Below are 72,089 nucleotides of genomic sequence, written 5' to 3' on the forward strand. Positions count from 1 at the left end.
CACCTCTTCATGCTCCTCTTCTTTTTCAGACCGTTTCATGCTCCTCATATTTTTCACACCTTTTGAAGCTCTTCATATTTTTCACACCTTTTCAGGCCCTTCATGTTTTGAACACCGTTTCATGCTCCTCCTATTTTTCTGACCATTTCATACTCGTCATATTTTTGACACCTTTTGAAGCTCCTCATATTTTTCACACCTTTAGAAGCTCTTCATATATTTCACACTTTTTCAAGCTCTTCATGTTTTCCAAACCGCTTCATGCTCCTCCTATTTTTCAGACCGTCTCATGTTCATCTCTTTTTTGACAGCTTTTGAAGCTCATCATATTTTTCACACCTTTTGAAGCTCTTCATATATTTCACACCTTTTCAAGCTCTTCATGTTTTCCACACCGCTTCATGCTCCTCCTATTTTTCAGACTGTCTCATGCTCCTCATGTATTTCACACCTTTTCAAGCTCTTCATATTTACACACATTTTGAGGCTCTTCATAAATTTCAATACCACTTCATGCTCCTCCTATTGTTGAGACCGTTTCATGTTCCTCATATATTTGACACCTTTTGAAGCTCTTCATATTTTTCACACCTTTTGAAACTCTTCTTATTTTTCACACGTTTTCAGTCTCTAAATGTTTTTCAACATCGCTTCATGTTCCTCCTATTTTTCAGACCGCATCATGCTCCTCATATTTTTGACACGTTTTGAGGCTTTTCATATATTTCACACCTCTTCAGGCCCTTCATGTTTTTGAACACCGTTTTATGTTCCTCCTATTTTTCAGACCGTTTCATGCTCCTCATAATTTGACACCTTTTGAAGCTCCTCATATTTTTCACACATTTTCAGTCTCTTCATTTTTTTGAACAGCTCTTCATGCTCCTCCTATTTTTCAGACCGTTTCAGGCTCCTCATATTTTTGACCCCTTTTGAAGCTCTTCATATTTTTCAATACCTTTTCAGGCTCTTCATGTTTCTCACCAGCGCTTCATGCTCCTCCTATTTTTCAGACCGTTTCATGCTCCTCATGAATTTCACACCTTCTGGAGCTCTTCATATTTTTCACACCTTTTGAAGCTGTTCATATTTTTCACACCTTTTCAGGCTCTTCATGTTTTTGAACACGGTTTCATGCTGCTCCTATTTTTCAGACCCTTTCATGCTCATTTAATTTTTGAGAGCTTTTGAAGCTCTTCATATTTTTCACATCTTTTGAAACTCTTCATATTTTTCACACCTTTTCAGGCTCTTCATGTTTTTGAACCCCGTCATGCTCCTCCTATTTTTCAGACCGTCTCATGCTCCTCATATTTTTGACACGTTTTGAGGCTCTTCATATTTTTCACACCTTTTCAGGCTCTTCATGTTTCTCAACACCGCTTCATGATCTTCCTATTTTTCAGACCGTTTCATGCTCCTCATATTTTTGACAACGTTTGAAGCTCTTCATTTTTCACACCTTTTCAGGCTTTTCATGTTTTTCACAACCGCTTCATGATCCTCATATTTTTCAGACCGTTTCATGCTCCTCATATTTTTGACACCTTTTGAATCTCTTCATATATTTCACACCTTTTCAGGCTCTTCATGTTTTTGAACACCGCTTCATGCTCCTCCTATTTTTCAGACCGTTTCATGCTCCTCATGTATTTCACACCTTTTGAATCTCTTCATATATTTCACACCTTTTCAGGATCTTCATGTTTTGGAACACAGCTTCAGGCTCATCCTATTTATCAGACCGTTTCATGCTCCTCATATTTTTGACACCTTGTGAAGCTCTTTATATTTTTCACAGTTTTTCAGGCTCTTCATGATTTTCAACACCGTTTCATGTTATTCCTATTTTTCAGACCGTTTCATGCTCATCTCATTTTTGACACCTTTTGAAGCTTTTCATATTTTTCACACCTTTTCATGCTCTTCATGTTTTTGAACACAGGTTGATGCTCCTCCTATTTTTCAGAACGTTTCATGCTCCTCATATTTTTGACACCTTTTGAAGCTCTTCATATTTTTCACATCTTTTCAGGCTCTTCATGTTTTTCAACACCGTTTCATGATCCTCCTATCTTTCAGACCGTTTCATGCTCATCTCATTTTTGACACCTTTTGAAGCTTTTCATATTTTTCACACCTTTTCAAGCTCTTCATATTTTTAAACACCACATCATGCTTCTCCTATTTTTCAGCCCATTTCATGCTCCTCATGTATTTCACACCTTTTGAAGCTCTTCATATTTTTTACAGCTTTTCAGGCTCTTCATGTTTTTCCACAGCACTTCATGCTTCTCTTATTTTTCAGCCCGTTTCATGCTCCTCATGTATTTCACACCTTTTGAATCTCTTCATATTTTTCACACCTTTTCAGGCTCTTCATGTTTTTGATCACCGTTTCATGCTCCTCCAATTTTTCAGACCGTTTCATGCTCCTCATATTTTTGACACCTTTTGAAGCTCTTCATATTTTTCACACCTTTTCAGGCTCTTCATGTTTTTAATCACCGTTTCATGCTCCTCCTATTTTTCAGACCGTTTCATGCTCTTCATATTTGTGAAACATTTTGAAGCTCTTCATATTTTTCACACTTTTTCAGTCTCTTCATGTTTTCACCACCACTTCATGCTCCTCCTATTTTTCAGACCGTATCATGCTCATCTCATTTTTGTCACCTTTGAAGCTCTTTATAATTTTCACACCTTTTGAAGCTCTTCATATTTTTCAACACCGTTTCATGCTGCTTCTATTTTTCAGACCGTTTCATGCTCCTCATATTTTTCACACCTTTTGAAGCTCTTCATATTTTTCAAACCTTTTCAGGATCTTCATGTTTTGGAACACAGCTTCATGCTCATCCTATTTATCAGACCGTTTCATGCTCCTCATATTTTTGACACCTTTTGAAGCTCTTTATATTTTTCACAGTTTTTCAGGCTCTTCATGATTTTCAACACCGTTTCATGTTATTCCTATTTTTCAGACCGTTTCATGCTCATCTCATTTTTGTCACCTTTGAAGCTCTTTATATTTTTCACACCTTTTGAAGCTCTTCATATTTTTCACACGTTTTCAGGCTCTTCATATTTTTCAACACCGCTTCATGCTCCTCCTAATTTTCAGACGGGTTCATGCTCATCTCATTTTTGACACCTTTTGAAACTCTTCATATTTTTCACACCTTGTCAGGCTCTTCATGTCTTTCAACACCGCTTCATGCTCCTCCTAATTTTCAGACGGGTTCATGCTCATCACATTTTTGACACCTTTTGAAGCTTTTCATATTTTTCACACCTTTTCATGCTCTTCATGTTTTTAAACACAGGTTGATGCTCCTCCTATTTTTCAGAACGTTTCATGCTCCTCATATTTTTGACACCTTTTGAAGCTCTTCATATTTTTCACATCTTTTCAGGCTCTTCATGTTTTTCAACACCGCTTCATGATCCTCCTGTTTTTCAGACCGTTTCATGCTCTTCATATTTGTGAAACATTTTGAAGCTCTTCATATTTTTCACACCTTTTCAGTCTCTTCATGTTTTTCACCACCACTTCATGCTCCTCCTATTTTTCAGACCGTATCATGCTCATCTCATTTTTGTCACCTTTGAAGCTCTTTATAATTTTCACACCTTTTGAAGCTCTTCATATTTTTCACACGTTTTCAGGCTCTTCATATTTTTCAACACCGTTTCATGCTGCTTCTATTTTTCAGACCGTTTCATGCTCCTCATATTTTTCACACCTTTTGAAGCTCTTCATATTTTTCACACCTTTTCAGGATCTTCATGTTTTGGAACACAGCTTCATGCTCATCCTATTTATCAGACCGTTTCATGCTCCTCATATTTTTGACACCTTTTGAAGCTCTTTATATTTTTCACAGTTTTTCAGGCTCTTCATGATTTTCAACACCGTTTCATGTTATTCCTATTTTTCAGACCGTTTCATGCTCATCTCATTTTTGACACCTTTTGAAGCTTTTCATATTTTTCACACCTTTTCAAGCTCTTCGTATTTTTAAACACCACTTCATGCTTCTCCTATTTTTCAGCCCATTTCATGCTCCTCATGTATTTCACACCTTTTGAAGCCCTTCATATTTTTCACAGCTTTTCAGGCTCTTCATGTTTTTCCACAGCACTTCATGCTTCTCTTATTTTTCAGCCCGTTTCATGCTCCTCATGTATTTCACACCTTTTGAAGCTCTTCATATTTTTCACACCTTTTCAGGCTCTTCATGTTTTTGATCACCGTTTCATGCTCCTCCTATTTTTCAGACCGTTTCATGCTCCTCATATTTTTGACACCTTTTGAAGCTCTTCATATTTTACACACCTTTTCAGGCTCTTCATGTTTTTGAACACCGCTTCATGATCCTCCTGTTTTTCAGACCGTTTCATGCTCTTCATATTTGTGAAACATTTTGAAGCTCTTCATATTTTTCACACCTTTTCAGTCTCTTCATGTTTTTCACCACCACTTCATGCTCCTCCTATTTTTCAGACCGTATCATGCTCATCTCATTTTTGTCACCTTTGAAGCTCTTTATATTTTTCACACCTTTTGAAGCTCTTCATATTTTTCACACGTTTTCAGGCTCTTCATATTTTTCAACACCGTTTCATGCTGCTTCTATTTTTCAGACCGTTTCATGCTCCTCATATTTTTCACACCTTTTGAAGCTCTTCATATTTTTCACACCTTTTCAGGATCTTCATGTTTTGGAACACAGCTTCATGCTCCTCCTACTTATCAGACCGTTTCATGCTCCTCATATTTTTGACACCTTTTGAAGCTCTTTATATTTTTAACAGTTTTTCAGGCTCTTCATGATTTTCAACACCGTTTCATGTTATTCCTATTTTTCAGACCTTTTAATGCTCATCTCATTTTTGACACCTTTTGAAGCTTTTCGTATTTTTCACACCTTGTCAGGCTCTTCATGTTTTTCAACACCTCTTCATGCTCCTCCTAATTTTCAGATGGGTTCATGCTCATCTCATTTTTGACACCTTTTGAAGCTTTTCATATTTTTCACACCTTTTCAGGCTCTTCATGTTTTTGAACACAGGTTGATGCTCCTCCTATTTTTCAGAACGTTTCATGCTCCTCATATTTTTGACACCTTTTGAAGCTCTTCATATTTTTCACATCTTTTCAGGCTCTTCATGTTTTTCAACACCGTTTCATGATCCTCCTATCTTTCAGACCGTTTCATGCTCATCTCATTTTTGACACCTTTTGAAGCTTTTCATATTTTTCACACCTTTTCAAGCTCTTCATATTTTTAAACACCACTTCATGCTTCTCCTATTTTTCAGCCCATTTCATGCTCCTCATGTATTTCACACCTTTTGAAGCTCTTCATATTTTTCACAGCTTTTCAGGCTCTTCATGTTTTTCCACAGCACTTCATGCTTCTCTTATTTTTCAGCCCGTTTCATGCTCCTCATGTATTTCACACCTTTTGAAGCTCTTCATATTTTTCACACCTTTTCAGGCTCTTCATGTTTTTGATCACCGTTTCATGCTCCTCCTATTTTTCAGACCGTTTCATGCTCCTCATATTTTTGACACCTTTTGAAGCTCTTCATATTTTTCACACCTTTTCAGGCTCTTCATGTTTTTGAACACCGCTTCATGATCCTCCTGTTTTTCAGACCGTTTCATGCTCTTCATATTTGTGAAACATTTTGAAGCTCTTCATATTTTTCACACCTTTTCAGTCTCTTCATGTTTTCACCACCACTTCATGCTCCTCCTATTTTTCAGACCGTATCATGCTCATCTCATTTTTGTCACCTTTGCAGCTCTTTATAATTTTCACACCTTTTGAAGCTCTTCATATTTTTCACACGTTTTCAGGCTCTTCATATTTTTCAACACCGTTTCATGCTGCTTCTAATTTTCAGACCGTTTCATGCTCCTCATGTTTTTCACACCTTTTGAAGCTCTTCATATTTTTCACACCTTTTCAGGATCTTCATGTTTTGGAACACAGCTTCATGCTCATCCTATTTATCAGACCGTTTCATGCTCCTCATATTTTTGACACCTTTTGAAGCTCTTTATATTTTTAACAGTTTTTCAGGCTCTTCATGATTTTCAACACCGTTTCATGTTATTCCTATTTTTCAGACCGTTTCATGCTCATCTCATTTTTGTCACCTTTGAAGCTCTTTATATTTTTCACACCTTTTGAAGCTCTTCATATTTTTCACACGTTTTCAGGCTCTTCATATTTTTCAACACCGTTTCATGCTGCTTCTATTTTTCAGACCGTTTCATGCTCCTCATATTTTTCACACCTTTTGAAGCTCTTCATTTTTTTCACACCTTTTCAGGATCTTCATGTTTTGGAACACAGCTTCATGCTCCTCCTACTTATCAGACCGTTTCATGCTCCTCATATTCTTGACACCTTTTGAAGCTCTTTATATTTTTAACAGTTTTTCAGGCTCTTCATGATTTTCAACACCGTTTCATGTTATTCCTATTTTTCAGACCGTTTAATGCTCATCTCATTTTTGACACCTTTTGAAGCTCTTCATATTTTTCACACCTTTTGAAGCTGTTCATATATTTCACACCTTTTCAGGCTCTTGATGTTTTTCAACAGCACTTCATGCTCCTCCTATTTTTCACACCCTTTCATGCTAATCTGATTTTTTGACACCTTTTGAAGCTCTTCATATTTTTCACACCTTTTGAAGGTCTTCATATTTTTCACACCTTTTCAGGCTGTTCATGTTTTTGAACACCGCTTATGCTCGTCCTATTTTTCAGACCGTTTCATGCTCCTCATATTTTTGACACCTTTTGAAGCTCTTCATATTTTACACACCTTTTCAGGCTCTTCATGTTTTTCAACACCGCTTCATGATCCTCCCATTTTTCGGACCGTTTCATGCTATCTCATTTTTGACATCTTTTGAAGCTCTTCATATTTTTCACACCTTTTAAGTCTCTGCATGTTTTTCAACACCTTTTCATGCTCCTCATGTATTTCACTCCTTTTGAAGCTCTTCATATTTTGCACACATTTTCAGGCTCTTCATGTTTTTGAACACCGCTTCATCCTCCTCCTATTTTTAAGAGGGTTTCATGCTTGTCATATTTTTGACACATTTTGAAGCTCTTCATATTTTTCACACCTTTTCAGGCTCTTCATGTTTTTGAACACCGCTTCATGCTCCTCCTATTTTTCAGACCGTTTCATGCTCCTCATATTTTTGACACCTTTTGAAGCTTTCATATTTTTCACACCTTTTCAAGCTCTTCATATTTTTCAACACCACTTCATGCTCCTCCTTTTTTGCAGACCGTTTCAGGCTCCTCATAATTTTCACACCTTTTGAAGCTCTTCATATTTCTCACACCTTTTCAGGCTCTTCATGTTTTTCAACACCACTTCATGCTCCTCCTATTTTTCAGACCGTTTCATGCTCATCTCAGTTTTGACACCTTTTGAACCTTTGCATATTTTTCACAGCTTTTCAGGCTCTTCATGTTTTTGAACACCTCTTCATGCTCCTCGTATGTTTCAGACCGTTTCAGACTCCTCATAATTTTCACACCTTTTGAAGGTCTTCATATTTCTCCGACCTTTTCAGGCTCTTCATGTTTTTGAACACCGCTTCATGCTCCTCCTATTTGTCAGACCGTATCATGCTCCTCATATTTTTCACACCTTTTGAAGCTCTTCATATTTTTCACACCTTTTCAGGCTCTTCATATTTTTAAACACGACTTCATGCTCCTCTTTTTCTTCGGACCGTTTCATGCTCATCTCATTTTTGACACCTTTTGAAGCTTTGCATATTTTTCACATCTTTTCAAGCTCTTCATATTTTTCACACCTTTTGAAGCTCTTCATATTTTTCACACGTTTTCAGGCTCTTCATGTTTTTCAACACCACTTCCTGCTTCTCCTATTTTTCAGACCGTTTCATGATCCTCATATTTTTGACACATTTTGAAGCTCTTCATATTTTTCACACCTTTTCAGGCTCTTCATGTTTTTCAACACCGCTTCATGCTCCTCCTCTTTTTCAGACCGTTTCATGCTCCTCATATTTTTGACACCTTTTGATGCTCTTCATATTTTTCACACCTTTTCAGACTCTTCATGATTTTCAAAACGGCTTCATGCTCCTCATATTTTCACTCCATTTCATGCTCATCTCATTTTTGACACCTTTTGAAGCTCCTCTACTTTTAACCCCTTTAGAAGCTCTTCATATTTTTGACAACTTTTCAGGCTCTTCATGTTTTAACACCGCTTCATGCTCCCCCTAATTTTCAGACCGTTTCATGACACTCATATTTTTGACACCTTTTGAAGCTCCTCCTATATTTCATTCCTTTTCAGACTCTTCATGATTTCCAACACCGCTTCATGCTCCTCATTTTTTTCACACCGTTTAATGCTCATCTCATTTTTGACACCTTTTGAAGCTCTTCATATTTTTGACACCTTTAGAAGCTCTTCATATTTTTTACACCTTTTCAGGCTCTTCATATTTTTCAGCACCGCTTATTGCTCCTCCTATTTTTCCGACCGTTTCATGCTCATCTCATTTTTGACAATTTTTGAAGCTCTTCATATTTTTCACATATTTTGAACCTCTTCATATTTTACACACCTTTTCAGGCTCTTCATGTTTTTCAACACCGCTTCATGCTCCTCCTATTTTTCAGACCGTTTCATGCTCCTCATATTTTTGACACCTTTGAAGCTCTTCATATTTTTCACACCTTTTCAGACTCTTCATGTTTTTCAACACTGCTTCATGCTCCTCCTATTTTTCAGACCGTTTCATGCTCCTCCTATTTTTCAGACCGTTTCATGCTTCTCATATTTTGACACCTTTTCAAGCTCTTCATATTTTTCACAACTTTTCAGGCTCTTTATGTTTTTCAACACCGCTTCATGCTCCTCCACTTTGTCAGACCGTTTCATGCTCCTCATATTTTTGGCACCTTTTGAAGCTCTTCATATTTTTCACACCTTTTCAGGTCTTCATGTTTTTGAACACCATTTCATGCTCCTCCAATTTTTCAGACCGTTTCATGCTCTTCATATTTTTGGCACCTTTTGAAGCTCTTCATATTTTTCACACCTTTTCAGGCTCTTCATGATTTTCAACACCGCTTCATGCTCCTCCTGTGTTTCAGACCGTTTGATGCTCCTCATATATTTGACACCTTTTGAAGCTCTTCATAATTTCCACACCTTTTCAGGCTCTTCATGTTTTTGAACACCATTTCATGCTCCTCTTATTTTTTTTTTATTGTTATTTTTTTAAAATTTTTTTTATTATTTTTATTTTTTTTTCCTAGTCGGTTTTGTCATACATTGATATGAATCAGCCATGGATTTACATGTATTCCCAATCCCAATCCCCCCTCCCACCTCCCTCTCCACCCGATTCCTCTCGGTCTTTCCAGTGCACCAAGCCGGAGCACTTGTCTCGTGCATCCTACCTGGGCTGGTGATCTCTTTCACCATAGATAGCATACATGCTGTTCTTTTGAAATATCCCAACCTCGCATTCTCCCACAAAGTTCAAAAGTCTGTTCTGTATTTCTGTGTCTCTTTTTCTGTTCTGCATATAGGGTTATCGTTATCACCTTTCTAAGTTCCATATACATGTGTCAGCATGCTCTAATGTTCTTTATCTTTCTGGCTTACTTCACTCTGTATAATGGGCTCCAGCTTCATCCATCTCATTAGGACTGATTCAAATGAATTCTTTTTAATGGCTGAGTAATATTCCATGGTGTATATGTACCACAGCTTTCTTATCCATTCATCTGCTGACGGGCATCTAGGTTGCTTCCATGTCCTGGCTATTATAAACAGTGCTGCGATGAACATTGGGGTGCACGTGTCTCTTTCAGACGAACCTATGGACAACTTATCTTTGACAAAGGAGGCAAGGATATACAATGGAAAAAAGACAACCTCTTTAACAAGTGGTGCTGGGAAAACTGGTCAACCACTTGTAAAAGAATGAAAATAGAACACTTTCTAACACCATACACAAAAATAAACTCAAAATGGATTAAAGATCTAAATGTAAGACCAGAAACTATAAAACTCCTAGAGGAGAAGATAGGCAAAACACTCTCCGACATAAATCAAAGCAAGATCCTCTATGACCCACCTCCCAGAATATTGGAAATAAAAGCAAAACTAAACAAATGGGACCTAATGAAACTTAAAAGCTTTTGCACTACAAAGGAAACTATAAGTAAGGTGAAAAGACAGCCCTCAAATTGGGAGAAAATAATAGCAAATGAAGAAACAGACAAAGGATTAATCTCAAAAATATACAAGCAAATCCTGCAGCTCAATTCCAGAAAAATAAATGACCCAATAAAAAATGAGCCAAAGAACTAAACAGACATTTCTCCAAAGAAGACATACAGATGGATAACAAACACATGAAAAGATGCTCAACATCACTCATTATTAGAGAAATGCAAATCAAAACCACAATGAGGTACCATTACATGCCAGTCAGGATGGCTGCTATCCAAAAGTCTACAAGCAATAAATGCTGGAGATGGTGTGGAGAAAAGGGAACCCTCTTACACTGTTGGTGGGAATGCACACTAGTACAGCCCCTATGGAAAACAGTGTGGAGATTTCTTAAAAAACTGGAAATAGAACTGCCATATGACCCAGCAATCCCACTTCTGGGCATACACACTGAGGAAACCAGATCCTCTTATTTTTCAGACCGTTTCAAGCTCTTCATATTTTTTACACCTTTTGAAGCTCTTCATATATTTCACACCTTTTCAGGCTCTTCATGTTTTTCTTCACCTCTTCATGCTCCTCCTATTTTTGACACCTTCTGAAGCTCATCATATATTTCACACCTTTTCAGGCTTTTCATGTTTTTGAACACCGTTTCATGCGCCTCATATTTTTGACAGCTTTTGAAGTTCTTCATATTATTCACACCTTTTCAGGCTCTTCACGATTTGAAAACCGTTTCATGCTCCTCCTATTTTTCAGACCGTTTCATGCTCCTCATATTTCTGAAACCTTTTGAAATGCTTCAGATTTTTCACATGTTTTCAGGCTTTTCATGTTTTTCAAAACCGCTTCATGCTCCTCCTATTTTTCAGACCCTTTGATGCTCTTCATATTTTTGACATCTTTTGAAGCTCTTCATATTTTTCACACCTTTTCAGGCTCTTCATGTTTTTCAACACCGTTTCATGCTCCTCCTACTTTTCAGACCGTTTTATCTTCCTCATATTTTTGACAACTTTTGAAGCTCTTCATATATTTCACACCTTTTCAGGCTCTTAATGTTTTTCAACACCACTTCATGCTCCTCCTACTTTTCAGACCGTTTCATGCTCCACATATTTTTGACACCTTTTGAAGCTCTTCATATATTTCACAACTTTTCAGATTCTTCATGATTTTCAACACCACTTCATGCTCCTCTTATTGTTCAAACTGATTCATGCGCGTCATATTTTGACACCTTTTGAAGCTCTTCATAATTTTCACACCTTTTCAGGCTCTTCATGTTTTTCAACACCACTTGATGCTCCTCATATTTTTGAGACCGATTCATGCTCCTCACATTTTTGACACCTTTTGAATCTCTTCATATTTTTCACACCTTTTCAGGCTCTTCATGTTTTCAAACACCACTTGTGGTCCTCCTATTTTTCAGACCGTTTCATGCTCCTCATATTTTTGACACCTTTTGAAGCTCTTCATATATTTCACACGTTTTCAGGCTCTTCATGGTTTTTAACACCACTTCATGCTTCTTCAATTTTTCAGACCGTTTTATGCTCCTCGTATTTTTCACACCTTTTGAAGCTCTTCATATTTTTCACACCTTTTCAGACTCTTCATGTTTTTGAACACCGCTTCATGGTCCTCCTATTTTTCAGACCCTTTGATGCTCTTCATATTTTTGACACCTTTTGAAGCTCTTCATATATTTCACATCTTTTCAGGCTCTTAATGTTTTTCAACACCGCTTCATGCTTCTCCTATTTTTCAGACCGATTCATGCTCCTCATATTTATGACGATTTTGAAGCTCTTCATATTTTTCACACCTTTTCAAGCTGTTCATGTTTTTCAACACCGTTTCATGCTCCTCCTATTTTTCAGACTGTTTCATGCTCCTCATATTTTTGACATCTTTTGAAGCTCTTCATATTTTTCACACCTTTTTATGCCCTTCATGTTTTTCATCAGTGTTTCATTCTCCTCCTATTTTTCAGACTGTTTCAGGCTACTCATATTTTTGACAACTTTTCAAGCTCCTCATATATTTCACACCTTTTCATGTTTTTGAACACCATTTCATGCTCCTCATATTTTTCACACCTTTTGAGGCTCTTCATATTTTGCACGCCTTTTCATGCTCTTCATGTTTTTCAACACCAATTCATCCTCTTCCTATTTTTTAGACCGTTTCATGCTCCTCATATTTTTCACACCTTTTCAGGCTCTTCATGTTTTTGAACACCGCTTCATTCTCCTCCTATTTTTCAGACCCTTTGATGATCTTCATATTTTTGACACCTTTTCATGCTCTTCATGTTCTTCATCACCGTTTCATTCTCCTCCTATTTTTCAGACCGTTTCAGGCTACTCATATTTTTCACACCTTTTGAAGCTCTTCATATTTTTCACACCTTTTCAGACTCTTCAGGTTTTTCAACACCGCTTCATTCTACTCCTATATTTCAGACCGTTTCATGCTCCTCATATTTTTAACACCATGTGAAGCTCTTCATATTTTTCACAGCTTTTCAGGCTCTTCATGTTTTTGAAAACCATTTCTTGCTCCTCCTATTTTTCAGACCGTTTCATGCTCCTCATATTTTTGACACCTTTTGAAGCTCTTCATATTTTTCACACCTTTTCATGCTCTTCATATTTTTGAACACCGTTTCATGCTCCTCCTAATTTTCAGACCGTTTCATGCTCCTCATATTTTTGACACCTTTTAAAGCTCTTCATATTTTTCACACCTTTTCAGGCTCTTCATGTTTTTCAAAGCCACTTCATGCTTCTCCTATTTTTCAGACCGTTTCATGCTCCTCTCATTTCTGACACCTTTTGAAGCTCTTCATATATTTCACACATTTTCAGGCTCTTCATGTTTTTCAACACCACTTCATGCTCCTCTTATTTTTCAGACCGTTTCATGCTCCTCATGTATTTCACACCTTTTGAAGCTCTTTATATTTTTCACACCTTTTTAGGCTCTTCATGTTTTTGAACACGATTTCAGGCTCATCCTATTTTTCGGACTGTTTCATGCTCATCTCAATTTTGACACCTTTTGAAGCTCTTCATATTTTTCACAACTTTTGAATCTCTTCATGTTTCTCAAACGTTTTCAGGCTCTTCATGTTTTTCAACACCCCTTCTTGCTCATCCTATTTTTCAGACCGTTTCATGCTTCTATCATTTCTGACACCTTTTGAAGCTCTTCATATATTTCACACATTTTCATGCTCTTCATGTTTTTCAACACCAATTCATCCTCCTCCTATTTTTTAGACCGTTTCATGCTCCTCGTATTTTTCACACCTTTTCAGGCTCTTCATGTTTTTGAACACCGCTTCATTCTCCTCCTATTTTTCAGACGGTTTGATGATCTTCATATTTTTGACACCTTTTCATGCTCTTCATGTTCTTCATCACCGTTTCATTCTCCTCCTATTTTTCAGACCGTTTCAGGCTACTCATATTTTTCACACCTTTTGAAGCTCTTCATATTTTTCACACCTTTTCAGGCTCTTCAGGTTTTTCAACACCGCTTCATTCTACTCCTATATTTCAGACCGTTTCATACTCCTCATATTTTTGACAGCTTTTGAAGTTCTTCATATTATTCACACCTTTTCAGGCTCTTCACGATTTGAAAACCGTTTCATGCTCCTCCTATTTTTCAGACCGTTTCATGCTCCTCATATTTCTGAAACCTTTTGAAATGCTTCAGATTTTTCACATGTTTTCAGGCTTTTCATGTTTTTCAAAACCGCTTCATGCTCCTCCTATTTTTCAGACCCTTTGATGCTCTTCATATTTTTGACATCTTTTGAAGCTCTTCATATTTTTCACACCTTTTCAGGCTCTTCATGTTTTTCAACACCGTTTCATGCTCCTCCTACTTTTCAGACCGTTTTATCTTCCTCATATTTTTGACAACTTTTGAAGCTCTTCATATATTTCACACTTTTTCAGGCTCTTAATGTTTTTCAACACCACTTCATGCTCCTCCTACTTATCAGACCGTATCATGCTCCACATATTTGTGACACCTTTTGAAGCTCTTCATATATTTCACAACTTTTCAGATTCTTCATGATTTTCAACACCACTTCATGCTCCTCTTATTGTTCAAACTGATTCATGCGCGTCATATTTTGACACCTTTTGAAGCTCTTCATAATTTTCACACCTTTTCAGGCTCTTCATGTTTTTCAACACCACTTGATGCTCCTCATATTTTTGAGACCGATTCATGCTCCTCACATTTTTGACACCTTTTGAATCTCTTCATATTTTTCACACCTTTTCAGGCTCTTCATGTTTTCAAACACCACTTGTGGTCCTCCTATTTTTCAGACCGTTTCATGCTCCTCATATTTTTGACACATTTTGAAGCTCTTCATATATTTCACACGTTTTCAGGCTCTTCATGGTTTTCAACACCACTTCATGCTTCTTCTATTTTTCAGACCGTTTTATGCTCCCCGTATTTTTCACACCTTTTGAAGCTCTTCATATTTTTCACACCTTTTCAGGCTCTTCATGTTTTTCAAAGCCACTTCATGCTTCTCCTATTTTTCAGACCGTTTCATGCTCCTCTCATTTCTGACACCTTTTGAAGCTCTTCATATATTTCACACATTTTCAGGCTCTTCATGTTTTTCAACACCACTTCATGCTCCTCTTATTTTTCAGACCGTTTCATGCTCCTCATGTATTTCACACCTTTTGAAGCTCTTTATATTTTTCACACCTTTTTAGGCTCTTCATGTTTTTGAACACGATTTCAGGCTCATCCTATTTTTCGGACTGTTTCATGCTCATCTCAATTTTGTCACCTTTTGAAGCTCTTCATATTTTTCACACCTTTTGAATCTCTTCATATTTCTCAAACGTTTTCAGGCTCTTCATGTTTTTCAACACCCCTTCTTGCTCATCCTATTTTTCAGACCGTTTCATGCTTCTATCATTTCTGACACCTTTTGAAGCTCTTCATATATTTCACACATTTTCATGCTCTTCATGTTTTTCAACACCAATTCATCCTCCTCCTATTTTTTAGACCGTTTCATGCTCCTCATATTTTTCACACCTTTTCAGGCTCTTCATGTTTTTGAACACCGCTTCATTCTCCTCCTATTTTTCAGACCCTTTGATGATCTTCATATTTTTGACACCTTTTCATGCTCTTCATGTTCTTCATCACCGTTTCATTCTCCTCCTATTTTTCAGACCGTTTCAGGCTACTCATAGTTTTCACACCTTTTGAAGCTCTTCATATTTTTCACTCCTTTTCAGGCTCTTCATGTTTTTCAAAGCCACTTCATGCTTCTCCTATTTTTCAGACTGTTTCATGCTCCTCTCATTTCTGACACCTTTTGAAGCTCTTCATATATTTCACACATTTTCAGGCTCTTCATGTTTTTCAACACCACTTCATGCTCCTCCTATTTTTCAGACCGTTTCATGCTCCTCATGTATTTCACACCTTTTGAAGCTCTTCATATTTTTCACACCTTTTCAGGCTCTTCAGGTTTTTCAACACCGCTTCATTCTACTCCTATATTTCAGACCGTTTCATACTCCTCATATTTTTGACAGCTTTTGAAGTTCTTCATATTATTCACACCTTTTCAGGCTCTTCACGATTTGAAAACCGTTTCATGCTCCTCCTATTTTTCAGACCGTTTCATGCTCCTCATATTTCTGAAACCTTTTGAAATGCTTCAGATTTTTCACATGTTTTCAGGCTTTTCATGTTTTTCAAAACCGCTTCATGCTCCTCCTATTTTTCAGACCCTTTGATGCTCTTCATATTTTTGACATCTTTTGAAGCTCTTCATATTTTTCACACCTTTTCAGGCTCTTCATGTTTTTCAACACCGTTTCATGCTCCTCCTACTTTTCAGACCGTTTTATCTTCCTCATATTTTTGACAACTTTTGAAGCTCTTCATATATTTCACACCTTTTCAGGCTCTTAATGTTTTTCAACACCACTTCATGCTCCTCCTACTTTTCAGACCGTTTCATGCTCCACGTATTTTTGACACCTTTTGAAGCTCTTCATATATTTCACAACTTTTCAGGTTCTTCATGATTTTCAACACCACTTCATGCTCCTCTTATTGTTCAAACTGATTCATGCGCGTCATATTTTGACACCTTTTGAAGCTCTTCATAATTTTCACACCTTTTCAGGCTCTTCATGTTTTTCAACACCACTTGATGCTCCTCATATTTTTGAGACCGATTCATGCTACTCAAATTTTTGACACCTTTTGAATCTCTTCATATTTTTCACACCTTTTCAGGCTCTTCATGTTTTCAAACACCACTTGTGGTCCTCCTATTTTTCAGACCGTTTCATGCTCCTCATATTTTTGACACCTTTTGAAGCTCTTCATATATTTCACACGTTTTCAGGCTCTTCATGGTTTTCAACACCACTTCATGCTTCTTCTATTTTTCAGACCGTTTTATGCTCCCCGTATTTTTCACACCTTTTGAAGCTCTTCATATTTTTCACACCTTTTCAGACTCTTCATGTTTTTGAACACCGCTTCATGGTCCTCCTATTTTTCAGACCCTTTGATGCTCTTCATATTTTTGACACCTTTTGAAGCTCTTCATATATTTCACATCTTTTCAGGCTCTTAATGTTTTTCAACACCGCTTCATGCTTCTCCTATTTTTCAGACCGATTCATGCTCCTCATATTTATGACGATTTTGAAGCTCTTCATATTTTTCACACCTTTTCAAGCTGTTCATGTTTTTCAACACCGTTTCATGCTCCTCCTATTTTTCAGACTGTTTCATGCTCCTCATATTTTTGACATCTTTTGAAGCTCTTCATATTTTTCACACCTTTTTATGCCCTTCATGTTTTTCATCAGTGTTTCATTCTCCTCCTATTTTTCAGACTGTTTCAGGCTACTCATATTTTTGACAACTTTTCAAGCTCCTCATATATTTCACACCTTTTCATGTTTTTGAACACCATTTCATGCTCCTCATATTTTTCACACCTTTTGAGGCTCTTCATATTTTGCACGCCTTTTCATGCTCTTCATGTTTTTCAACACCAATTCATCCTCTTCCTATTTTTTAGACCGTTTCATGCTCCTCATATTTTTCACACCTTTTCAGGCTCTTCATGTTTTTGAACACCGCTTCATTCTCCTCCTATTCTTCAGACCCTTTGATGATCTTCATATTTTTGACACCTTTTCATGCTCTTCATGTTCTTCATCACCGTTTCATTCTCCTCCTATTTTTCAGACCGTTTCAGGCTACTCATATTTTTCACACCTTTTGAAGCTCTTCATATTTTTCACACCTTTTCAGACTCTTCAGGTTTTTCAACACCGCTTCATTCTACTCCTATATTTCAGACCGTTTCATGCTCCTCATATTTTTAACACCATGTGAAGCTCTTCATATTTTTCACAGCTTTTCAGGCTCTTCATGTTTTTGAAAACCATTTCTTGCTCCTCCTATTTTTCAGACCGTTTCATGCTCCTCATATTTTTGACACGTTTTGAAGCTCTTCATATTTTTCACACCTTTTCATGCTCTTCATGTTTTTGAACACCGTTTCATGCTCCTCCTATTTTTCAGACCGTTTCATGCTCCTCATATTTTTGACACCTTTTAAAGCTCTTCATATTTTTCACACCTTTTCAGGCTCTTCATGTTTTTCAAAGCCACTTCATGCTTCTCCTATTTTTCAGACCGTTTCATGCTCCTCTCATTTCTGACACCTTTTGAAGCTCTTCATATATTTCACACATTTTCAGGCTCTTCATGTTTTTCAACACCACTTCATGCTCCTCTTATTTTTCAGACCGTTTCATGCTCCTCATGTATTTCACACCTTTTGAAGCTCTTTATATTTTTCACACCTTTTTAGGCTCTTCATGTTTTTGAACACGATTTCAGGCTCATCCTATTTTTCGGACTGTTTCATGCTCATCTCAATTTTGACACCTTTTGAAGCTCTTCATATTTTTCACACCTTTTGAATCTCTTCATATTTCTCAAACGTTTTCAGGCTCTTCATGTTTTTCAACACCCCTTCTTGCTCATCCTATTTTTCAGACCGTTTCATGCTTCTATCATTTCTGACACCTTTTGAAGCTCTTCATATATTTCACACATTTTCATGCTCTTCATGTTTTTCAACACCAATTCATCCTCCTCCTATTTTTTAGACCGTTTCATGCTCCTCATATTTTTCACACCTTTTCAGGCTCTTCATGTTTTTGAACATCGCTTCATTCTCCTCCTATTTTTCAGACTGTTTCATGCTCCTCTCATTTCTGACACCTTTTGAAGCTCTTCATATATTTCACACATTTTCAGGCTCTTCATGTTTTTCAACACCACTTCATGCTCCTCCTATTTTTCAGACCGTTTCATGCTCCTCATGTATTTCACACCTTTTGAAGCTCTTCATATTTTTCACACCTTTTCAGGCTCTTCAGGTTTTTCAACACCGCTTCATTCTACTCCTATATTTCAGACCGTTTCATACTCCTCATATTTTTGACAACTTTTGAAGTTCTTCATATTATTCACACCTTTTCAGGCTCTTCACGATTTGAAAACCGTTTCATGCTCCTCCTATTTTTCAGACCGTTTCATGCTCCTCATATTTCTGAAACCTTTTGAAATGCTTCAGATTTTTCACATGTTTTCAGGCTTTTCATGTTTTTCAAAACCGCTTCATGCTCCTCCTATTTTTCAGACCCTTTGATGCTCTTCATATTTTTGACATCTTTTGAAGCTCTTCATATTTTTCACACCTTTTCAGGCTCTTCATGTTTTTCAACACCGTTTCATGCTCCTCCTACTTTTCAGACCGTTTTATCTTCCTCATATTTTTGACAACTTTTGAAGCTCTTCATATATTTCACACCTTTTCAGGCTCTTAATGTTTTTCAACACCACTTCATGCTCCTCCTACTTTTCAGACCGTTTCATGCTCCACATATTTTTGACACCTTTTGAAGCTCTTCATATATTTCACAACTTTTCAGGTTCTTCATGATTTTCAACACCACTTCATGCTCCTCTTATTGTTCAAACTGATTCATGCTCGTCATATTTTGACACCTTTTGAAGCTCTTCATAATTTTCACACCTTTTCAGGCTCTTCATGTTTTTCAACACCACTTGATGCTCCTCATATTTTTGAGACCGATTCATTCTCCTCACATTTTTGACACCTTTTGAATCTCTTCATATTTTTCACACCTTTTCAGGCTCTTCATGTTTTCAAACACCACTTGTGGTCCTCCTATTTTTCAGACCGTTTCATGCTCCTCATATTTTTGACACCTTTTGAAGCTCTTCATATATTTCACACGTTTTCAGGCTCTTCATGGTTTTCAACACAACTTCATGCTTCTTCTATTTTTCAGACCGTTTTATGCTCCCCGTATTTTTCACACCTTTTGAAGCTCTTCATATTTTTCACACCTTTTCAGACTCTTCATGTTTTTGAACACCGCTTCATGGTCCTCCTATTTTTCAGACCCTTTGATGCTCTTCATATTTTTGACACCTTTTGAAGCTCTTCATATATTTCACATCTTTTCAGGCTCTTAATGTTTTTCAACACCGCTTCATGCTTCTCCTATTTTTCAGGCCGATTCATGCTCCTCATATTTATGACGATTTTGAAGCTCTTCATATTTTTCACACCTTTTCAAGCTGTTCATGTTTTTCAACACCGTTTCATGCTCCTCCTATTTTTCAGACTGTTTCATGCTCCTCATATTTTTGACATCTTTTGAAGCTCTTCATATTTTTCACACCTTTTTATGCCCTTCATGTTTTTCATCAGTGTTTCATTCTCCTCCTATTTTTCAGACTGTTTCAGGCTACTCATATTTTTGACAACTTTTCAAGCTCCTCATATATTTCACACCTTTTCATGTTTTTGAACACCATTTCATGCTCCTCATATTTTTCACACCTTTTGAGGCTCTTCATATTTTGCACGCCTTTTCATGCTCTTCATGTTTTTCAACACCAATTCATCCTCTTCCTATTTTTTAGACCGTTTCATGCTCCTCATATTTTTCACACCTTTTCAGGCTCTTCATGTTTTTGAACACCGCTTCATTCTCCTCCTATTTTTCAGACCCTTTGATGATCTTCATATTTTTGACACCTTTTCATGCTCTTCATGTTCTTCATCACCGTTTCATTCTCCTCCTATTTTTCAGACCGTTTCAGGCTACTCATATTTTTCACACCTTTTGAAGCTCTTCATATTTTTCACACCTTTTCAGACTCTTCAGGTTTTTCAACACCGCTTCATTCTACTCCTATATTTCAGACCGTTTCATGCTCCTCATATTTTTAACACCATGTGAAGCTCTTCATATTTTTCACAGCTTTTCAGGCTCTTCATGTTTTTGAAAACCATTTCTTGCTCCTCCTATTTTTCAGACCGTTTCATGCTCCTCATATTTTTGACACGTTTTGAAGCTCTTCATATTTTTCACACCTTTTCATGCTCTTCATGTTTTTGAACACCGTTTCATGCTCCTCCTATTTTTCAGACCGTTTCATGCTCCTCATATTTTTGACACCTTTTAAAGCTCTTCATATTTTTCACACCTTTTCAGGCTCTTCATGTTTTTCAAAGCCACTTCATGCTTCTCCTATTTTTCAGACCGTTTCATGCTCCTCTCATTTCTGACACCTTTTGAAGCTCTTCATATATTTCACACATTTTCAGGCTCTTCATGTTTTTCAACACCACTTCATGCTCCTCTTATTTTTCAGACCGTTTCATGCTCCTCATGTATTTCACACCTTTTGAAGCTCTTTATATTTTTCACACCTTTTTAGGCTCTTCATGTTTTTGAACACGATTTCAGGCTCATCCTATTTTTCGGACTGTTTCATGCTCATCTCAATTTTGACACCTTTTGAAGCTCTTCATATTTTTCACACCTTTTGAATCTCTTCATATTTCTCAAACGTTTTCAGGCTCTTCAAGTTTTTCAACACCCCTTCTTGCTCATCCTATTTTTCAGACCGTTTCATGCTTCTATCATTTCTGACACCTTTTGAAGCTCTTCATATATTTCACACATTTTCATGCTCTTCATGTTTTTCAACACCAATTCATCCTCCTCCTATTTTTTAGACCGTTTCATGCGCCTCATATTTTTCACACCTTTTCAGGCTCTTCATGTTTTTGAACACCGCTTCATTCTCCTCCTATTTTTCAGACCCTTTGATGATCTTCATATTTTTGACACCTTTTCATGCTCTTCATGTTCTTCATCACCGTTTCATTCTCCTCCTATTTTTCAGACCGTTTCAGGCTACTCATATTTTTCACACCTTTTGAAGCTCTTCATATTTTTCACACCTTTTCAGACTCTTCAGGTTTTTCAACACCGCTTCATTCTACTCCTATATTTCAGACCGTTTCATGCTCCTCATATTTTTAACACCATGTGAAGCTCTTCATATTTTTCACACCTTTTCAGGCTCTTCATGTTTTTCAACACCGTTTCATGCTCCTCCTATTTTTCAGACCGTTTCATGCTCCTCATAGTTTTGACACCTTTTGAAGCTCTTCATATTTTTCACACCTTTTCAGGCTCTTCATGTTTTTCAAAGCCACTTCATGCTTCTCCTATTTTTCAGACTGTTTCATGCTCCTCTCATTTCTGACACCTTTTGAAGCTCTTCATATATTTCACACATTTTCAGGCTCTTCATGTTTTTCAACACCACTTCATGCTCCTCCTATTTTTCAGACCGTTTCATGCTCCTCATGTATTTCACACCTTTTGAAGCTCTTCATATTTTTCACACCTTTTCAGGCTCTTCAGGTTTTTCAACACCGCTTCATTCTACTCCTATATTTCAGACCGTTTCATACTCCTCATATTTTTGACAGCTTTTGAAGTTCTTCATATTATTCACACCTTTTCAGGCTCTTCACGATTTGAAAACCGTTTCATGCTCCTCCTATTTTTCAGACCGTTTCATGCTCCTCATATTTCTGAAACCTTTTGAAATGCTTCAGATTTTTCACATGTTTTCAGGCTTTTCATGTTTTTCAAAACCGCTTCATGCTCCTCCTATTTTTCAGACCCTTTGATGCTCTTCATATTTTTGACATCTTTTGAAGCTCTTCATATTTTTCACACCTTTTCAGGCTCTTCATGTTTTTCAACACCGTTTCATGCTCCTCCTACTTTTCAGACCGTTTTATCTTCCTCATATTTTTGACACCTTTTGAAGCTCTTCATATATTTCACAACTTTTCAGGTTCTTCATGATTTTCAACACCACTTCATGCTCCTCTTATTGTTCAAACTGATTCATGCGCGTCATATTTTGACACCTTTTGAAGCTCTTCATAATTTTCACACCTTTTCAGGCTCTTCATGTTTTTCAACACCACTTGATGCTCCTCATATTTTTGAGACCGATTCATGCTCCTCACATTTTTGACACCTTTTGAATCTCTTCATATTTTTCACACCTTTTCAGGCTCTTCATGTTTTCAAACACCACTTGTGGTCCTCCTATTTTTCAGACCGTTTCATGCTCCTCATATTTTTGACACCTTTTGAAGCTCTTCATATATTTCACACGTTTTCAGGCTCTTCATGGTTTTCAACACCACTTCATGCTTCTTCTATTTTTCAGACCGTTTTATGCTCCCCGTATTTTTCACACCTTTTGAAGCTCTTCATATTTTTCACACCTTTTCAGACTCTTCATGTTTTTGAACACCGCTTCATGGTCCTCCTATTTTTCAGACCCTTTGATGCTCTTCATATTTTTGACACCTTTTGAAGCTCTTCATATATTTCACATCTTTTCAGGCTCTTAATGTTTTTCAACACCGCTTCATGCTTCTCCTATTTTTCAGACCGATTCATGCTCCTCATATTTATGACGATTTTGAAGCTCTTCATATTTTTCACACCTTTTCAAGCTGTTCATGTTTTTCAACACCGTTTCATGCTCCTCCTATTTTTCAGACTGTTTCATGCTCCTCATATTTTTGACATCTTTTGAAGCTCTTCATATTTTTCACACCTTTTTATGCCCTTCATGTTTTTCATCAGTGTTTCATTCTCCTCCTATTTTTCAGACTGTTTCAGGCTACTCATATTTTTGACAACTTTTCAAGCTCCTCATATATTTCACACCTTTTCATGTTTTTGAACACCATTTCATGCTCCTCATATTTTTCACACCTTTTGAGGCTCTTCATATTTTGCACGCCTTTTCATGCTCTTCTTGTTTTTCAACACCAATTCATCCTCTTCCTATTTTTTAGACCGTTTCATGCTCCTCATATTTTTCACACCTTTTCAGGCTCTTCATGTTTTTGAACACCGCTTCATTCTCCTCCTATTTTTCAGACCCTTTGATGATCTTCATATTTTTGACACCTTTTCATGCTCTTCATGTTCTTCATCACCGTTTCATTCTCCTCCTATTTTTCAGACCGTTTCAGGCTACTCATATTTTTCACACCTTTTGAAGCTCTTCATATTTTTCACACCTTTTCAGACTCTTCAGGTTTTTCAACACCGCTTCATTCTACTCCTATATTTCAGACCGTTTCATGCTCCTCATATTTTTAACACCATGTGAAGCTCTTCATATTTTTCACAGCTTTTCAGGCTCTTCATGTTTTTGAAAACCATTTCTTGCTCCTCCTATTTTTCAGACCGTTTCATGCTCCTCATATTTTTGACACGTTTTGAAGCTCTTCATATTTTTCACACCTTTTCATGCTCTTCATGTTTTTGAACACCGTTTCATGCTCCTCCTATTTTTCAGACCGTTTCATGCTCCTCATATTTTTGACACCTTTTAAAGCTCTTCATATTTTTCACACCTTTTCAGGCTCTTCATGTTTTTCAAAGCCACTTCATGCTTCTCCTATTTTTCAGACCGTTTCATGCTCCTCTCATTTCTGACACCTTTTGAAGCTCTTCATATATTTCACACATTTTCAGGCTCTTCATGTTTTTCAACACCACTTCATGCTCCTCTTATTTTTCAGACCGTTTCATGCTCCTCATGTATTTCACACCTTTTGAAGCTCTTTATATTTTTCACACCTTTTTAGGCTCTTCATGTTTTTGAACACGATTTCAGGCTCATCCTATTTTTCGGACTGTTTCATGCTCATCTCAATTTTGACACCTTTTGAAGCTCTTCATATTTTTCACACCTTTTGAATCTCTTCATATTTCTCAAACGTTTTCAGGCTCTTCATGTTTTTCAACACCCCTTCTTGCTCATCCTATTTTTCAGACCGTTTCATGCTTCTATCATTTCTGACACCTTTTGAAGCTCTTCATATATTTCACACATTTTCATGCTCTTCATGTTTTTCAACACCAATTCATCCTCCTCCTATTTTTTAGACCGTTTCATGCGCCTCATATTTTTCACACCTTTTCAGGCTCTTCATGTTTTTGAACACCGCTTCATTCTCCTCCTATTTTTCAGACCCTTTGATGATCTTCATATTTTTGACACCTTTTCATGCTCTTCATGTTCTTCATCACCGTTTCATTCTCCTCCTATTTTTCAGACCGTTTCAGGCTACTCATATTTTTCACACCTTTTGAAGCTCTTCATATTTTTCACACCTTTTCAGGCTCTTCAGGTTTTTCAACACCGCTTCACTCTACTCCTATATTTCAGACCGTTTCATACTCCTCATATTTTTGACAGCTTTTGTAGTTCTTCATATTATTCACACCTTTTCAGGCTCTTCACGATTTGAAAACCGTTTCATGCTCCTCCTATTTTTCAGACCGTTTCATGCTCCTCATATTTCTGAAACCTTTTGAAATGCTTCAGATTTTTCACATGTTTTCAGGCTTTTCATGTTTTTCAAAACCGCTTCATGCTCCTCCTATTTTTCAGACCCTTTGATGCTCTTCATATTTTTGACATCTTTTGAAGCTCTTCATATTTTTCACACCTTTTCAGGCTCTTCATGTTTTTCAACACCGTTTCATGCTCCTCCTACTTTTCAGACCGTTTTATCTCCCTCATATTTTTGACAACTTTTGAAGCTCTTCATATATTTCACACCTTTTCAGGCTCTTAATGTTTTTCAACACCACTTCATGCTCCTCCTACTTTTCAGACCGTTTCATGCTCCACATATTTTTGACACCTTTTGAAGCTCTTCATATATTTCACAACTTTTCAGGTTCTTCATGATTTTCAACACCACTTCATGCTCCTCTTATTGTTCAAACTGATTCATGCTCGTCATATTTTGACACCTTTTGAAGCTCTTCATAATTTTCACACCTTTTCAGGCTCTTCATGTTTTTCAACACCACTTGATGCTCCTCATATTTTTGAGACCGATTCATGCTCCTCACATTTTTGACACCTTTTGAATCTCTTCATATTTTTCACACCTTTTCAGGCTCTTCATGTTTTCAAACACCACTTGTGGTCCTCCTATTTTTCAGACCGTTTCATGCTCCTCATATTTTTGACACCTTTTGAAGCTCTTCATATATTTCACACGTTTTCAGGCTCTTCATGGTTTTCAACACAACTTCATGCTTCTTCTATTTTTCAGACCGTTTTATGCTCCCCGTATTTTTCACACCTTTTGAAGCTCTTCATATTTTTCACACCTTTTCAGACTCTTCATGTTTTTGAACACCGCTTCATGGTCCTCCTATTTTTCAGACCCTTTGATGCTCTTCATATTTTTGACACCTTTTGAAGCTCTTCATATATTTCACATCTTTTCAGGCTCTTAATGTTTTTCAACACCGCTTCATGCTTCTCCTATTTTTCAGGCCGATTCATGCTCCTCATATTTATGACGATTTTGAAGCTCTTCATATTTTTCACACCTTTTCAAGCTGTTCATGTTTTTCAACACCGTTTCATGCTCCTCCTATTTTTCAGACTGTTTCATGCTCCTCATATTTTTGACATCTTTTGAAGCTCTTCATATTTTTCACACCTTTTTATGCCCTTCATGTTTTTCATCAGTGTTTCATTCTCCTCCTATTTTTCAGACTGTTTCAGGCTACTCATATTTTTGACAACTTTTCAAGCTCCTCATATATTTCACACCTTTTCATGTTTTTGAACACCATTTCATGCTCCTCATATTTTTCACACCTTTTGAGGCTCTTCATATTTTGCACGCCTTTTCATGCTCTTCATGTTTTTCAACACCAATTCATCCTCTTCCTATTTTTTAGACCGTTTCATGCTCCTCATATTTTTCACACCTTTTCAGGCTCTTCATGTTTTTGAACACCGCTTCATTCTCCTCCTATTTTTCAGACCCTTTGATGATCTTCATATTTTTGACACCTTTTCATGCTCTTCATGTTCTTCATCACCGTTTCATTCTCCTCCTATTTTTCAGACCGTTTCAGGCTACTCATATTTTTCACACCTTTTGAAGCTCTTCATATTTTTCACACCTTTTCAGACTCTTCAGGTTTTTCAACACCGCTTCATTCTACTCCTATATTTCAGACCGTTTCATGCTCCTCATATTTTTAACACCATGTGAAGCTCTTCATATTTTTCACAGCTTTTCAGGCTCTTCATGTTTTTGAAAACCATTTCTTGCTCCTCCTATTTTTCAGACCGTTTCATGCTCCTCATATTTTTGACACGTTTTGAAGCTCTTCATATTTTTCACACCTTTTCATGCTCTTCATGTTTTTGAACACCGTTTCATGCTCCTCCTATTTTTCAGACCGTTTCATGCTCCTCATATTTTTGACACCTTTTAAAGCTCTTCATATTTTTCACACCTTTTCAGGCTCTTCATGTTTTTCAAAGCCACTTCATGCTTCTCCTATTTTTCAGACCGTTTCATGCTCCTCTCATTTCTGACACCTTTTGAAGCTCTTCATATATTTCACACATTTTCAGGCTCTTCATGTTTTTCAACACCACTTCATGCTCCTCTTATTTTTCAGACCGTTTCATGCTCCTCATGTATTTCACACCTTTTGAAGCTCTTTATATTTTTCACACCTTTTTAGGCTCTTCATGTTTTTGAACACGATTTCAGGCTCATCCTATTTTTCGGACTGTTTCATGCTCATCTCAATTTTGACACCTTTTGAAGCTCTTCATATTTTTCACACCTTTTGAATCTCTTCATATTTCTCAAACGTTTTCAGGCTCTTCATGTTTTTCAACACCCCTTCTTGCTCATCCTATTTTTCAGACCGTTTCATGCTTCTATCATTTCTGACACCTTTTGAAGCTCTTCATATATTTCACACATTTTCACGCTCTTCATGTTTTTCAACACCAATTCATCCTCCTCCTATTTTTTAGACCGTTTCATGCGCCTCATATTTTTCACACCTTTTCAGGCTCTTCATGTTTTTGAACACCGCTTCATTCTCCTCCTATTTTTCAGACCCTTTGATGATCTTCATATTTTTGACACCTTTTCATGCTCTTCATGTTCTTCATCACCGTTTCATTCTCCTCCTATTTTTCAGACCGTTTCAGGCTACTCATATTTTTCACACCTTTTGAAGCTCTTCATATTTTTCACACCTTTTCAGGCTCTTCAGGTTTTTCAACACCGCTTCATTCTACTCCTATATTTCAGACCGTTTCATGCTCCTCATATTTTTAACACCATGTGAAGCTCTTCATATTTTTCACACCTTTTCAGGCTCTTCATGTTTTTGAACACCGTTTCATGCTCCTCCTATTTTTCAGACCGTTTCATGCTCCTCATAGTTTTGACACCTTTTGAAGCTCTTCATATTTTTCACACCTTTTCAGGCTCTTCATGTTTTTCAAAGCCACTTCATGCTTCTCCTATTTTTCAGACTGTTTCATGCTCCTCTCATTTCTGACACCTTTTGAAGCTCTTCATATATTTCACACATTTTCAGGCTCTTCATGTTTTTCAACACCACTTCATGCTCCTCCTATTTTTCAGACCGTTTCATGCTCCTCATGTATTTCACACCTTTTGAAGCTCTTCATATTTTTCACACCTTTTCAGGCTCTTCAGGTTTTTCAACACCGCTTCATTCTACTCCTATATTTCAGACCGTTTCATACTCCTCATATTTTTGACAGCTTTTGAAGTTCTTCATATTATTCACACCTTTTCAGGCTCTTCACGATTTGAAAACCGTTTCATGCTCCTCCTATTTTTCAGACCGTTTCATGCTCCTCATATTTCTGAAACCTTTTGAAATGCTTCAGATTTTTCACATGTTTTCAGGCTTTTCATGTTTTTCAAAACCGCTTCATGCTCCTCCTATTTTTCAGACCCTTTGATGCTCTTCATATTTTTGACATCTTTTGAAGCTCTTCATATTTTTCACACCTTTTCAGGCTCTTCATGTTTTTCAACACCGTTTCATGCTCCTCCTACTTTTCAGACCGTTTTATCTTCCTCATATTTTTGACAACTTTTGAAGCTCTTCATATATTTCACACCTTTTCAGGCTCTTAATGTTTTTCAACACCACTTCATGCTCCTCCTACATTTCAGACCGTTTCATGCTCCACGTATTTTTGACACCTTTTGAAGCTCTTCATATATTTCACAACTTTTCAGGTTCTTCATGATTTTCAACACCACTTCATGCTCCTCTTATTGTTCAAACTGATTCATGCGCGTCATATTTTGACACCTTTTGAAGCTCTTCATAATTTTCACACCTTTTCAGGCTCTTCATGTTTTTCAACACCACTTGATGCTCCTCATATTTTTGAGACCGATTCATGCTCCTCACATTTTTGACACCTTTTGAATCTCTTCATATTTTTCACACCTTTTCAGGCTCTTCATGTTTTCAAACACCACTTGTGGTCCTCCTATTTTTCAGACCGTTTCATGCTCCTCATATTTTTGACACCTTTTGAAGCTCTTCATATATTTCACACGTTTTCAGGCTCTTCATGGTTTTCAACACCACTTCATGCTTCTTCTATTTTTCAGACCGTTTTATGCTCCCCGTATTTTTCACACCTTTTGAAGCTCTTCATATTTTTCACACCTTTTCAGACTCTTCATGTTTTTGAACACCGCTTCATGGTCCTCCTATTTTTCAGACCCTTTGATGCTCTTCATATTTTTGACACCTTTTGAAGCTCTTCATATATTTCACATCTTTTCAGGCTCTTAATGTTTTTCAACACCGCTTCATGCTTCTCTTATTTTTCAGACCGATCCATGCTCTTCATATTTATGACGATTTTGAAGCTCTTCATATTTTTCACACCTTTTCAAGCTGTTCATGTTTTTCAACACCGTTTCATGCTCCTCCTATTTTTCAGACTGTTTCATGCTCCTCATATTTTTGACATCTTTTGAAGCTCTTCATATTTTTCACACCTTTTTATGCCCTTCATGTTTTTCATCAGTGTTTCATTCTCCTCCTATTTTTCAGACTGTTTCAGGCTACTCATATTTTTGACAACTTTTCAAGCTCCTCATATATTTCACACCTTTTCATGTTTTTGAACACCATTTCATGCTCCTCATATTTTTCACACCTTTTGAGGCTCTTCATATTTTGCACGCCTTTTCATGCTCTTCATGTTTTTCAACACCAATTCATCCTCTTCCTATTTTTTAGACCGTTTCATGCTCCTCATATTTTTCACACCTTTTCAGGCTCTTCATGTTTTTGAACACCGCTTCATTCTCCTCCTATTTTTCAGACCCTTTGATGATCTTCATATTTTTGACACCTTTTCATGCTCTTCATGTTCTTCATCACCGTTTCATTCTCCTCCTATTTTTCAGACCGTTTCAGGCTACTCATATTTTTCACACCTTTTGAAGCTCTTCATATTTTTCACACCTTTTCAGACTCTTCAGGTTTTTCAACACCGCTTCATTCTACTCCTATATTTCAGACCGTTTCATGCTCCTCATATTTTTAACACCATGTGAAGCTCTTCATATTTTTCACAGCTTTTCAGGCTCTTCATGTTTTTGAAAACCATTTCTTGCTCCTCCTATTTTTCAGACCGTTTCATGCTCCTCATATTTTTGACACGTTTTGAAGCTCTTCATATTTTTCACACCTTTTCATGCTCTTCATGTTTTTGAACACCGTTTCATGCTCCTCCTATTTTTCAGACCGTTTCATGCTCCTCATATTTTTGACACCTTTTAAAGCTCTTCATATTTTTCACACCTTTTCAGGCTCTTCATGTTTTTCAAAGCCACTTCATGCTTCTCCTATTTTTCAGACCGTTTCATGCTCCTCTCATTTCTGACACCTTTTGAAGCTCTTCATATATTTCACACATTTTCAGGCTCTTCATGTTTTTCAACACCACTTCATGCTCCTCTTATTTTTCAGACCGTTTCATGCTCCTCATGTATTTCACACCTTTTGAAGCTCTTTATATTTTTCACACCTTTTTAGGCTCTTCATGTTTTTGAACACGATTTCAGGCTCATCCTATTTTTCGGACTGTTTCATGCTCATCTCAATTTTGACACCTTTTGAAGCTCTTCATATTTTTCACACCTTTTGAATCTCTTCATATTTCTCAAACGTTTTCAGGCTCTTCATGTTTTTCAACACCCCTTCTTGCTCATCCTATTTTTCAGACCGTTTCATGCTTCTATCATTTCTGACACCTTTTGAAGCTCTTCATATATTTCACACATTTTCATGCTCTTCATGTTTTTCAACACCAATTCATCCTCCTCCTATTTTTTAGACCGTTTCATGCGCCTCATATTTTTCACACCTTTTCAGGCTCTTCATGTTTTTGAACACCGCTTCATTCTCCTCCTATTTTTCAGACCCTTTGATGATCTTCATATTTTTGACACCTTTTCATGCTCTTCATGTTCTTCATCACCGTTTCATTCTCCTCCTATTTTTCAGACCGTTTCAGGCTACTCATATTTTTCACACCTTTTGAAGCTCTTCATATTTTTCACACCTTTTCAGGCTCTTCAGGTTTTTCAACACCGCTTCATTCTACTCCTATATTTCAGACCGTTTCATGCTCCTCATATTTTTAACACCATGTGAAGCTCTTCATATTTTTCACACCTTTTCAGGCTCTTCATGTTTTTGAACACCGTTTCATGCTCCTCCTATTTTTCAGACCGTTTCATGCTCCTCATAGTTTTGACACCTTTTGAAGCTCTTCATATTTTTCACACCTTTTCAGGCTCTTCATGTTTTTCAAAGCCACTTCATGCTTCTCCTATTTTTCAGACTGTTTCATGCTCCTCTCATTTCTGACACCTTTTGAAGCTCTTCATATATTTCACACATTTTCAGGCTCTTCATGTTTTTCAACACCACTTCATGCTCCTCCTATTTTTCAGACCGTTTCATGCTCCTCATGTATTTCACACCTTTTGAAGCTCTTCATATTTTTCACACCTTTTCAGGCTCTTCAGGTTTTTCAACACCGCTTCATTCTACTCCTATATTTCAGACCGTTTCATACTCCTCATATTTTTGACAGCTTTTGAAGTTCTTCATATTATTCACACCTTTTCAGGCTCTTCACGATTTGAAAACCGTTTCATGCTCCTCCTATTTTTCAGACCCTTTCATGCTCCTCATATTTCTGAAACCTTTTGAAATGCTTCAGATTTTTCACATGTTTTCAGGCTTTTCATGTTTTTCAAAACCGCTTCATGCTCCTCCTATTTTTCAGACCCTTTGATGCTCTTCATATTTTTGACATCTTTTGAAGCTCTTCATATTTTTCACACCTTTTCAGGCTCTTCATGTTTTTCAACACCGTTTCATGCTCCTCCTACTTTTCAGACCGTTTTATCTTCCTCATATTTTTGACAACTTTTGAAGCTCTTCATATATTTCACACCTTTTCAGGCTCTTAATGTTTTTCAACACCACTTCATGCTCCTCCTACTTTTCAGACCGTTTCATGCTCCACGTATTTTTGACACCTTTTGAAGCTCTTCATATATTTCACAACTTTTCAGGTTCTTCATGATTTTCAACACCACTTCATGCTCCTCTTATTGTTCAAACTGATTCATGCGCGTCATATTTTGACACCTTTTGAAGCTCTTCATAATTTTCACACCTTTTCAGGCTCTTCATGTTTTTCAACACCACTTGATGCTCCTCATATTTTTGAGACCGATTCATGCTCCTCACATTTTTGACACCTTTTGAATCTCTTCATATTTTTCACACCTTTTCAGGCTCTTCATGTTTTCAAACACCACTTGTGGTCCTCCTATTTTTCAGACCGTTTCATGCTCCTCATATTTTTGACACCTTTTGAAGCTCTTCATATATTTCACACGTTTTCAGGCTCTTCATGGTTTTCAACACCACTTCATGCTTCTTCTATTTTTCAGACCGTTTTATGCTCCCCGTATTTTTCACACCTTTTGAAGCTCTTCATATTTTTCACACCTTTTCAGACTCTTCATGTTTTTGAACACCGCTTCATGGTCCTCCTATTTTTCAGACCCTTTGATGCTCTTCATATTTTTGACACCTTTTGAAGCTCTTCATATATTTCACATCTTTTCAGGCTCTTAATGTTTTTCAACACCGCTTCATGCTTCTCTTATTTTTCAGACCGATCCATGCTCTTCATATTTATGACGATTTTGAAGCTCTTCATATTTTTCACACCTTTTCAAGCTGTTCATGTTTTTCAACACCGTTTCATGCTCCTCCTATTTTTCAGACTGTTTCATGCTCCTCATATTTTTGACATCTTTTGAAGCTCTTCATATTTTTCACACCTTTTTATGCCCTTCATGTTTTTCATCAGTGTTTCATTCTCCTCCTATTTTTCAGACTGTTTCAGGCTACTCATATTTTTGACAACTTTTCAAGCTCCTCATATATTTCACACCTTTTCATGTTTTTGAACACCATTTCATGCTCCTCATATTTTTCACACCTTTTGAGGCTCTTCATATTTTGCACGCCTTTTCATGCTCTTCATGTTTTTCAACACCAATTCATCCTCTTCCTATTTTTTAGACCGTTTCATGCTCCTCATATTTTTCACACCTTTTCAGGCTCTTCATGTTTTTGAACACCGCTTCATTCTCCTCCTATTTTTCAGACCCTTTGATGATCTTCATATTTTTGACACCTTTTCATGCTCTTCATGTTCTTCATCACCGTTTCATTCTCCTCCTATTTTTCAGACCGTTTCAGGCTACTCATATTTTTCACACCTTTTGAAGCTCTTCATATTTTTCACACCTTTTCAGACTCTTCAGGTTTTTCAACACCGCTTCATTCTACTCCTATATTTCAGACCGTTTCATGCTCCTCATATTTTTAACACCATGTGAAGCTCTTCATATTTTTCACAGCTTTTCAGGCTCTTCATGTTTTTGAAAACCATTTCTTGCTCCTCCTATTTTTCAGACCGTTTCATGCTCCTCATATTTTTGACACGTTTTGAAGCTCTTCATATTTTTCACACCTTTTCATGCTCTTCATGTTTTTGAACACCGTTTCATGCTCCTCCTATTTTTCAGACCGTTTCATGCTCCTCATATTTTTGACACCTTTTAAAGCTCTTCATATTTTTCACACCTTTTCAGGCTCTTCATGTTTTTCAAAGCCACTTCATGCTTCTCCTATTTTTCAGACCGTTTCATGCTCCTCTCATTTCTGACACCTTTTGAAGCTCTTCATATATTTCACACATTTTCAGGCTCTTCATGTTTTTCAACACCACTTCATGCTCCTCTTATTTTTCAGACCGTTTCATGCTCCTCATGTATTTCACACCTTTTGAAGCTCTTTATATTTTTCACACCTTTTTAGGCTCTTCATGTTTTTGAACACGATTTCAGGCTCATCCTATTTTTCGGACTGTTTCATGCTCATCTCAATTTTGACACCTTTTGAAGCTCTTCATATTTTTCACACCTTTTGAATCTCTTCATATTTCTCAAACGTTTTCAGGCTCTTCATGTTTTTCAACACCCCTTCTTGCTCATCCTATTTTTCAGACCGTTTCATGCTTCTATCATTTCTGACACCTTTTGAAGCTCTTCATATATTTCACACATTTTCATGCTCTTCATGTTTTTCAACACCAATTCATCCTCCTCCTATTTTTTAGACCGTTTCATGCTCCTCATATTTTTCACACCTTTTCAGGCTCTTCATGTTTTTGAACACCGCTTCATTCTCCTCCTATTTTTCAGACCCTTTGATGATCTTCATATTTTTGACACCTTTTCATGCTCTTCATGTTCTTCATCACCGTTTCATTCTCCTCCTATTTTTCAGACCCTTTCAGGCTACTCATATTTTTCACACCTTTTGAAGCTCTTCATATTTTTCACACCTTTTCAGGCTCTTCAGGTTTTTCAACACCGCTTCATTCTACTCCTATATTTCAGACCGTTTCATGCTCCTCATATTTTTAACACCATGTGAAGCTCTTCATATTTTTCACACCTTTTCAGGCTCTTCATGTTTTTGAACACCGTTTCATGCTCCTCCTATTTTTCAGACCGTTTCATGCTCCTCATAGTTTTGACACCTTTTGAAGCTCTTCATATTTTTCACACCTTTTCAGGCTCTTCATGTTTTTCAAAGCCACTTCATGCTTCTCCTATTTTTCAGACTGTTTCATGCTCCTTTCATTTCTGACACCTTTTGAAGCTCTTCATATATTTCACACATTTTCAGGCTCTTCATGTATTTCAACACCACTTCATACTCCTCCTATTTTTCAGACCGTTTCATGATCCTCATGTATTTCACACCTTTTGAAGCTCTTTATATTTTTCACACCTTTTTAGGCTCTTCATGTTTTTCAACACCACTTCATGCTCCTCAGATTTTTCAGACCGTTTCATGCTCATCTCACTTTTGACACATTTTGAAGCTCTTCATATTTTCCACACCTTTTGAAGCTCTTCATATTTTTCAAACGTTTCCAGGCTCTTCATTTTTTTCAACACTGCTTCTTGCTCCTCCTATTTTTCAGATCGTTTCATGCTCCTCATATTTTTGACAGCTTTTGAAGCTCTTCATATTTTTCACACCTTTTCAGGCTCTTCATGTCTTTGAACACCGTTTCATGCTGCTCCTATTTTTCAGATCGTTTCATGCTCCTCATATTTTTGACACATTTTGAAGCTCTTCATTTTTTTCACACCTTTTGAAGCTCTTCATATTTTTCACACCTTTTAAGGCTCTTCATGATTTTGAACACCACTTGATGCTCCTCCTCTTATTCATACCGTTTCATTCTCCTCATTATTTTTGACACCTTTTGAAGCTCTTCATATTTTTGAACACCTTTTGAAGCTCTTCATATTTTTCACACTTTTTCAGGCTCTTCATGTTTTTCCACACCGCTTCATGCTCCTCCTATTTTTCAGACCGTTTCATGCTACTCATATTTTTGACAACTTTTGAAGCTATTCATATTTTTCACACCTTTTCAGTCTCTTCATGTTTCTCAACACAACTTCATGCTCTTCCTGTTTTTCACATCGTTTCAGGATCCTCCTATTTTTGACACCTTTAGAAGCTCTTCATATTTTTCACAGCTTTTCAGTCTCTTCATGTTTTTCTACACCACTTCATGCTCCTCCTATTTTTCAGACAGTTTCATGTGCCTCCTCTTTTTGACACCTTTTGCAGCTCTTCATATTTTTCACATCTTTTCAGGCTCTTCATGTTTTTCAAAGCCACTTCATGCTTCTCCTATTTTTCATACCGTTTCATGCTCCTCTCATTTCTGACACCTTTTGAATCTCTTCATATTTTTCACATCTTTTCAGGTTCTTCATGTTTTTCAACTTCGCTTCATGCTCCTCGTATTTTTCAGACCGTTTCATCCTCCTCATCTTCTTGACACCTTTTGAAGCTCTTCATATTTTTCACACCTTTTCAGGCTTTTCACGTTTTTCAACACTGCTTCATGCTCCTCCTATATTTCAGTCCAGTTCATGCTCCTCATATTTTAGACACCTTTTGAAGCTCTTCATATTTTTCACACCTTTCAGGCTCTTCATGTTTTTCAACACCGTTTCATGCTCCTCGTATTTTTCAGCCCGTTTCATGCTCCTCATATTTTTGACACCTTTTGAAGCTCTTCATATTTTTCACACCTTTTTAGGTTCTCCATGTTTCTCAAAACCGCTTCATGTTCCTCCTATTTTTCAGACCGTTTCATACTCCTCATATTTTTAACAACTTTTGAAGCTCTTCATATTTTTCACACATTTTCAGGCTCTCCATGTTTCTCAACACCGCTTCATGCTCCGCCTATTTTTCAGACCGTTTCATGCTCCTCATGTATTTCACACCTTTTGAAGCTCTTCATATTTTTCACACCTTTCAAGCTCTTCATGTTTTTGAACACGGTTTCATGCTCTTCCTGTTTTTCAGACAGTTTCATGCTCCTCATATATTTGACAACTTTTGAAAGTCTTCATATTTTTCACACCTTTTCAAGCTCTTCATGTTTTTGAACACCGCTTCATGCTCCTCCTATTTTTCAGACCGTTTCATGCTCCTCATCTATTTCACAGCTTTTGAAGCTCTTCATATTTTTTAAACCTTTTGAAGCTCTTCATATTTTTCACATCTTTTCAGGCACTTCATGTTTTTGAACACCGTTTCATGCTCCTCCTCTTTTTCAGAACGTTTCATGCTCCTCATATTTTTGACACCTTTTGAAGCTCTTCATATATTTCACACCTTTTCTGTCTCTTCATGTTTTTCAACACCACTTCATGCTCCTCCTATTTTTCCGACCGTTTCATGCTCCTCATATTTTTTGACACCTTTTGAAGCTCTTCATATATTTCCTACATTTTCAGGCTCTTCATGTTTTTCAGCAAAGCTTCATGCTCTTCCTATGTTTCAGACCGTTTCATGCACCTCATATTTTTCACACCTTTTGAAGTTCTTCATGTTTTTCACACCTTTTCAGGCTCTTCATGTTTTTCAACACCGCTGCATGCTCCTCCTATTTTTCAGATCTTAACATGCTCCTCATATATTTGACACGTTTTGAAGCTCTTCATATTTTTCACACCTTTTCAGGCTTTTCATGTTTTTCAACACCGTTTCATGCTCCTCCTGTTTTTCAGAACGTTTCATGCTCCTCATATTTTTGACACCTGTTGAAGCTCTTCATATTTTTCACACCTTTTCAGGCTCTTCATGTTTCTCAACACCCCTTAATGTTCTTCCTATTTTTCAGACCATTTCATGCACCTCATATTTTTGACAACTTGTGAAGCTCCTCATATTTTTCACACCTTTTCAAGCTCTTCATGTTTTGAATACCGTTTCATGCTCCTCCTATTTTTCAGACCGTTTCATGTTCGTCATGTATTTCACACCTTTTGAAGCTCCTCATATTTTTCACACCTTTTTAGGCTCTTCATGTTTTTGAACAACGTTTCATGCTCCTCCTATTTTTCAGACCGTTTCACGCTCCTCTTTATTTCAGACCGTTTCATGTTCCTCATATTTTTGAAACGTTTTGAAGCTCTTCACATTTTTCAAACCTTTTCAGGCTCTTCATGTTTTTGAACACCGCTTAATGCTCCTCCATTTTTTCAGACCGTTTCATGCTCCTCATATTTTTGACACCTTTTGAAGCTCTTCATATTTTTCACACCTTTTAATGCTCTTCATGATTTTGAACACCGCTTGATGCCTCTCCTAATTTTCAGACAATTCCATGCTCCTCATATTTTTGACACCTTTTGAAGCTCTGCATATTTTTGACACCTTTTGAAGCTCTTCATATTTTTCACACCTTTTAATGCTCTTCATGATTTTGAACACCGCTTGATGCTTCTCCTATATTTCAGACAATTCCATGCTCCTCATATTTTTGACAACTTTTGAAGCTCTGCATATTTTTGACACCTTTTGAAGCTCTTCATATTTTTCACACTTTTTCAGGCTCTTCATGTATTTCCACACCGCTTCAAGCTCCTCGTATTTTTCAGACAGTTTCATGTGCCTCTTCTTTTTAACACCTTTTGAAGGTCTTCATATTTTTCACATCTTTTCAGGCTCTTCATGTTTTTCCGCACCGCTTCATGCTCCTCCTTTTTTTCAGACCGTTCCATGCTCTTCATATTTTTGACAGCTTTTGAAGCTCTTCATATTTTTCACACCTTTTCAGGCTCTTTATGTTTTTCAACACCACTTCATGCTCCTCCTATTTTTTATACCGTTTCATGCTCCTCTTATTTTTGACACCTTTTGAAGCTCTTCATATTTTTCAAAGATTTTCATGTTCTTCATGTTTTTCAACACTGCTTCATGCTCCTCCTATTTTTCAGATAGTTTCATGCCCCCTCTATTTTTGACACCTTTTGAAGCTCTTCATATATTTCACACCTTTTCAGTCTCTTCATGTTTTTGAACACCGCTTCATGCTCCTCCTATTTTTCAGATCGTTTCATGCTCCTCATGTGTTTCATAGCATTTGAAGCTCTTCATAGTTTTCACACCTTTTGAATCTCTTCATATATTACACCTTTTCAGGCTCTTCATGTTTTTGAACACCGTTTCATGCTCCTCCTATTTTTCAGACCGTTTCATGCTCCTCATATTGTTGACACCTTTTGAAGCTCTTCATATATTTCACACCTGTTCTGGCTCTTCATGTTTTTCAGCACCGCTTCCTGCTCTTCCTATTTTTCAGACGGTTTCATGCTCCTCATATATTTGACACCTTTTGAAGCTCTTCATATTTTTTACCTCTTTTCAGGCTCTTCATGTTTTTGAACACGGCTTCATGCTCCTCCTATTTTTCAGACCGTTTCATGCTCCTCATATTTTTCACAGCTATTGAAGCTCTTCATATTTTTCACACCTTTATGGCTCTTCATGTTTTTGAACAGCGTTTCATGCTCCTCCTATTTTTCACACAGTTTCATGCTCCTCATATTTTTGACACCTTTGAATCTCTTCATATTTTTCACACCTTTTGAAACTCTTCATATTTTTCACACCTTTTCAGGCTCTTCATGTTTTTGAACCCCGTCATGCTCCTCCTATTTTTCAGACCCTCTCATGCTCCTCATATTTTTGACACGTTTTGAGGCTCTTCATATTTTGCACACCTTTTCAGGCTCTTCATGTTTCTCAACACCGCTTCATGATCCTCCTATTTTTCAGACCGTTTCATTCTCCTCATTTTTTTGAAACCTTTTGAAGCTCTTCATATTTTTTACACCTTTTCAGTCTCTTCATGTTTTTCAAAACAGCTTCATTCTCCTTCTATTTTTCAAACCGTTTCATGCCTCTCATGTATTTCACACGTTTTGAACCTCTCATATTTTTCACACCTTTTCAGGCTCTTCATGTTTTTGAACACCGTTTCATGCTCCTCCTATTTTTCAGACCGTTTCATGCTCATTTAATTTTTGAGAGCTTTTGAAGCTCTTGATATTTTTCACATCTTTTGAAACTCTTCATATTTTTCACACCTTTTCAGGCTCTTCATGTTTTTGAACCCCGTCATGCTCCTCCTATTTTTCAGACCGTCTCATGCTCCTCATATTTTTGACTCCTTTTGAAGCTCTTCATATATTTCACACCTTTTCAGGCTCTTCATGTTTTTGAACACCGCTTCATGCTCCTCCTATTTTTCACACCGTTTCATGCTCCTCATGTATTTCACACCTTTTGAATCTCTTCATATTTTTCACACGTGTTCAGTCTCTTCATGTGTTTCAACACTGTTTCATGCTCCTCCTATTTTTCAGACTGTTTCATGCTCCTCATATTTTGACACGTTTTGAGGCTCTTCATATATTTCAAACCTTTTCAGGCCCTTCATGTTTTTGAACACCATTTATGTTCCTCCTATTTTTCAGACCGTTTCATGCTCCTAATATTTTTGACACCTTTTGAAGCCCTTCATATCTTTCACACCTTTTCAGGCTCTTCATTTTTTTGAACACCGCTTCATGCTCCTTTTATTTTTCAGACCGTTTCTTGCTCCTCATATTTTTGACTACTTTTGAAGTTCTTCATATTTTTCGCACCTTTTCAGGCTCTTCATGTTTTTGAACACCTCTTTATGCTCCTCTTCTTTTTCAGACCGTTTCATGCTCCTCATATTTTTCACACATTTTGAAGCTCTTCATATTTTTCACACCTTTTCAGGCCCTTCATGTTTTGAACACCATTTCATGCTCCTCCTATTTTTCTGACCATTTCATGCCCGTCATATTTTTGACACCTTTTGAAGCTCCTCATATTTTTGACACCTTTAGAAGCTCTTCATATATTTCACGCTTTTTCAAGCTCTTCATGTTTTCCAAACCGCTTCATGCTCCTCCTATTTTTCAGACCGTCTCATGTTCATCTCATTTTTGACAGCTTTTAAAGCTCATCATATTTTTCACACCTTTTGAAGCTCTTCATATATTTCACACCTTTTCAAGCTCTTCATGTTTTCCACACCGCTTCATGCTCCTCCTATTTTTCAGACTGTCTCATGCTCCTCATGTATTTCACACCTTTTCAAGCTCTTCATATTTACACACATTTTGAGGCTCTTCATGAATTTCAATACCACTTCATGCTCCTCCTATTGTTGAGACCGTTTCATGTTCCTCATATATTTGACACCTTTTGAAGCTCTTCATATTTTTCACACCTTTTGAAACTCTTCTTATTTTTCACACGTTTTCAGTCTCTAAATGTTTTTCAACACCGCTTCATGTTCCTCCTATTTTTCAGACCGTTTCATGCTCCTCATATTTTTGACACCTTTTGAAGCTCTTCATATTTTTCACACGTTTTCAGGCTCTTCATGTCTTTCAACACTGCTTCATGCTCCTCCTATTTTTCAGAAGGGTTCATGCTCATCTCATTTTTGACACCTTTTGAAGCTTTTCATATTTTTCACACCTTTTCAGGCTCTTCATGTTTTTGAACACAGGTTGATGCTCCTCCTATTTTTCAGAACGTTTCATGCTCCTCATATTTTTGACACCTTTTGAAGCTCTTCATATTTTTCACATCTTTTCAGGCTCTTCATGTTTTTCAACACCGTTTCATGATCCTCCTATTTTTCAGACCGTTTCATGCTCATCTCATTTTTGACACCTTTTGAAGCTTTTCATATTTTTCACACATTTTCAGGCTCTTCATATTTTTAAACACCACTTCATGCTTCTCCTATTTTTCAGCCCATTTCATGCTCCTCATGTATTTCACAGCTTTTGATGCTCTTCATATTTTTCACAGCTTTTCAGGCTCTTCATGTTTTTCCACAGCACTTCATGCTTCTCTTATTTTTCAGCCCGTTTCATGCTCCTCATGTATTTCACACCTTTTGAAGCTCTTCATATTTTTCACACCTTTTCAGGCTCTTCATGTTTTTGATCACCGTTTCATGCTCCTCCTATTTTTCAGACCGTTTCATGCTCCTCATATTTTTGACACCTTTTGAAGCTCTTCATATTTTTCACACCTTTTCAGGCTCTTCATGTTTTTGAACACCGCTTCATGATCCTCCTGTTTTTCAGACGATTTCATGCTCTTCATATTTGTGAAACATTTTGAAGCTCTTCATATTTTTCACAACTTTTCAATCTCTTCATGTTTTTCACAACCACTTCATGCTCCTCCTATTTTTCAGACCGTATCCTGCTCATCTCATTTTTGTCACCTTTGAAGCTCTTTATAATTTTCACACCTTTTGAAGCTCTTCATATTTTTCACACGTTTTCAGGCTCTTCATATTTTTCAACACCGTTTCATGCTGCTTTTATTTTTCAGACCGTTTCATGCTCCTCATATTTTTCACACCTTTTGAAGCTCTTCATATTTTTCACACCTTTTCAGGCTCTTCAGGTTTTGGAACACAGCTTCATGCTCCACCTATTTATCAGACCGTTTCATGCTCCTCATATTTCTGACACCTTTTGAAGCTCTTTATATTTTTCACAGTTTTTCAGGCTCTTCATGATTTTCTACACCGTTTCATGTTAATCCTATTTTTCAGACCGTTTCATGCTCATCTCATTTTTGACACCTTTTGAAGCTTTTCATATTTTTCACACCTTTTCAAGCTCTTCGTATTTTTAAACACCACTTCATGCTTCTCATATTTTTCAGCCCATTTCATGCTCCTCATGTATTTCACACCTTTTGAAGCTCTTCATATTTTTCACAGCTTTTCAGGCTCTTCATGTTTTTCCACAGCACTTCATGCTTCTCTTATTTTTCAGCCCGTTTCATGCTCCTCATGTATTTCACACCTTTTGAAGGTCTTCATATTTTTCACACCTTTTCAGGCTCTTCATGTTTTGATCACCGTTTCATGCTCCTCCTATTTTTCAGAACGTTTCATGCTCCTCATATTTTTGACACCTTTTGAAGCTCTTCATATTTTTCACACCTTTTCAGGCTCTTCATGTTTTTGAACACCGCTTCATGATCCTCCTGTTTTTCAGACCGTTTCATGCTCTTCATATTTTTCAAACCATTTGAAGCTCTTCATATTTTTCACACCTTTTCAGGCTATTCATGTTTTTCACCACCACTTCATGCTCCTCCTATTTTTCAGACTGTATCATGCTCATCTCATTTTTGTCACCTTTGAAGCTCTTTATATTTTTCACACCTTTTGAAGCTCTTCATATTTTTCACACGTTTTCAGGCTCTTCATATTTTTCAACACCGTTTCATGCTGCTTCTATTTTTCAGACCGTTTCATGCTCCTCATATTTTTCACACCTTTTGAAGCTCTTCATATTTTTCACACCTTTTCAGGATCTTCATGTTTTGGAACACAGCTTCATGCTCCTCCTTCTTATCAGACCGTTTCATGCTCCTCATATTTTTGACACCTTTTGAAGCTCTTTATATTTTACACAGTTTTTCAGGCTCTTCATGATTTTCAACACCGTTTCATGTTATTCCTATTTTTCAGCCCGTTTCATGCTCATCTCATTTTTGACACCGTTTGAAGCTTTTCATATTTTTCACACGTTTTCAGGCTCTTCATGTTTTTCAACACCGTTTCATGCTCCTCCTATTTTTCAGACCGTTTCATGCTCCTTATATGTTTGTCTCCTTTTGAAGCTCTTCATATATTTCACACCTTTTGAAGCTCTTCATATTTTTCACATTTTTGAAGCTCTTCATATATTTCACACCTTTTCAGTCTCTTCTTTTTTTTCAACACCACTTCATGCTCCGCCTATTTTTCAGACCGTTTCGTGTTCATCTCATTTTTGCCACCTTTTGAAGCTCTACGTATTTTTCACACCGTTTGAAGCTCTTCATATTTTTCACACGTTTTCAGGCTCTTCATGTTTTTCAACACCGCCTATTGCTCCTCCTATTTTTCAGACCGTTTCATGCTCATCTCATTTTTGACACCTTTTGAAGCTTTTCATATTTTTCACACATTTTCAGGCTCTTCATATTTTTAAACACCACTTCATGCTTCTCATATTTTTCAGCCCATTTCATGCTCCTCATGTATTTCACAGCTTTTGATGCTCTTCATATTTTTCACAGCTTTTCAGGCTCTTCATGTTTTTCCACAGCACTTCATGCTTCTCTTATTTTTCAGCCCGTTTCATGCTCCTCATGTATTTCACACCTTTTGAAGCTCTTCATATTTTTCACACCTTTTCAGGCTCTTCATGTTTTTGATCACCGTTTCATGCTCCTCCTATTTTTCAGACCGTTTCATGCTCCTCATATTTTTGACATCTTTTGAAGCTCTTCATATTTTTCACACCTTTTCAGGCTCTTCATGTTTTTGAACACCACTTCATGATCCTCCTGTTTTTCAGACCATTTCATGCTCTTCATATTTGTGAAACATTTTGAAGCTCTTCATATTTTTCACAACTTTTCAATCTCTTCATGTTTTTCACAACCACTTCATGCTCCTCCTATTTTTCAGACCGTATCTTGCTCATCTCATTTTTGTCACCTTTGAAGCTCTTTATAATTTTCACACCTTTTGAAGCTCTTCATATTTTTCACACGTTTTCAGGCTCTTCATATTTTTCAACACCGTTTCATGCTGCTTCTATTTTTCAGACCGTTTCATGCTCCTCATATTTTTCACACCTTTTGAAGCTCTTCATATTTTTCACACCTTTTCAGGATCTTCATGTTTTGGAACACAGCTTCATGCTCATCCTATTTATCAGACCGTTTCATGCTCCTCATATTTTTGACACCTTTTGAAGCTCTTTATATTTTTCACAGTTTTTCAGGCTCTTCATGATTTTCAACACCGTTTCATGTTAATCCTATTTTTCAGACCGTTTCATGCTCATCTCATTTTTGACACCTTTTGAAGCTTTTCTTATTTTTCACACCTTTTCAAGCTCTTCGTATTTTTAAACACCACTTCATGCTTCTCTTATTTTTCAGCCCGTTTCATGCTCCTCATGTATTTCACACCTTTTGAAGCTCTTCATATTTTTCACACCTTTTCAGGCTCTTCATGTTTTTGATCACCGTTTCATGCTCCTCCTATTTTTCAGACCGTTTCATGCTCCTCATACTTTTGACACCTTTTGAAGCTCTTCATATTTTTCACACGTTTTCAGGCTCTTCATGTTTTTCAACACCGTTTCATGCTCCTCCTATTTTTCAGACCGTTTCATGCTCCTTATATGTTTGTCTCCTTTTGAAGCTCTTCATATATTTCACACCTTTTGAAGCTCTTCATATTTTTCACACCTTTTCAGGCTCTTCATGGTTTTCAACAGCGATTCATGCTCCTCCAGTTTTTCTGACCGCTTCATTATCATCTCATTTTTGACACCTTTTGAAGCTCTTCATATATTTCACACCTTTTTAGACTCTTCTTGTTTTTCAACACAGCTTCTTGCTCCTCCTATTTTTCAGACCGTTTCATGCTCCTCATATTTTTGACACCTCTTTAAGCTCTTCATATTTTTCACACCTTTTGAAGCTCTTCATATTTTTCACACTTTTTCATGCTCTTCATGTTTTTCAACACTTCTTCATGCTCCTCCTGTTTTTCAGAGCGTTTCAAGCTCCTCATATATTTCACACCTTTTGAAGCTCTTCCTTTTTTTCACACCTTTTCAGGCTCTTCATGCTTTTGAACACCGCTCCATGCTCCTCCTATTTTTCAGACCGTTTCATGCTCCTCGTATTTTTCAGACCGTTTCAGGGTGTCCATGTTTTTGAACAACACTTCATGCTCCTATTTTTCAGACCGTTTCATACACCTCATGAATTTCACACCTTTTGAACCTCTTCATATTTTTCACATTTTTGAAGCTCTTCATATATTTCACACCTTTTCAGTCTCTTCTTTTTTTTCAACACCACTTCATGCTCCGCCTATTTTTCAGACCGTTTCGTGTTCATCTCATTTTTGCCACCTTTTGAAGCTCTACGTATTTTTCACACCGTTTGAAGCTCTTCATATTTTTCACACGTTTTCAGGCTCTTCATGTTTTTCAACACCGCCTATTGCTCCTCCTATTTTTCAGACCGTTTCATGCTCATCTCATTTTTGACACCTTTTGAAGCTTTTCATATTTTTCACACATTTTCAGGCTCTTCATATTTTTAAACACCACTTCATGCTTCTCCTATTTTTCAGCCCATTTCATGCTCCTCATGTATTTCACAGCTTTTGATGCTCTTCATATTTTTCACAGCTTTTCAGGCTCTTCATGTTTTTCCACAGCACTTCATGCTTCTCTTATTTTTCAGCCCGTTTCATGCTCCTCATGTATTTCACACCTTTTGAAGCTCTTCATATTTTTCACACCTTTTCAGGCTCTTCATGTTTTTGATCACCGTTTCATGCTCCTCCTATTTTTCAGACCGTTTCATGCTCCTCATATTTTTGACACCTTTTGAAGCTCTTCATATTTTTCACACCTTTTCAGGCTCTTCATGTTTTTGAACACCGCTTCATGATCCTCCTGTTTTTCAGACCGTTTCATGCTCTTCATATTTGTGAAACATTTTGAAGCTCTTCATATTTTTCACACCTTTTCAGTCTCTTCATGTTTTTCACCACCACTTCATGCTCCTCCTATTTTTCAGACCGTATCATGCTCATCTCATTTTTGTTCCCTTTGAAGCTCTTTATATTTTTCACACCTTTTGAAGCTCTTCATATTTTTCACACGTTTTCAGGCTCTTCATATTTTTCAACACCGTTTCATGCTGCTTCTATTTTTCAGACCGTTTCATGCTCCTCATATTTTTCACACCTTTTGAAGCTCTTCATATTTTTCATACCTTTTCAGGCTCTTCATGTTTTTGAACACAGGTTGATGCTCCTCCTATTTTTCAGAACGTTTCATGCTCCTCATATTTTTGACACCTTTTGAAGCTCTTCATATTTTTCACATCTTTTCAGGCTCTTCATGTTTTTCAACACCGTTTCATGATCCTCCTATCTTTCAGACCGTTTCATGCTCATCTCATTTTTGACACCTTTTGAAGCTTTTCATATTTTTCACACCTTTTCAAGCTCTTCATATTTTTAAACACCACTTCATGCTTCTCCTATTTTTCAGCCCATTTCATGCTCCTCATGTATTTCACACCTTTTGAAGCTCTTCATATTTTTCACAGCTTTTCAGGATCTTCATGTTTTTCCACAGCACTTCATGCTTCTCTTATTTTTCAGCCCGTTTCATGCTCCTCATGTATTTCACACCTTTTGAAGCTCTTCATATTTTTCACACCTTTTCAGGCTCTTCATGTTTTTGAACACCGCTTCATGCTCCTTTTATTTTTCAGACCTTTTCTTGCTCCTCATATTTTTGACAACTTTTGAAGTTCTTCATATTTTTCGCACCTTTTCAGGCTCTTCATGTTTTTGAACACCTCTTCATGCTCCTCTTCTTTTTCAGGCGGTTCCTGCTCCTCATATTTTTCACACCTTTTGAAGCTCTTCATATTTTTCACACCTTTTCAGGCCCTTCATGTTTTGAACATCATTTCATGCTCCTCCTATTTTTCTGACCATTTCATGCTCGTCATATTTTTGACACCTTTTGAAGCTCCTCATATTTTTCACACCTTTAGAAGCTCTTCATATATTTCACGCTTTTTCAAGCTCTTCATGTTTTCCAAACCGCTTCATGCTCCTCCTATTTTTCAGACCGTCTCATGTTCATCTCATTTTTGACAGCTTTTAAAGCTCATCATATTTTTCACACCTTTTGAAGCTCTTCATATATTTCACACCTTTTCAAACTCTTCATGTTTTCCACACCGCTTCATGCTCCTCCTATTTTTCAGACTGTCTCATGCTCCTCATGTATTTCACACCTTTTCAAGCTCTTCATATTTACACACATTTTGAGGCTCTTCATGAATTTCAATACCACTTCATGCTCCTCCTATTGTTGAGACCGTTTCATGTTCCTCATATATTTGACACCTTTTGAAGCTCTTCATATTTTTCACACCTTTTGAAACTCTTCTTATTTTTCACACGTTTTCAGTCTCTAAATGTTTTTCAACACCGCTTCATGTTCCTCCTATTTTTCAGACTGTTTCATGCTCCTCATATTTTTGACACGTTTTTAGGCTTTTCATATATTTCACACCTTTTCAGGCCCTTCATGTTTTTGAACACCGTTTTATGTTCCTCCTATTTTTCAGACGGGTTCATGCTCATCTCATTTTTGACACCTTTTGAAGCTTTTCATATTTTTCACACCTTTTCAGGCTCTTCATGTCTTTCAACACTGCTTCATGCTCCTCCTATTTTTCAGACAGGTTCATGCTCATCTCATTTTTGACACCTTTTGAAGCTTTTCATATTTTTCACACCTTTTCAGGCTCTTCATGTTTTTGAACACAGGTTGATGCTCCTCCTATTTTTCAGAACGTTTCATGCTCCTCATATTTTTGACACCTTTTGAAGCTCTTCATATTTTTCACATCTTTTCAGGCTCTTCATGTTTTTCAACACCGTTTCATGATCCTCCTATTTTTCAGACCGTTTCATGTTCATCTCATTTTTGACACCTTTTGAAGCTTTTCATATTTTTCACACATTTTCAGGCTCTTCATATTTTTAAACACCACTTCATGCTTCTCCTATTTTTCAGCCCATTTCATGCTCCTCATGTATTTCACAGCTTTTGATGCTCTTCATATTTTTCACAGCTTTTCAGGCTCTTCATGTTTTTCCACAGCACTTCATGCTTCTCTTATTTTTCAGCCCGTTTCATGCTCCTCATGTATTTCACACCTTTTGAAGCTCTTCATATTTTTCACACCTTTTCAGGCTCTTCATGTTTTTGATCACCGTTTCATGCTCCTCCTATTTTTCAGACCGTTTCATGCTCCTCATATTTTTGACATCTTTTGAAGCTCTTCATATTTTTCACACCTTTTCAGGCTCTTCATGTTTTTGAACACCGCTTCATGATCCTCCTGTTTTTCAGACGATTTCATGCTCTTCATATTTGTGAAACATTTGAAGCTCTTCATATTTTTCACAACTTTTCAATCTCTTCATGTTTTTCACAACCACTTCATGCTCCTCCTATTTTTCAGACCGTATCTTGCTCATCTCATTTTTGTCACCTTTGAAGCTCTTTATAATTTTCACACTTTTTGAAGCTCTTCATATTTTTCACACGTTTTCAGGCTCTTCATATTTTTCAACACCGTTTCATGCTGCTTCTATTTTTCAGACCGTTTCATGCTCCTCATATTTTTCACACCTTTTGAAGCTCTTCATATTTTTCACACCTTTTCAGGATCTTCAGTTTTTGGAACACAGCTTCATGCTCCACCTATTTATCAGACCGTTTCATGCTCCTCATATTTTTGACACCTTTTGAAGCTCTTTATATTTTTCACAGTTTTTCAGGCTCTTCATGATTTTCAACACCGTTTCATGTTAATCCTATTTTTCAGACCGTTTCATGCTCATCTCATTTTTGACACCTTTTGAAGCTTTTCATATTTTTCACACCTTTTCAAGCTCTTCGTATTTTTAAACACCACTTCATGCTTCTCATATTTTTCAGCCCATTTCATGCTCCTCATGTATTTCACACCTTTTGAAGCTCTTCATATTTTTCACAGCTTTTCAGGCTCTTCATGTTTTTCCACAGCACTTCATGCTTCTCTTATTTTTCAGCCCGTTTCATGCTCCTCATGTATTTCACACCTTTTGAAGCTCTTCATATTTTTCACACCTTTTCAGGCTCTTCATGTTTTGATCACCGTTTCATGCTCCTCCTATTTTTCAGAACGTTTCATGCTCCTCATATTTTTGACACCTTTTGAAGCTCTTCATATTTTTCACACCTTTTCAGGCTCTTCATGTTTTTGAACACCGCTTCATGATCCTCCTGTTTTTCAGACCGTTTCATGCTCTTCATATTTTTCAAACCATTTGAAGCTCTTCATATTTTTCACACCTTTTCAGGCTCTTCATGTTTTTCACCACCACTTCATGCTCCTCCTATTTTTCAGACTGTATCATGCTCATCTCATTTTTGTCACCTTTGAAGCTCTTTATATTTTTCACACCTTTTGAAGCTCTTCATATTTTTCACACGTTTTCAGGCTCTTCATATTTTTCAACACCGTTTCATGCTGCTTCTATTTTTCAGACCGTTTCATGCTCCTCATATTTTTCACACCTTTTGAAGCTCTTCATATTTTTCACACCTTTTCAGGATCTTCATGTTTTGGAACACAGCTTCATGCTCCTCATATTTATCAGACCGTTTCATGCTCCTCATATTTTTGACACCTTTTGAAGCTCTTTATATTTTACACAGTTTTTCAGGCTCTTCATGATTTTCAACACCGTTTCATGTTATTCCTATTTTTCAGCCCGTTTCATGCTCATCTCATTTTTGACACCGTTTGAAGCTTTTCATATTTTTCACACGTTTTCAGGCTCTTCATGTTTTTCAACACCGTTTCATGCTCCTCCTATTTTTCAGACCGTTTCATGCTCCTTATATGTTTGTCTCCTTTTGAAGCTCTTCATATATTTCACACCTTTTGAAGCTCTTCATATTTTTCACATTTTTGAAGCTCTTCATATATTTCACACCTTTTCAGTCTCTTCTTTTTTTTTCAACACCACTTCATGCTCCGCCTATTTTTCAGACCGTTTCGTGTTCATCTCATTTTTGCCACCTTTGAAGCTCTACGTATTTTTCACACCGTTTGAAGCTCTTCATATTTTTCACACGTTTTCAGGCTCTTCATGTTTTTCAACACCGCCTATTGCTCCTCCTATTTTTCAGACCGTTTCATGCTCATCTCATTTTTGACACCTTTTGAAGCTTTTCATATTTTTCACACCTTTTCAAGCTCTTCGTATTTTTAAACACCACTTCATGCTTCTCATATTTTTCAGCCCATTTCATGCTCCTCATGTATTTCACACCTTTTGAAGCTCTTCATATTTTTCACAGCTTTTCAGGCTCTTCATGTTTTTCCACAGCACTTCATGCTTCTCTTATTTTTCAGCCCGTTTCATGCTCCTCATGTATTTCACACCTTTTGAAGGTCTTCATATTTTTCACACCTTTTCAGGCTCTTCATGTTTTGATCACCGTTTCATGCTCCTCCTATTTTTCAGAACGTTTCATGCTCCTCATATTTTTCACACCTTTTGAAGCTCTTCATATTTTTCACACCTTTTCAGGCTCTTCATGTTTTTGAACACCGCTTCATGATCCTCCTGTTTTTCAGACCGTTTCATGCTCTTCATATTTTTCAAACCATTTGAAGCTCTTCATATTTTTCACACCTTTTCAGGCTCTTCATGTTTTTCACCACCACTTCATGCTCCTCCTATTTTTCAGACTGTATCATGCTCATCTCATTTTTGTCACCTTTGAAGCTCTTTATATTTTTCACACCTTTTGAAGCTCTTCATATTTTTCACACGTTTTCAGGCTCTTCATATTTTTCAACACCGTTTCATGCTGCTTCTATTTTTCAGACCGTTTCATGCTCCTCATATTTTTCACACCTTTTGAAGCTCTTCATATTTTTCACACCTTTTCAGGATCCTCATGTTTTGTAACACAGCTTCATGCTCCTCCTACTTATCAGACCGTTTCATGCTCCTCATATTTTTGACACCTTTTGAAGCTCTTTATATTTTACACAGTTTTTCAGGCTCTTCATGATTTTCAACACCGTTTCATGTTATTCCTATTTTTCAGCCCGTTTCATGCTCATCTCATTTTTGACACCGTTTGAAGCTTTTCATATTTTTCACACGTTTTCAGGCTCTTCATGTTTTTCAACACCGTTTCATGCTCCTCCTATTTTTCAGACCGTTTCATGCTCCTTATATGTTTGTCTCCTTTTGAAGCTCTTCATATATTTCACACCTTTTGAAGCTCTTCATATTTTTCACATTTTTGAAGCTCTTCATATATTTCACACCTTTTCAGTCTCTTCTTTTTTTTCAACACCACTTCATGCTCCGCCTATTTTTCAGACCGTTTCGTGTTCATCTCATTTTTGCCACCTTTTGAAGCTCTACGTATTTTTCACACCGTTTGAAGCTCTTCATATTTTTCACACGTTTTCAGGCTCTTCATGTTTTTCAACACCGCCTATTGCTCCTCCTATTTTTCAGACCGTTTCATGCTCATCTCATTTTTGACACCTTTTGAAGCTTTTCATATTTTTCACACATTTTCAGGCTCTTCATATTTTTAAACACCACTTCATGCTTCTCCTATTTTTCAGCCCATTTCATGCTCCTCATGTATTTCACAGCTTTTGATGCTCTTCATATTTTTCACAGCTTTTCAGGCTCTTCATGTTTTTCCACAGCACTTCATGCTTCTCTTATTTTTCAGCCCGTTTCATGCTCCTCATGTATTTCACACCTTTTGAAGCTCTTCATATTTTTCACACCTTTTCAGGCTCTTCATGTTTTTGATCACCGTTTCATGCTCCTCCTATTTTTCAGACCGTTTCATGCTCCTCATATTTTTGACATCTTTTGAAGCTCTTCATATTTTTCACACCTTTTCAGGCTCTTCATGTTTTTGAACACCGCTTCATGATCCTCCTGTTTTTCAGACCATTTCATGCTCTTCATATTTGTGAAACATTTTGAAGCTCTTCATATTTTTCACAACTTTTCAATCTCTTCATGTTTTTCACAACCACTTCATGCTCCTCCTATTTTTCAGACCGTATCTTGCTCATCTCATTTTTGTCACCTTTGAAGCTCTTTATAATTTTCACACCTTTTGAAGCTCTTCATATTTTTCACACGTTTTCAGGCTCTTCATATTTTTCAACACCGTTTCATGCTGCTTCTATTTTTCAGACCGTTTCATGCTCCTCATATTTTTCACACCTTTTGAAGCTCTTCATATTTTTCACACCTTTTCAGGATCTTCATGTTTTGGAACACAGCTTCATGCTCATCCTATTTATCAGACCGTTTCATGCTCCTCATATTTTTGACACCTTTTGAAGCTCTTTATATTTTTCACAGTTTTTCAGGCTCTTCATGATTTTCAACACCGTTTCATGTTAATCCTATTTGTCAGACCGTTTCATGCTCATCTCATTTTTGACACCTTTTGAAGCTTTTCTTATTTTTCACACCTTTTCAAGCTCTTCGTATTTTTAAACACCACTTCATGCTTCTCCTATTTTTCAGCCCATTTCATGCTCCTCATGTATTTCACAACTTTTGAAGCTCTTCATATTTTTCACAGCTTTTCAGGCTCTTCATGTTTTTCCACAGCACTTCATGCTTCTCTTATTTTTCAGCCCGTTTCATGCTCCTCATGTATTTCACAACTTTTGAAGCTCTTCATATTTTTCACACCTTTTCAGGCTCTTCATGTTTTGATCACCGTTTCATGCTCCTCCTATTTTTCAGACCGTTTCATGCTCCTCATATTTTTGACACCTTTTGAAGCTCTTCATATTTTTCACACGTTTTCAGGCTCTTCATGTTTTTCAACACCGTTTCATGCTCCTCCTATTTTTCAGACCGTTTCATGCTCCTTATATGTTTGTCTCCTTTTGAAGCTCTTCATATATTTCACACCTTTTGAAGCTCTTCATATTTTTCACACCTTTTCAGGCTCTTCATGGTTTTCAACAGCGATTCATGCTCCTCCAGTTTTTCAGACCGCTTCATTATCATCTCATTTTTGACACCTTTTGAAGCTCTTCATATATTTCACACCTTTTCAGACTCTTCTTGTTTTTCAACACAGCTTCTTGCTCCTCCTATTTTTCAGACCGTTTCATGCTCCTCATATTTTTGACACCTCTTTAAGCTCTTCATATTTTTCACACCTTTTGAAGCTCTTCATATTTTTCACACTTTTTCATGCTCTTCATGTTTTTCAACACTTCTTCATGCTCCTCCTGTTTTTCAGAGCGTTTCAAGCTCCTCATATATTTCACACCTTTTGAAGCTCTTCCTTTTTTTCACACCTTTTCAGGCTCTTCATGCTTTTGAACACCGCTCCATGCTCCTCCTATTTTTCAGACCGTTTCATGCTCCTCGTATTTTTCAGACCGTTTCAGGGTGTCCATGTTTTTGAACAACACTTCATGCTCCTATTTTTCAGACCGTTTCATACACCTCATGAATTTCACACCTTTTGAACCTCTTCATATTTTTCACATTTTTGAAGCTCTTCATATATTTCACACCTTTTCAGTCTCTTCTTTTTTTTCAACACCACTTCATGCTCCGCCTATTTTTCAGACCGTTTCGTGTTCATCTCATTTTTGCCACCTTTTGAAGCTCTACGTATTTTTCACACCGTTTGAAGCTCTTCATATTTTTCACACGTTTTCAGGCTCTTCATGTTTTTCAACACCGCCTATTGCTCCTCCTATTTTTCAGACCGTTTCATGCTCATCTCATTTTTGACACCTTTTGAAGCTTTTCATATTTTTCACACATTTTCAGGCTCTTCATATTTTTAAACACCACTTCATGCTTCTCCTATTTTTCAGCCCATTTCATGCTCCTCATGTATTTCACAGCTTTTGATGCTCTTCATATTTTTCACAGCTTTTCAGGCTCTTCATGTTTTTCCACAGCACTTCATGCTTCTCATATTTTTCAGCCCGTTTCATGCTCCTCATGTATTTCACACCTTTTGAAGCTCTTCATATTTTTCACACCTTTTCAGGCTCATCATGTTTTTGAGGATCGCTTCATGCTCCTCCTATTTTTCCGACCGTTTCATGCTCTTCATATTTGTGAAACATTTTGAAGCTCTTCATATTTTTCACACCTTTTCAGTCTCTTCATGTTTTTCACCACCACTTCATGCTCCTCCTATTTTTCAGACCGTATCATGCTCATCTCATTTTTGTTCCCTTTGAAGCTCTTTATATTTTTCACACCTTTTGAAGCTCTTCATATTTTTCACACGTTTTCAGGCTCTTCATATTTTTCAACACCGTTTCATGCTGCTTCTATTTTTCAGACCGTTTCATGCTCCTCATATTTTTCACACGTTTTGAAGCTCTTCATATTTTTCATACCTTTTCAGGCTCTTCATGTTTTTGAACACAGGTTGATGCTCCTCCTATTTTTCAGAACGTTTCATGCTCCTCATATTTTTGACACCTTTTGAAGCTCTTCATATTTTTCACATCTTTTCAGGCTCTTCATGTTTTTCAACACCGTTTCATGATCCTCCTATCTTTCAGACCGTTTCATGCTCATCTCATTTTTGACACCTTTTGAAGCTTTTCATATTTTTCACACCTTTTCAAGCTCTTCATATTTTTAAACACCACTTCATGCTTCTCCTATTTTTCAGCCCATTTCATGCTCCTCATGTATTTCACACCTTTTGAAGCTCTTCATATTTTTCACAGATTTTCAGGATCTTCATGTTTTTCCACAGCACTTCATGCTTCTCTTATTTTTCAGCCCGTTTCATGCTCCTCATGTATTTCACACCTTTTGAAGCTCTTCATATTTTTCACACCTTTTCAGGCTCTTCATGTTTTTGAACACCGCTTCATGATCCTCCTGTTTTTCAGACCGTTTCATGCTCTTCATATTTTTCAAACCATTTGAAGCTCTTCATATTTTTCACACCTTTTCAGGCTCTTCATGTTTTTCACCACCACTTCATGCTCCTCCTATTTTTCAGAGTGTATCATGCTCATCTCAATTTTGTCACCTTTGAAGCTCTTTATATTTTTCACACCTTTTGAAGCTCTTCATATTTTTCACAGATTTTCAGGATCTTCATGTTTTTCCACAGCACTTCATGCTTCTCTTATTTTTCAGCCCGTTTCATGCTCCTCATGTATTTCACACCTTTTGAAGCTCTTCATATTTTTCACACGTTTTCAGGCTCTTCATATTTTTCAACACCGTTTCATGCTGCTTCTATTTTTCAGACCGTTTCATGCTCCTCATATTTTTCACACCTTTTGAAGCTCTTCATATTTTTCACAACTTTTCAGGATCTTCATGTTTTGGAACACAGCTTCATGCTCCTCCTATTTATCAGACCGTTTCATGCTCCTCATATTTTTGACACCTTTTGAAGCTCTTTATATTTTTCACAGTTTTTCAGGCTCTTCATGATTTTCAACACCGTTTCATGTTATTCCTATTTTTCAGACCGTTTAATGCTCATCTCATTTTTGACACCGTTTGAAGCTTTTCATATTTTTCACACGTTTTCAGGCTCTTCATGTTTTTCAACACCGTTTCATGCTCCTCCTATTTTTCAGACCGTTTCATGCTCCTTATATGTTTGTCTCCTATTGAAGCTCTTCATATATTTCAAACCTTTTGAAGCTCTTCATATTTTTCACACCTTTTCAGGCTCTTCATGGTTTTCAACAGCGATTCATGCTCCTCCAGTTTTTCAGACCGCTTCATTATCATCTCATTTTTGACACCTTTTGAAGCTCTTCATATATTTCACACCTTTTCAGACTCTTCTTGTTTTTCAACACCGCCTATTGCTCCTCGTATTTTTCAGACCGTTTCATGCTCCTCATATTTTTCACACCTTTTCAAGCTCTTCATATTTTTCACACCTTTTCAGGCTATTCATTTTTTTCAAAACCGATTCATGATCCTCCTATTTTTCAGACCGTTTCATTCTCCTCATATTTTTGACAACTTTTGAAGCTCTTCATATTTTTCACACCTTTTCATGCTCTTCATATTTTTCAGCACTCCTTCATGCTCCTCCTATATTTCAGACCGTATCATGCTCCTCATATTTTTGATACCTTTCGAAGCTCTTCATATTTTTCACACCTTTTCAGGCTCTTCATGTTTTTCATCACCGCTTCATGCTCCTCCTATTTTTCAGACCGTTTCGTGCTCCTCATATTTTTGACATCTTTTGAAGCTCTTCATATTTCTCACACCTTGTCAGGCTCTTCATGTCTTTCAACACCGCTTCATGCTCCTCCTATTTTTTAGACGGGTTCATGCTCATCTCATTTTTGACACCTTTTGAAGCTTTTCATATTTTTCACACCCTTTCAGGCTCTTCATGTTTTTGAACACAGGTTGATGCTCCTCCTATTTTTCAGAACGTTTCATGCTCCTCATATTTTTGACACCTTTTGAAGCTCTTCATATTTTTCACATCTTTTCAGGCTCTTCATGTTTTTCAACACCTTTTCATGCTCCTCCTATTTTTCAGACCGTTTCATGCTCATCTCATTTTTGACACCTTTGGAAGATCTTCATATTTTTCAAAGCTTTTGAAGCTCTTCATATTTTTCACACCTTTTCAGGCTCTTCATGTTTTTCAACACCGTTTCATGCTCCTCCTATTTTTCAAACCGTTTCATGTTCCTCATTTTTTGACACCTTTTGAAGATCTTCATAATTTTCACACATTTTCAGGCTCTTCATGTGTTTGAACAACGCTTCATGTTCCTCCTATTTCTCAGACCGTTTCATGCTCCTCATATTTTTTACACCTTTTGAAGCTCTTCATATTTTTCATACCTTTTGAAGCTCTTCATGTTTTTGAACACTGCTTCATGCTCCTCGTATTTTTCAGATCGTTTCATGCTCCTCATATTTTTGACACTTTTTGAGGTCTTCATATTTTTCAAACCTTTTCACGCTCTTCATGTTTTCGAACTCTGCTTCATGCTCCTCCAATTTTTCAAACCGTTTCATGACACTCATGTATTTCACAACTTTGAACCTCTTCATATTTTTCACACCTTTTCATGCTCTTCAAGTTTTTCAACATCACTTCATGCTCCTACTTTTTTGCAGACCGTTTCATGCTCCTCATATTTTTGACACCTTTTGAAGCTCTTCATATTTCTCACACCTTTTCAGGCTCTTCATGTCTTTCAACACCGCTTCATGCTCCTCCTATTTTTCAGACGGGTTCATGCTCATCTCATTTTTGACACCTTTTGAAGCTTTTCATATTTTTCACACCTTTTCAGGCTCTTCATGTTTTTGAACACAGGTTGGTGCGCCTCCTATTTTTCAGAACTTTTCATGCTCCTTATATTTTTGACACCTTTTGAAGCTCTTCATATTTCTCACACATTTTCAGGCTCTTCATGTCTTTCAACACCACTTCATGCTCCTCCTATTTTTCAGACCGTTTCATGCTCCTCATATTTTTGACATCTTTTGAAGCTCTTCATATTTTTCACACCTTTTCAGGCTCTTCATGTTTTTTAACACCGCTTCATGATCCTCCTGTTTTTCAGACCATTTCATGCTCTTCATATTTGTGAAACATTTTGAAGCTCTTCATATTTTTCACAACTTTTCAATCTCTTCATGTTTTTCACAACCACTTCATGCTCCTCCTATTTTTCAGACCGTATCTTGCTCATCTCATTTTTGTCACCTTTGAAGCTCTTTATAATTTTCACACCTTTTGAAGCTCTTCATATTTTTCACACGTTTTCAGGCTCTTCATATTTTTCAACACCGTTTCATGCTGCTTCTATTTTTCAGACCGTTTCATGCTCCTCATATTTTTCACACCTTTTGAAGCTCTTCATATTTTTCACACCTTTTCAGGATCTTCATGTTTTGGAACACAGCTTCATGCTCATCCTATTTATCAGACCGTTTCATGCTCCTCATACTTTTGACACCTTTTGAAGCTCTTTATATTTTTCACAGTTTTTCAGGCTCTTCATGATTTTCAACACCGTTTCATGTTAATCCTATTTTTCAGACCGTTTCATGCTCATCTCATTTTTGACACCTTTTGAAGCTTTTCTTATTTTTCACACCTTTTCAAGCTCTTCGTATTTTTAAACACCACTTCATGCTTCTCCTATTTTTCAGCCCATTTCATGCTCCTCATGTATTTCACAACTTTTGAAGCTCTTCATATTTTTCACGGCTTTTCAGGCTCTTCATGTTTTTCCACAGCACTTCATGCTTCTCTTATTTTTCAGCCCGTTTCATGCTCCTCATGTATTTCACACCTTTTGAAGCTCTTCATATTTTTCACACCTTTTCAGGCTCTTCATGTTTTTGATCACCGTTTCATGCTCCTCCTATTTTTCAGACCGTTTCATGCTCCTCATATTTTTGACACCTTTTGAAGCTCTTCATATTTTTCACACGTTTTCAGGCTCTTCATGTTTTTCAACACAGTTTCATGCTCCTCCTATTTTTCAGACCGTTTCATGCTCCTTATATGTTTGTCTCCTTTTGAAGCTCTTCATATATTTCACACCTTTTGAAGCTCTTCATATTTTTCACACCTTTTCAGGCTCTTCATGGTTTTCAACAGCGATTCATGCTCCTCCAGTTTTTCTGACCGCTTCATTATCATCTCATTTTTGACACCTTTTGAAGCTCTTCATATATTTCACACCTTTTCAGACTCTTCTTGTTTTTCAACACAGCTTCTTGCTCCTCCTATTTTTCAGACCGTTTCATGCTCCTCATATTTTTGACACCTCTTTAAGCTCTTCATATTTTTCACACCTTTTGAAGCTCTTCATATTTTTCACACTTTTTCATGCTCTTCATGTTTTTCAACACTTCTTCATGCTCCTCCTGTTTTTCAGAGCGTTTCAAGCTCCTCATATATTTCACACCTTTTGAAGCTCTTCCTTTTTTTCACACGTTTTCAGGCTCTTCATGCTTTTGAACACCGCTCCATGCTCCTCCTATTTTTCAGACCGTTTCATGCTCCTCGTATTTTTCAGACCGTTTCAGGGTGTCCATGTTTTTGAACAACACTTCATGCTCCTATTTTTCAGACCGTTTCATACACCTCATGAATTTCACACCTTTTGAACCTCTTCATATTTTTCACATTTTTGAAGCTCTTCATATATTTCACACCTTTTCAGTCTCTTCTTTTTTTTCAACACCACTTCATGCTCCGCCTATTTTTCAGACCGTTTCGTGTTCATCTCATTTTTGCCACCTTTTGAAGCTCTACGTATTTTTCACACCGTTTGAAGCTCTTCATATTTTTCACACGTTTTCAGGCTCTTCATGTTTTTCAACACCGCCTATTGCTCCTCCTATTTTTCAGACCGTTTCATGCTCATCTCATTTTTGACACCTTTTGAAGCTTTTCATATTTTTCACACATTTTCAGGCTCTTCATATTTTTAAACACCACTTCATGCTTCTCCTATTTTTCAGCCCATTTCATGCTCCTCATGTATTTCACAGCTTTTGATGCTCTTCATATTTTTCACAGCTTTTCAGGCTCTTCATGTTTTTCCACAGCACTTCATGCTTCTCTTATTTTTCAGCCCGTTTCATGCTCCTCATGTATTTCACACCTTTTGAAGCTCTTCATATTTTTCACACCTTTTCAGGCTCTTCATGTTTTTGAGGACCGCTTCATGCTCCTCCTATTTTTCCGACCGTTTCATGCTCTTCATATTTGTGAAACATTTTGAAGCTCTTCATATTTTTCACACCTTTTCAGTCTCTTCATGTTTTTCACCACCACTTCATGCTCCTCCTATTTTTCAGACCGTATCATGCTCATCTCATTTTTGTTCCCTTTGAAGCTCTTTATATTTTTCACACCTTTTGAAGCTCTTCATATTTTTCACACGTTTTCAGGCTCTTCATATTTTTCAACACCGTTTCATGCTGCTTCTATTTTTCAGACCGTTTCATGCTCCTCATATTTTTCACACCTTTTGAAGCTCTTCATATTTTTCACAACTTTTCAGGATCTTCATGTTTTGGAACACAGCTTCATGCTCCTCCTATTTATCAGACCGTTTCATGCTCCTCATATTTTTGACACCTTTTGAAGCTCTTTATATTTTTCACAGTTTTTCAGGCTCTTCATGATTTTCAACACCGTTTCATGTTATTCCTATTTTTCAGACCGTTTAATGCTCATCTCATTTTTGACACCGTTTGAAGCTTTTCATATTTTTCACACGTTTTCAGGCTCTTCATGTTTTTCAACACCGTTTCATGCTCCTCCTATTTTTCAGACCGTTTCATGCTCCTTATATGTTTGTCTCCTTTTGAAGCTCTTCATATATTTCAAACCTTTTGAAGCTCTTCATATTTTTCACACCTTTTCAGGCTCTTCATGGTTTTCAACAGCGATTCATGCTCCTCCAGTTTTTCAGACCGCTTCATTATCATCTCATTTTTGACACCTTTTGAAGCTCTTCATATATTTCACACCTTTTCAGACTCTTCTTGTTTTTCAACACCGCCTATTGCTCCTCGTATTTTTCAGACCGTTTCATGCTCCTCATATTTTTCACACCTTTTCAAGCTCTTCATATTTTTCACACCTTTTCAGGCTATTCATTTTTTTCAAAACCGATTCATGATCCTCCTATTTTTCAGACCGTTTCATTCTCCTCATATTTTTGACAACTTTTGAAGCTCTTCATATTTTTCACACCTTTTCATGCTCTTCATATTTTTCAGCACTACTTCATGCTCCTCCTATATTTCAGACCGTATCATGCTCCTCATATTTTTGACACCTTTCGAAGCTCTTCATATTTTTCACACCTTTTCAGGCTCTTCATGTTTTTCATCACCGCTTCATGCTCCTCCTATTTTTCAGACCGTTTCGTGCTCCTCATATTTTTGACATCTTTTGAAGCTCTTCATATTTCTCACACCTTGTCAGGCTCTTCATGTCTTTCAACACCGCTTCATGCTCCTCCTATTTTTTAGACGGGTTCATGCTCATCTCATTTTTGACACCTTTTGAAGCTTTTCATATTTTTCACACCCTTTCAGGCTCTTCATGTTTTTGAACACAGGTTGATGCTCCTCCTATTTTTCAGAACGTTTCATGCTCCTCATATTTTTGACACCTTTTGAAGCTCTTCATATTTTTCACATCTTTTCAGGCTCTTCATGTTTTTCAACACCTTTTCATGCTCCTCCTATTTTTCAGACCGTTTCATGCTCATCTCATTTTTGACACCTTTGGAAGATCTTCATATTTTTCAAAGCTTTTGAAGCTCTTCATATTTTTCACACCTTTTCAGGCTCTTCATGTTTTTCAACACCGTTTCATGCTCCTCCTATTTTTCAAACCGTTTCATGTTCCTCATTTTTTGACACCTTTTGAAGATCTTCATAATTTTCACACATTTTCAGGCTCTTCATGTGTTTGAACAACGCTTCATGTTCCTCCTATTTTTCAGACCGTTTCATGCTCCTCATATTTTTTACACCTTTTGAAGCTCTTCATATTTTTCATACCTTTTGAAGCTCTTCATGTTTTTGAACACTGCTTCATGCTCCTCGTATTTTTCAGATCGTTTCATGCTCCTCATATTTTTGACACTTTTTGAGGTCTTCATATTTTTCAAACCTTTTCACGCTCTTCATGTTTTCGAACTCTGCTTCATGCTCCTCCAATTTTTCAAACCGTTTCATGACACTCATGTATTTCACAACTTTGAACCTCTTCATATTTTTCACACCTTTTCATGCTCTTCAAGTTTTTCAACATCACTTCATGCTCCTACTTTTTTGCAGACCGTTTCATGCTCCTCATATTTTTGACACCTTTTGAAGCTCTTCATATTTCTCACACCTTTTCAGGCTCTTCATGTCTTTCAACACCGCTTCATGCTCCTCCTATTTTTCAGACGGGTTCATGCTCATCTCATTTTTGACACCTTTTGAAGCTTTTCATATTTTTCACACCTTTTCAGGCTCTTCATGTTTTTGAACACAGGTTGGTGCGCCTCCTATTTTTCAGAACTTTTCATGCTCCTTATATTTTTGACACCTTTTGAAGCTCTTCATATTTCTCACACATTTTCAGGCTCTTCATGTCTTTCAACACCACTTCATGCTCCTCCTATTTTTCAGACCGTTTCATGCTCCTCATATTTTTGACATCTTTTGAAGCTCTTCATATTTTTCACACCTTTTCAGGCTCTTCATGTTTTTTAACACCGCTTCATGATCCTCCTGTTTTTCAGACCATTTCATGCTCTTCATATTTGTGAAACATTTTGAAGCTCTTCATATTTTTCACAACTTTTCAATCTCTTCATGTTTTTCACAACCACTTCATGCTCCTCCTATTTTTCAGACCGTATCTTGCTCATCTCATTTTTGTCACCTTTGAAGCTCTTTATAATTTTCACACCTTTTGAAGCTCTTCATATTTTTCACACGTATTCAGGCTCTTCATATTTTTCAACACCGTTTCATGCTGCTTCTATTTTTCAGACCGTTTCATGCTCCTCATATTTTTCACACCTTTTGAAGCTCTTCATATTTTTCACACCTTTTCAGGATCTTCATGTTTTGGAACACAGCTTCATGCTCATCCTATTTATCAGACCGTTTCATGCTCCTCATACTTTTGACACCTTTTGAAGGTCTTTATATTTTTCACAGTTTTTCAGGCTCTTCATGATTTTCAACACCGTTTCATGTTAATCCTATTTTTCAGACCGTTTCATGCTCATCTCATTTTTGACACCTTTTGAAGCTTTTCTTATTTTTCACACCTTTTCAAGCTCTTCGTATTTTTAAACACCACTTCATGCTTCTCCTATTTTTCAGCCCATTTCATGCTCCTCATGTATTTCACAACTTTTGAAGCTCTTCATATTTTTCACGGCTTTTCAGGCTCTTCATGTTTTTCCACAGCACTTCATGCTTCTCTTATTTTTCAGCCCGTTTCATGCTCCTCATGTATTTCACACCTTTTGAAGCTCTTCATATTTTTCACACCTTTTCAGGCTCTTCATGTTTTTGATCACCGTTTCATGCTCCTCCTATTTTTCAGACCGTTTCATGCTCCTCATATTTTTGACACCTTTTGAAGCTCTTCATATTTTTCACACGTTTTCAGGCTCTTCATGTTTTTCAACACAGTTTCATGCTCCTCCTATTTTTCAGACCGTTTCATGCTCCTTATATGTTTGTCTCCTTTTGAAGCTCTTCATATATTTCACACCTTTTGAAGCTCTTCATATTTTTCACACCTTTTCAGGCTCTTCATGGTTTTCAACAGCGATTCATGCTCCTCCAGTTTTTCTGACCGCTTCATTATCATCTCATTTTTGACACCTTTTGAAGCTCTTCATATATTTCACACCTTTTCAGACTCTTCTTGTTTTTCAACACAGCTTCTTGCTCCTCCTATTTTTCAGACCGTTTCATGCTCCTCATATTTTTGACACCTCTTTAAGCTCTTCATATTTTTCACACCTTTTGAAGCTCTTCATATTTTTCACACTTTTTCATGCTCTTCATGTTTTTCAACACTTCTTCATGCTCCTCCTGTTTTTCAGAGCGTTTCAAGCTCCTCATATATTTCACACCTTTTGAAGCTCTTCCTTTTTTTCACACGTTTTCAGGCTCTTCATGCTTTTGAACACCGCTCCATGCTCCTCCTATTTTTCAGACCGTTTCATGCTCCTCGTATTTTTCAGACCGTTTCAGGGTGTCCATGTTTTTGAACAACACTTCATGCTCCTATTTTTCAGACCGTTTCATACACCTCATGAATTTCACACCTTTTGAACCTCTTCATATTTTTCACATTTTTGAAGCTCTTCATATATTTCACACCTTTTCAGTCTCTTCTTTTTTTTCAACACCACTTCATGCTCCGCCTATTTTTCAGACCGTTTCGTGTTCATCTCATTTTTGCCACCTTTTGAAGCTCTACGTATTTTTCACACCGTTTGAAGCTCTTCATATTTTTCACACGTTTTCAGGCTCTTCATGTTTTTCAACACCGCCTATTGCTCCTCCTATTTTTCAGACCGTTTCATGCTCATCTCATTTTTGACACCTTTTGAAGCTTTTCATATTTTTCACACATTTTCAGGCTCTTCATATTTTTAAACACCACTTCATGCTTCTCCTATTTTTCAGCCCATTTCATGCTCCTCATGTATTTCACAGCTTTTGATGCTCTTCATATTTTTCACAGCTTTTCAGGCTCTTCATGTTTTTCCACAGCACTTCATGCTTCTCTTATTTTTCAGCCCGTTTCATGCTCCTCATGTATTTCACACCTTTTGAAGCTCTTCATATTTTTCACACCTTTTCAGGCTCTTCATGTTTTTGAGGACCGCTTCATGCTCCTCCTATTTTTCCGACCGTTTCATGCTCTTCATATTTGTGAAACATTTTGAAGCTCTTCATATTTTTCACACCTTTTCAGTCTCTTCATGTTTTTCACCACCACTTCATGCTCCTCCTATTTTTCAGACCGTATCATGCTCATCTCATTTTTGTTCCCTTTGAAGCTCTTTATATTTTTCACACCTTTTGAAGCTCTTCATATTTTTCACACGTTTTCAGGCTCTTCATATTTTTCAACACCGTTTCATGCTGCTTCTATTTTTCAGACCGTTTCATGCTCCTCATATTTTTCACACGTTTTGAAGCTCTTCATATTTTTCATACCTTTTCAGGCTCTTCATGTTTTTGAACACAGGTTGATGCTCCTCCTATTTTTCAGAACGTTTCATGCTCCTCATATTTTTGACACCTTTTGAAGCTCTTCATATTTTTCACATCTTTTCAGGCTCTTCATGTTTTTCAACACCGTTTCATGATCCTCCTATCTTTCAGACCGTTTCATGCTCATCTCATTTTTGACACCTTTTGAAGCTTTTCATATTTTTCACACCTTTTCAAGCTCTTCATATTTTTAAACACCACTTCATGCTTCTCCTATTTTTCAGCCCATTTCATGCTCCTCATGTATTTCACACCTTTTGAAGCTCTTCATATTTTTCACAGATTTTCAGGATCTTCATGTTTTTCCACAGCACTTCATGCTTCTCTTATTTTTCAGCCCGTTTCATGCTCCTCATGTATTTCACACCTTTTGAAGCTCTTCATATTTTTCACACCTTTTCAGGCTCTTCATGTTTTTGAACACCGCTTCATGATCCTCCTGTTTTTCAGACCGTTTCATGCTCTTCATATTTTTCAAACCATTTGAAGCTCTTCATATTTTTCACACCTTTTCAGGCTCTTCATGTTTTTCACCACCACTTCATGCTCCTCCTATTTTTCAGACTGTATCATGCTCATCTCATTTTTGTCACCTTTGAAGCTCTTTATATTTTTCACACCTTTTGAAGCTCTTCATATTTTTCACAGATTTTCAGGATCTTCATGTTTTTCCACAGCACTTCATGCTTCTCTTATTTTTCAGCCCGTTTCATGCTCCTCATGTATTTCACACCTTTTGAAGCTCTTCATATTTTTCACACGTTTTCAGGCTCTTCATATTTTTCAACACCGTTTCATGCTGCTTCTATTTTTCAGACCGTTTCATGCTCCTCATATTTTTCACACCTTTTGAAGCTCTTCATATTTTTCACAACTTTTCAGGATCTTCATGTTTTGGAACACAGCTTCATGCTCCTCCTATTTATCAGATTGTTTCATGCTCCTCATATTTTTGACACCTTTTGAAGCTCTTTATATTTTTCACAGTTTTTCAGGCTCTTCATGATTTTCAACACCGTTTCATGTTATTCCTATTTTTCAGACCGTTTTATGCTCATCTCATTTTTGACACCGTTTGAAGCTTTTCATATTTTTCACACGTTTTCAGGCTCTTCATGTTTTTCAACACCGTTTCATGCTCCTCCTATTTTTCAGACCGTTTCATGCTCCTTATATGTTTGTCTCCTTTTGAAGCTCTTCATATATTTCACACCTTTTAAAGCTCTTCATATTTTTCACACCTTTTCAGGCTCTTCATGGTTTTCAACAGCGATTCATGCTCCTCCAGTTTTTCAGACCGCTTCATTATCATCTCATTTTTGACACCTTTTGAAGCTCTTCATATTTTTCACACCTTTTCAGGCTCTTCAAGTTTTTCAACATCACTTCATGCTCCTACTTTTTTGCAGACCGTTTCATGCTCCTCATATTTTTGACACCTTTTGAAGCTCTTCATATTTCTCACACCTTTTCAGGCTCTTCATGTCTTTCAACACCGCTTCATGCTCCTCCTATTTTTCAGACGGGTTCATGCTCATCTCATTTTTGACACCTTTTGAAGCTTTTCATATTTTTCACACCTTTTCAGGCTCTTCATGTTTTTGAACACAGGTTGGTGCGCCTCCTATTTTTCAGAACGTTTCATGCTCCTTATATTTTTGACACCTTTTGAAGCTCTTCATATTTCTCACACATTTTCAGGCTCTTCATGTCTTTCAACACCACTTCATGCTCCTCCTATTTTTCAGACCGTTTCATGCTCATCTCAATTTTGACACCTTTTGAAGCTCTTCATATTTTTCACACATTTTAAGGCTCTTCATGTTTTTCAACACCGTTTCATGCTCTCCTATATTTCTGACCGTTTCATGCTCCTCATATTTTTGACACATTCGAAGATCTTCATATTTTTCACATCTTTTCAGACTCTTCATGTTTTTGATCACCGTTTCATGCTCCTCCTAATTTTCAGACCGTTTCCTGCTGCTCATATTTTTGACACCTTTTGAAGCTCTTCACATTTTTCACACCATTTCAGGCTCTTCATGTTTTTCAACACCGCTTCCTGATCCTCCTATATTTCAGACCGTTTCATGCTCCTCATATTTTTGACACGGTTTGAAGCTCTTTGTATTTTTCACACCTTTTCAGGCTCTTCATGTTTTTGAACACTGCTTCATGCTCCTCATATTTTTCAGATCGTTTCATGCTCCTCATATTTTTGACACCTTGTGACGCTCTTCATATTTTTCACACCTTTTCAGGCTCTTCATGCTTTTGAACACCGCTCCATGCTCCTCCTATTTTTCAGACCGTTTCATGCTCCTCGTATTTTTCAGACCGTTTCAGGGTGTCCATGTTTTTGAACACCATTTCATGCGCCTCCTATATTTCAGACAGTTTCATGCTCCTCATAATTTTGACATGTTTTGAAGCTCTTCATATTTTTCACAACTTTTCAGGCTCTTCATGTTTTTGAACACAGTTTCATGCTCCTCCTATTTTTCAGACCGTTTCATGCTCCTCATGTTTTTGACACCGTTGAAGCTCTTCATAATTTTCACACCTTTTCATGCTTCTCATGTTTTTGAACACCGCTTCATGATCCTCATATTTTTCAGATCGTTTCATGCTCCTCATATTTTTGACACCTTTTGACGCTCTTCATATTTTTCAAACCTTTTTAGGCTCTTCATGTTTTTGAACACCACTTCATACTTCTACTATTTTCAGACCGTCTAATGCTCCTCATGTAGTTCACACCTTTTGACGCTCTTCATATTTTTCAAACCTTTTCAGGCTCTTCATTTTTTTCAACACCGTTTCATGCTCCTCCTATATTTCTGACCGTTTCATGCTCCTCATAATTTTGACACATTCTGAAGATCTTCATATTTTTCACATCTTTTCAGACTCTTCATGTTTTTGATCACCGTTTCATGCTCCTCCTAATTTTCAGACCGTTTCCTGCTGCTCATATTTTTGACACCTTTTGAAGCTCTTCACATTTTTCACACCATTTCAGGCTCTTCATGTTTTTCAACACCGCTTCCTGATCCTCCTATATTTCAGACCGTTTCATGCTTTTCATATTTTTGACACGTTTTGAAGCTCTTCGTATTTTTCACACCTTTTCAGACTCTTCATGTTTTTCAACACCGCTTCATGCTCCTCCTATTTTTCAGAACGTTTCATGCTCCTCATATTTTTGACACGTTTTGGCGCTCTTCATATTTTTCACACCTTTTCAGGCTCTTCATGTTTTTGAACACTGCTTCATGCTACTCATATTTTTCAGATCGTTTCATGCTCCTCATGTTTTTGTCACCTTGTGACGCTCTTCATATTTTTCATACCTTTTTAAGCTCTTCATATTTTTCCCACGTTTTCAGTCTCTTCATGTTTTTCAACACCGTTTCATGCTCCTCCTATTTGTCAGACCGTTTCATGCTCTTCATATTTTTTACACCTTTTGAAGCTCTTCGTATTTTTCACACCTTTTCAGGCTCTTCATGTTTTTCAACATCACTTCATGCTCCTATTTTTCAGACCGTTTCATACACCTCATGAATTTCATACCTTTTGAACCTCTTCATATTTTTCACATTTTTGAAGCTCTTCATATATTTCACACCTTTACAGTCTCTTTTTTTTTTTCAACACCACTTCATGTTCCGCCTATTTTTCAGACCGTTTCATGTTCATCTCATTTTTGCCCCGTTTTGAAGCTCTTCATATTTTTCACACCTTTTGAAGCTCTTCATATTTTTCAAACGTTTTCAGGCTCTTCATGTTTTTCAACACCGCCTCATGCTCCTCCTATTTTTCAGACCGTTTCATGTTCCTCATATTTTTGACACCTTTTGAAGCTCTTCATATATTTCACATCTTTTCAGGCTCTTCATGTTTTTCAACACCGCTTCATGCTGCTCATATTTTTCAGACCATTTCATGCTCCTTATATTTTTGACACGTTTTGACGCTCTTCATATTTTTCAAACCTTTTCAGGCTCTTCATGTTTTTCAACACCGCTTCATGCTCCTCCTATTTTTCAGAACGTTTCATGCTCCTCATATTTTTGACACCTTTTGAAGCTCTTCATATTTTTCACACCTTTTAAGGCTCTTCATGTTTTTCAACACCGCTTCATGCTCCTCCAATTTTTCAGACCGTTTCATGCTCCTCATATTTTTGACACCTTTTGAAGCTCTTCATATTTTTCACACATTTTCAGGCTCTTCATGTTTTTGAACACAGCTTCATGCTCCTCCTATTTTTCAGACCGTATCATGCTCCTCATATTTTTCACACCTTTTGAAGCTCTTCATATTTTTCACACGTTTTCAGTCTATTCATGTTTTTGAACTCCATTTCAGGCTCCTCCTATTTTTCAGAGAGTTTCATGCTCCTCACGTATTTCACACCTTTTGAAGCTCTTCATATTTTTCACACCTTTTCAGGCCCTTCATGTTTTTCCACACCACTTCATGCTCCTCCTATTTTTCAGACCGTTTCATGCTCCTCATATTTTTGACACGTTTTGAAGCTCTTCGTATTTTTCACACCTTTTCAGGTTCTTCATGTTTTTCAACACCGCTTCATGCTCTTCCTATTTTTCAGACCGTTTTATGCTCATATCATTTTTGACACCTTGTCAAGCTCTTCATATTTTTCACACCTTTTGAAGCTCTTCATATATTTCACAAGTTTTCAGGCTCTTCATGTTTTTCAACACCGCTTCATGCTCCTCCTATTTTTCAGACCGTTTCATGCTCCTCATATTTTTGAAACCTTTTGAAGCTCTTCATATTTCTCACACCTTGTCAGGCTCTTCATGTCTTTCAACACCGCTTCATGCTCCTCCTATTTTTTAGACGGGTTCATGCTCATCTCATTTTTGACACCTTTTGAAGCTTTTCATATTTTTCACACCCTTTCAGGCTCTTCATGTTTTTGAACACAGGTTGATGCTCCTCCTATTTTTCAGAACGTTTCATGCTCCTCATATTTTTGACACCTTTTGAAGCTCTTCATATTTTTCACATCTTTTCAGGCTCTTCATGTTTTTCAACACCTTTTCATGCTCCTCCTATTTTTCAGACCGTTTCATGCTCATCTCATTTTTGACACCTTTGGAAGATCTTCATATATTTCAAAGCTTTTGAAGCTCTTCATATTTTTCACACCTTTTCAGGCTCTTCATGCTTTTCAACACCGTTTCATGCTCCTCCTATTTTTCAAACCGTTTCATGTTCCTCATTTTTTGACACCTTTTGAAGATCTTCATAATTTTCACACATTTTCAGGCTCTTCATGTGTTTGAACACCGCTTCATGTTCCTCCTATTTTTCAGACCGTTTCATGCTCCTCATATTTTTTACACCTTTTGAAGCTCTTTATATTTTTCATACCTTTTGAAGCTCTTCATGTTTTTGAACACTGCTTCATGCTCCTCGTATTTTTCAGATCGTTTCATGCTCCTCATATTTTTGACACCTTTTGAAGCTCTTCATATTTCTCACACCTTTTCAGGCTCTTCATGTCTTTCAACACCGCTTCATGCTCCTCCTATTTTTCAGACGGGTTCATGCTCATCTCATTTTTGACACCTTTTGAAGCTTTTCATATTTTTCACACCTTTTCAGGCTCTTCATGTTTTTGAACACAGGTTGGTGCGCCTCCTATTTTTCAGAACGTTTCATGCTCCTTATATTTTTGACACCTTTTGAAGCTCTTCATATTTCTCACACATTTTCAGGCTCTTCATGTCTTTCAACACCACTTCATGCTCCTCCTATTTTTCAGACCGTTTCATGCTCATCTCAATTTTGACACCTTTTGAAGCTCTTCATATTTTTCACACATTTTCAGGCTCTTCATGTTTTTCAACACCGTTTCATGCTCCTCCTATATTTCTGACCGTTTCATGCTCCTCATATTTTTGACACATTCGAAGATCTTCATATTTTTCACATCTTTTCAGACTCTTCATGTTTTTGATCACCGTTTCATGCTCCTCCTAATTTTCAGACCGTTTCCTGCTGCTCATATTTTTGACACCTTTTGAAGCTCTTCACATTTTTCACACCATTTCAGGCTCTTCATGTTTTTCAACACCGCTTCCTGATCCTCCTATATTTCAGACCGTTTCATGCTCCTCATATTTTTGACACGGTTTGAAGCTCTTCGTATTTTTCACACCTTTTCAGGCTCTTCATGTTTTTGAACACTGCTTCATGCTCCTCATATTTTTCAGATCGTTTCATGCTCCTCATATTTTTGACACCTTGTGACGCTCTTCATATTTTTCACACCTTTTCAGGCTCTTCATGCTTTTGAACACCGCTCCATGCTCCTCCTATTTTTCAGACCGTTTCATGCTCCTCGTATTTTTCAGACCGTTTCAGGGTGTCCATGTTTTTAACACCATTTCATGCGCCTCCTATATTTCAGACAGTTTCATGCTCCTCATAATTTTGACATGTTTTGAAGCTCTTCATATTTTTCACAACTTTTCAGGCTCTTCATGTTTTTGAACACAGTTTCATGCTCCTCCTATTTTTCAGACCGTTTCATGCTCCTCATGTTTTTGACACCGTTGAAGCTCTTCATAATTTTCACACCTTTTCATGCTTCTCATGTTTTTGAACACCGCTTCATGATCCTCATATTTTTCAGATCGTTTCATGCTCCTCATATTTTTGACACCTTTTGACGCTCTTCATATTTTTCAAACCTTTTTAGGCTCTTCATGTTTTTGAACACCACTTCATACTTCTACTATTTTCAGACCGTCTAATGCTCCTCATGTAGTTCACACCTTTTGACGCTCTTCATATTTTTCAAACCTTTTCAGGCTCTTCATTTTTTTCAACACCGTTTCATGCTCCTCC

Source organism: Dama dama, unplaced genomic scaffold, assembly GCF_033118175.1.
Source record: "Dama dama isolate Ldn47 unplaced genomic scaffold, ASM3311817v1 ptg000082l, whole genome shotgun sequence".
In the NCBI taxonomy this organism is placed as follows: Eukaryota; Metazoa; Chordata; class Mammalia; order Artiodactyla; family Cervidae; genus Dama; species Dama dama.